At 36.9% G+C, this 66007-nt stretch overlaps 1 protein-coding gene across 14 annotated transcripts; it reads left to right on the forward strand.

The window, feature by feature from the left end:
- The first annotated feature begins 4314 nt into the window (after positions 1–4314).
- Positions 4315–56702, forward strand: LOC18433619 (Di-glucose binding protein with Leucine-rich repeat domain-containing protein). 14 transcript variants are annotated; one of them, XR_016045238.1, is made up of 10 exons: positions 4315–4474; positions 5174–6217; positions 6626–6776; positions 10607–10713; positions 15477–15545; positions 15942–15983; positions 18336–18404; positions 31769–31846; positions 48955–49163; positions 56101–56702. XR_016045238.1 is itself a non-coding variant. In XM_011624785.3 (9 exons), the coding sequence occupies exons 1-9, from the start codon at positions 4393–4395 to the stop codon at positions 56205–56207; spliced, it is 1881 nt and encodes a 626-aa protein (XP_011623087.1). In that variant the 5' UTR covers positions 4315–4392; the 3' UTR covers positions 56208–56702. The 14 variants fall into 14 exon arrangements, 2 of the variants coding, with proteins under 2 accessions (XP_011623087.1, XP_020522391.1); XR_016045243.1 differs by having other exon boundaries at positions 10626–10713; positions 30181–31846; positions 56101–56542; XR_016045242.1 differs by having other exon boundaries at positions 10626–10713; positions 56101–56542.
- The last annotated feature ends 9305 nt before the right edge of the window (positions 56703–66007 follow it).

Below are 66007 nucleotides of genomic sequence, written 5' to 3' on the forward strand. Positions count from 1 at the left end.
CTCTCTAAAATTTGATATAGTTTCTCTCTTTTAAATTGTAAGATTTTTTTTCTCTCTAAAATTTGAAATTTGAGATAGTTTCTCTATCTAAAAATTTTAGGTAGTCTCTCTCTAAAATTTGGTATAGTTTCTCTCTCTTCAATTTTGATATACTTTGTCTATCTAAAACTTAAAATTTGAGATACTTTCTCTCTCTAAATTTTTGAGATAGTTTATCTCTAAAAAATTTCAAGTAATTTCTCTCTCTAAAATTTGATTAGTTGCTCTGTCTAAAGTTTTAAAATACTTTCTCTCTCTAAAAATTCAAATTTGATATAGTTATGCTTTTTAAAATTCTTAAAATAGTTTCTCTCTAAAAAATTCAAATAGTTTCTCTCTCTAAAATTTTTCTAAAATGTAATATAGTTTCTCTCTCTATAATTTTAAGATACTTTCTCTATCTAAAACTTGAAATTTTATATAATTTCTCTCTCTAAAAAAATTGAGATACTTTCTCTCTCTAAAGGTTTTTTTAGCAGTTTTTCTCTCTAAAATTTGATATAGTTTATCCTTTTTAAAATTTTAAGATGCTTTTTCTTTCTAAAGCCTAAAATTTGAAGTGGTTTCTCTCTCTAATTTGTGTGTATATTTTGTTGGTATAGTTAATTGTATTTAATAAAATGGGCAGCTCTGGTGTGAAAGTACTATTTGCATTCCCCTCTTTTCATGCTTACACAAAACAAGGTTTTGGATAACTCAAATTTTTTCTTGGTTTTGGGTACCCATGTTTTGGCCCTATTTATTGGTTACTCTCAAGATACCTAGGTTTACAAAACATAGTTTTGGATAACCTAGGATCCAAACGACCCCAAAGTGTTCAAGAAAATGAAATCTATGTAGTTTTTTTTTTTGTCTCCCATCTATAAAAAAAACAATCTTCAAAGTTGGAACCCAAAATCCAAATCCAATAAACTCTCCCAAGTAGTTATTTTGCTCAATGCAATCTGTTGCAATTATGCTCCACCAATATGTGCTCTATTGGTAACAGAGAGAGAGAGAGAGAAGAAGAGAGCCATGTTCAAGATTCATAAACAAAAGCACGTTCAAAAAAAAAAAAAAAAAAACAAAAAGAAAAGGATTCATAAATAAGAGCATGTATACTTGCTACTACAGGAGAAAGAGCTACTTTGGAGGATATTTTACATATGTAATTCTAAAATCCACTTGAAAATCACTAGATGGTTATTTTACAAATAATTAGTTTCCGTAAATTCTTGAACATTCAGATGTTACTGTCAAAAAATGGATAGTTTTTGTTCAGGAGAAGGATATTATTTCTCTATGGGAAGAAGTTTATATGGAGCCGAGGTTTTAAACGATCAAATTAGAGCCCACATTAAACATTTCATTAGAAGATGTTGTTTTGATGCATAATATTTTTAATTGATCGTCTCGACATCAAGATATATGGACATTAGAAAAAAAAGGATCTCAACTTTTGAAAATAGTGCATCTTATAACGCATTTTTGTCATTCAATTTTCAAGTTTTCATAGATTGCTCAATCTACACTACTTTTGAAGCTTTAAATATTATAATTAAAGATAAAAAAATATTTTAAGGCTATCACAAATATTGCCAATATTGAAACCACATTTCTCGACATTATTTGAAGGTGCGCTTTACTTTGATTGTTTAGAACCTCAACTCCCTACAAACTGCGCCCTTTAACTACTTATCTATTTTTTCTCATGGTTGACCTCTAGGTTGAACATAGTACATCCCTAAAATTTCCGGGCTTAGAAAATACTCCTAGATTAGGTTTTACCTACAGAGTGAAAAAAAAGGGAAAATAAAAAAACAAAAACCCCTAAAATGAGACTTTGAAGACAATATATCTCTAACAAAGCTTTTTCTAACAATTTTTACTTCAAATTGAGCTTTTTTTAGCAAATACCATGACATGTCAAAAGTCAACTTTTTTTTGACGAAAATCCCTATAGTGCCCCATTGCCCTCAATTTGTGCCGGACTACATGCCCAAAGTGCCGGACCATTCCCATTTTATGTTGGACCACATACGTTTTAGAGGGTATTTTGGTTTTTATTTTAATTTTTTTTTTATAACTTGAGGGTATTTACTAGAAAAATTAAAATTGAGGTAAAAAGTGAAAAAAAAAGTTTAGTTGGAGGTAACTTGCATGGGAAGTCAATGTTATTAATAAATTTTTTTTTTTTTACAAAAAAAAAAGAAAGTCATGGGATCCCTTTAGGTGGAGTGGTAAAGGTTAGTAAATTATATTAGAGTGGGGACTTTTGGGCTTAAGCCTAAGAAATAGGGGGTTAATAAATTTGCAGTTTGAATAAAGAGAGAAAGTGACGTTTAAGTGAACAAGAGGTAACGCAAAACACTGGAAGTAGAAAGTACGGGATCTAACATCGTGCAAAGCAAAAAGTTATGGCAAAGGCTCATACTGTCTCTCCACTCTCTCTCTCTCTAGTTAGTGCCAAGGCTCATATTCTCTCTCCACACTCTCTTCTCTCTCTAGTTAGGGCCAAGGCGCATATTCTCTCTCCACACTCTCTCTTCTCTCTCTAGTTAGGGCAAAGGCTCATACTCTCTCTCCACTCTCTCTTTCTCTCTCTCTTCTCCATGACTGTGAGGTGATTTTATGCTCATGTGGGAGTAGATTTTAGATCCATTCTCTCTTGTATGGTTAGTTCAATAGTCCTTTTTGTGCTTAAAACGGGTAATTGTGTTGGGATTGAAACATAGATCAATCCAAGTTTGGAGGATTCTATGAACTCAAAGTTTATCTTTTTTTGGGAAAATAATTATTCAATTGTCCTAAAATATGATCAAAATAATATTTTTGGGGACTTTTGGTAACTGGAAGCTAGGGATTATGTGAAACCTGGATATTATAGGTCCCTAGAAGCTGGAATTAGTGATATTTGGAGCTTATGAAATTCTTGTTTAATAACATGTTTGGGAATTCTCAAATATATGGAAATCATGATTCATAGTGATCTAACAAAGCTTCATATACATTAAATCACGACTTTATATAGAGATAGATAGAAAAGAGAGAGAGAAATGGTACAGCTAGAAAGAGAGGATTCAAGAGAGGAAGGCGACAGAGAGAAAAAAAATTAGAAAGAGAAAAGGCACATTTAGAGAGGAGAAAATGAAGTAGAGAGACAAAGGGAACAACTAAAGAGAATTTAGAGTGAGCCAGAAAGGTGCATATTTGAGAAAGAAAGGGGATAGAGAGATTTAGAGAGAAAAGAGGAGAGAGAGGCACATTAGAGAAGAGGAGCTATAGTGGCAAATGAATTAGGGAGATAAATGACATAGGCATCGTTAGAGAGAGGCATTGGAGATAGGAAAGACAGAGATAGATGCTCAGAAAAAGAAAAAGGGTTGATTAGAAAGAAAAAGGAGTTGGACAATGTTAGATAGAAAGAAAGGACCTTGGAAGTTAAAAAAGAAGGCGAAAGGACAACTTCTTGGGTAAGTGAAAAAGCGCTGTTGAAAGGGTATGAGTCGTGGTGGTAACATCCTACATCTTAGCCATCACGTTGTTGTTTTTATTCGCACCAACACTTTAGAAAGACTAATTCCTAAACTATTTAAGAAAATGGATAGGGGAATGTCTTCCCTACTGAATTACCAAAAAAAAAAAAAAACTGAAGTGTTCGAGAGCTGCAAGTTTTTGTCATCAAATTCGCCATCTTTTATCGAACAAGAAAGGAAAATTATTTCTTGCGGGCTAGACTTATTTTCTATAATATGAAGTTCAGAAGTATAAAGCATCCATCTTTATCCATCTTAAAGATGGATGCAAATAGGCGGTCCATCTAAAAACAATTGTAACTAAAGATCCAAATGTTTTTTTAATATAATTATTTTTTCTATTTTTTTTTTCATATTCATGACCCATGTTAAAGATTATATCTTATCTAAAAATTAGGATCAAATTATTTTAAAACATATAGTTATTACGAAGCCCGCATTTCTACAATATGCGGGCTGGCCGCATAGAAACCGTGTCCAACGAGAAAATATAACAGTAGACTAGTAAACTGCGTTTCCAGCTTTTCAGTGCTAAAACCTCCAACCACATTTGCCCAAGCAAGTGTACAGTGTGATCTCAAAGGAGCACCAAGCAACGGCTCGTTCACTAACTCCTCGTACATCTTGTTGGTCGCTTTTCTCTCTCTCTTGTTCATGTCTTAATTTATTGACTGCAATTTGACTTGCTCGAATATGACGGCCATAAAACTGCCTCCCATCTTTTTCCTTACATGTCTGGCACACACTTTGGACTTTGATCGTCCTCCACTCTTTTACTCTCTCTCTCTACTTTATTTTGCCAAGGAGTTTAGAGAGAGAAAGCTTGGAGGGGTCAGTCATGGTTTCCTTTCTCTTACTTCTGCTCCTTGTTCCAATCTCACTGCACTATTTCTCTTTCCTCTCCTTTGCATATCCTTTTGGTAAGTGGCCCTCCAATGCCCCCTCCCCTGCTTAATCCTCCATTTTTTTTTTAACCTTCTTTGGCCCCCATTTTTCTTTTATTAGTTGATTCTGGATGCTTTTGATGCTGGTTTTCAACCCTTAAGTTCAGCATTGTTTAGCTTCTTTTGAAGTAACTTTTACGATTGGGATTTCTGATCTCGTTGATTTTTCATCATATAGTTATGCTAGATGTTATGCATTTTGCTTTTGATTTGAATGGGCTTGTCTTCTGTTTATTTATCTTGTTTTTCTCTCGAAATTGAGCTTGATTTTCAGAGCTCTGCTGCAGATTTAGTTGTAGAAATAGAAGAACAAAACAGTGAAATGATAATGTACTTACCCATTTAAGCTTTATCTTATCGTTAAATTATGAGGACCGTGACCACTATCATATTACTCTCTGCTTTAATATGGATCTTTTGTTATTTTTTTTTGTTAGTTTTATCAAATCGATTGATAATACTTAGTATTGGATTAGCGCAGTGTCTCTTTCTCCCTCTTCTGTTTTGGTCTTCCTTTGTATGTGTCCATGTATGACTACAATTTGCACCACTTGATAGATTTGTTCCTTTCAATAGTGAAAAATGATACCAGCAGATAGACTATTAGACCTCCCTTTCTCTCTCTCTCGTCATCTCTATCTACAGAATTTGAATTGAGTGAATTCGGTTGAACAGGAGTATCATACTTCATCGATTCTGGTGGTCTCAGTAACTTCACAAGCCAGTTCAACCAGTCCTGGATCTCAGATAGGTTCTACACTGGTGGTGCCCCTGGGTTAGTTGCCGAGCCCCACAATTTTGAACAATTGCAAGAAAGGACCATCCGCTTCTTTCCCATTTCGTTCGGCAAGAAGAACTGTTACATAATCCCTGTTCCCAATGGTCGATACTTCATTAGAACCTTCACTGTGTACGACAACTATGATAGCAAGATGAACTCTCCCAGTTTTGATGTATCAGTTGAGGGGACTGAGGTTTTTAGCTGGAGGTCACCTTGGCCTGAGGATGTAAGCAAGAACGGGGCTTATTCTGATCTCTTTGCCTATATTAAGGATGGCGAAGCCACTGTATGCTTTTATAGCATAGCCACTGATGCCCCTTTGATTGGATCTTTGGAAATTGTACAGGTCGATCCTCTTTCCTATGACTCTTCAACTACCGGGGAGCATCTCATATTGGTGAACTATGGACGTTTGACTTGTGGATCCAATTCCTTTGGGTCAGGCTTTAGCAATGATACTGATTATTTCGGAAGAGCTTGGCATTCAGATGTAGATTTTCGAGCAAAGAATTCAATTATGAAATCGCTTTCAACATTAAAGGACATAAAGAGTACTGTACAACCCCATGATTATACCCCTACCCATTTGTATCAAACGGCTCTTACAACTACTTCCAATTTGAAATTAGAGTATTTATTACCTGTGGATACAAGGTTGGACTACATGGTCTGGTTCCACTTTGCTGAGATTGATCCTGGGGTCACTAAGGCAGGACAACGGGTGTTTGACATATTCATCAATGAGGATAATGTGAGCAGGATTGATATTTTCAAGGAAGTGGGTGGTTTCACTGCTTTTAGGTGGCATTACACTGTGAAGAACTTGAATAGTACAACATTAAGCATACAGCTTGTTCCGGTTGTTGGCACTCCCCTGATTAGTGGTCTCGAGAACTATGCTCTGGTCCCATTGGATCTTTCCACTGTTCCTGAACAAGGTACAACTTGTTAGTCTTTGTTTTGGCATGATTTTCCTCTTGCCTCATATTTATTTCATTCTCAACTTTAAAGGAAATGTCTTCCAGATATCCATCATTATCCAAAAAAGTAATATCATATTCCATGGAGTATAATAAACATTACAACAAAGCAGTTTCGAGTGCTCTTGATGATGAGAATGGAGATTAATCAGGAACATACATTGGTTACCCCCATGGATTATCATACACCATTCTCTGTTGCATTTACAGTATACTTTCCCAGACTAGCATGGGTGTTCAGTGGTATTAAATTTTACATTAGATTGGTAACTACATGAATGCATTTAAAATTACCGTTAAGTTGAGCAACTGTAAATCACTTGCATTGCCTAATGTTTGTGCACTATGGGGTGACTTTGGTTGCAGTTCTTGCTATGCGAGCATTGAAAGAGTCCCTTAGGGTACCTGACAGAATGGGTTGGAATGGTGATCCTTGTGCGCCTTCTACTTGGGATGCTTGGGAGGGGGTTACTTGCCATCATAATGAGAAAGAATCTGGCCTTGTCATCACACAACTGTAAGAAACACTATACACTTCTATTTATTTATTGGTGAACAAGAAACCTCACTAAATGGATTAACTACATAAATTTAAAACAATGGTTTCCGAGGAATCCTTAAACCATGTACTGTTGATGCTAAGCACTAGACTGCCACATTATTCTTCCAAGCTTTTCTTGGAGGATTTCCAATATTTGTTGATATTTCAATAGTGAACCTCCATTTGTTATTGTAATGAATGACTATTAACTAGTGAGTATTTTATAATTAATAAGTGAGCTCACCAAGATACTTTAATTTTAAATGTACCGCCTACAGGCCCCATATAAGCCTATTCTTATCAATGGTAACCATTCTAGATTCGTCAAAAAAAAAAAAAAAAAAACGGTAACCATTCTAATGATATGATCACCGAAATATATAATGATAATGCTGAGATCTCTAATACTAGACTCTAGTGGCATAATTAAGAAACATACTACCCTCTAGATGAGAGCACAGACACAAAATAACATTAATTCAATTTAAATTTTTTAGCCGGCTAGAGTTGCCAAATTCCATATAATGTTTTTAAAAGGTCACAAATATTAAAATAAGAAAGATTAATATACAGTGGCTTTTGCCTATATAGTACATGATTCAGATCACCATAAAGGCATTAGTTAGCACTGATTCACCACAAACCAACCTTTTTTAGCCATCGAAATTGAAGAAATTTAAGTTTTAACTGAGTCAAAAGAAAGAAGACAAAATTTCCCTTTAAAATCAGCTCCATAACTCCTGAAGAAGGCCCAGCTGTAAGTTTTGCCTCATGAAACTCAATGGCTATGTCACTCTAGTTTTGCCCCGGTTGTAAGTTTTGCCCCAACTGTAGAATCCCCAGCTGCTATAGTTTTTTATTTTATAAATGCATGTACATGATACAACTTCCAATCCATCATACAAAGCTATCAATTTCTAAGTTTCATACTTTCTAGGAGCATGAGAGTTTGATTTTTCACAACATTTTCTCATATCATGGATGCAACTTAATTCACTCGTTTGGTTTTGTTCTCAATGATCTAGTGTCAAATGGTACGCAACTGGATAACAATGACTTTTATTGATGAGGAAAATGAAGACCCTAAACAATTTAGATGGTTTGGATCTCACACATGACATTTCATGTATTTTTTAACACATGTGCGAATGCCACTTGGTGGAAATATGAAATCAGCTTTGGAAGACTACTGCGATGTATTGTGTCCGACTTTGTCAAAATCTATTGATTGGACATATAAGGATTAGAATTTTTGGATGGTGAAACCCTGGGGCTTCACCAAAGGTTCATTATTATCATCGTCATCAGAGCCTTTCCCAACTATTTGGGGTCGGCTACACGAATCCTGGTTCGTCATTCTGCTCAATCAAGGGTCATATCGTCAGTGAGGCCATGAGTCCCAATATCTTTTTCTCACTACTTTCAACCATATCCTTTTGCGCATACTTTTTACCCTTTTTGAGCCTTCCACTTGAACCAACTCGCATCTCCTAACAGGTGCCATACTAGGTATGCGTTGTACATAGCCATCCCACTTAAGTCTACTTTTTCTCATCTTATTGCTTATTGGAGCTACACGTAAGTTCTCTTGAATGTATTCGAAAATGAATTTTGTCCCTTCTTGTCTTGCCACTCATCTATCTTAACATCCTCATCTCAGCTACACTCATCATATAGCTATTTAGCTTCTTGACCGCCCAACATTCTGCCCTATGAAACAAATCTGGTCTTATAGCTGTCCTATAGAACTTCTCCTTCAGCTTCATTGGTATGTGGCGATCACATAAAACGTTGTTTGCATATCTCCACTTTGTCTATCCAGCTCTAATTCTATGCATGACATCTTCTTCAATCTCTTCATTTTCTTGAATTATCGACCCAAGATATCGAAAGTGCGCTCTTTTTGGTATTCTTGGCCGTCAATCTTAACTACTTTCTTGTCTCTACTTCTATAAATACTAAACTTGCATTCCATGTACTATATCTTAGTCCGGCTAATTTTGAAACCTTTAGGTTTAAAGCATCTCTCCAAAGTTCTAACTTTGTGTTGATGCTGTCACGGGTCTCATCAATCAAAACTATGTTGTTTGCGAACAACGTACACTATGATACCTCATCTTGTAGGTGTTAAGTCATCCATAACTAGGACAAAGAGGTTTGGGCTCAACACTAACCCTTGATGTAGACCTATCATCACTGAAAACTCTCTTGTCTCTCCACTTGTTGTTCGCACACTAGTTAGCGCTCTCTCGTACATATCTCTTACCAAGTCGATATGTTATTTGAAGACTCTTTTCTTTTCCAACCATCACCAAATCAAATCTCGATATACCATATCATAAGCTTTCTCTATATCAATAAAGGCCATGTGGAGGTCTTTTCTCTTTGCCCTAAACTTCTCAATTAGTTGCCTAAGGAGGAAAATAGCCTCAATTGTTGACTTTCTTGGCATAAAATCGCATTGATTTTTTGATACACATGTTTCATGCCTTAGTCGTTGCTTAATGCCTCATTGCAAATTAATTTTAGAAGTTGTTAGTGTCGACTGATTTCATGTGCTATGAAATGAACCCATAAAAATTATACATAGATCTGAAGTAGCAAAAAAACTGAAATATATCCCTCAGCATTTATATTGTTGCCCATACATGCATGCATACATACATACATACATACATACATACATATATACATACACACAGACATACATGCATACAAACACACACCTAGAGACACACACACACACACTCACATGTACAGAAAATGATGATATAATAGCACTGCATACTAAGCTTCAATAGAAGAAACTGGAACTGAGGATTGCTTTTCATTTCTCCATGATACTCTACATGTGGTTTGTAGGAATATGAGCCTTGGTGTGACTTTGCCTTTATCGAATCGTTTTGCCAAGCAGAATTTAATTTCCTTTCATCGATTTTTATAATTCTGTATTAATACTATTATTTTTCAAGTTAAAATGCACTATCATGCTATATATTCTTTTTTATGTGCGCTAATAATTAATCATTTAGGTTATTAAATTGTCATGCTAAATAATCAATTAAAACATTTCTAGCAAGGTGGTTTAAAAGTGTAGCTTTGCCTGGACGTATTGCTAGAAAATATCCTATAATCATTCAGTGCAATTTACCTACCAAGTGTAGGTTTGCTTGTTGATATACCTTTATCAACTGTTGCTATTGTATTTCTTATAGAACTTTTTAAGATACCACGGCATCAAACCAAGCATCTGCCTGGAAAGTGAAAAGGAATCGTGTCTTCCTCTGGAAACATGAATAGCAGTTCCTGTTGTCCATCAGTATGACACATTCGAACAAGCCTGAACCCTGATAAAAGTCTTTTTTATTGGGTAACCAGCTTGTTTACCTATAGATGTCTTTAAAAAGAAAAATTCAAAACTTTAGACTGTGAAACCTAGTGGTTCATTCGTGAACACTGTGTCACTGTGCTTAACCAATGATAATTTAACATGCAAATTAATTTACATATTTGGACTTCCAAAAGGCAAATTGATTGGACAAGGATCCAATGCCATCGAAATTGGCCTGTTATGGTATTTTTAAAAGATTCTCAACGAAATAGGTGGTTCTAATGACTCGTTTCCTTTTGTTTTCATACTTCCTTTTTCACACTTTTTGACTGCCATGCCTACTTATACATTTGTGGAAGGTAACATAAAGCTTATTATCATTATATGCTGTTCTGGCTTAGCTTTATGTATCCACTATTCTATAAAGTGTAAATACAATACTTTTGAGAACATTTTGCATTTGATACTGTTGCAGCCTTCATCTTGATTTGCAGTTTATGATCTCAATAGGGACCTCGGAAGTCAAGGTTTGAAAGGATATATTAGTGAGCAGATAAGTCTTCTATCAAATTTGTTAAGCTTGTAAGTATCGTACTTCAACTGTTATCCACTCGTCTTGCAAAATTAGCTTTTCTGTGAACTTAAATTCAGTATTTTCAGAAAACAATGCATACTAATGATATAATACTAATTCCATGCCATGATATATATTGGTCAAATATGTTTCTGAAAAATCCTCATCTATGTAGAGCTTCAGTTCATGAAGCATCTTGTTCATGTTGGGTTGAGGTACATCAAATATTTAAGATAAAATACGAAGAGGAACAACATATAGTCGAAATGTCAATGTTGTTTCCGTACTTTGAGAACTCTATACGTACCTTTACTAGAGGTGGGGTTCAAGTTGGGAGTAGGGAGCATTGAATGCATAATAATAGCAAGTAAAGAAAAGTTCCCACAAGTGTTGTTCTTCTCTCTTTTCCTTTTGAAATAAGTTCTTTTAAGAACATTTCCCTTTGCCAAAAAAATTTCCCTAATTCAAAATCATGATAGTGGATGAAGTTTAGTTGAATAAATTTAATTGTTAAATATCCAAAATGTGAAACTTTTAACAATACCTCTGAGCATCACCATTTTGGAAACACAGTGATGCTCCATTGCATTGACCTTGGTCTTGCTTGAACAAGGAAGATATGACACGAACTATTTATTATATGAAAACTTAAATGACTGCATCAGAGATCTAGCTTGCTGTTTATTATGTCATAAGTACAGTTCTTGTTATTTGAAAATTGAAAGGTCGACTAGGAAACTGGGCAAGTCAATACCGATTAAAATTTTTCTACTCTTTTATACGTATTGCCACCCGGATCACTTACAAGTGTCCAAAATACAATTTTGACTTAATGAAATAGCCTAGACCTCTCACTGGCATGCCATTAAAAGAAAATTACATTCATCATGTAGAACTGAAAATTACATAAGGAAGCAATAGAAGCAATAGAAATACGAATTGTGAAATACTGCGTACCTTGCCTCAGGTTACCCCCAAGGACTTCGTACACCCCATACTGGGTCTCCTCCACTGATGGTGCACAGGATCTTGGTTCAAGAACAGACCTTACAATTAGGGAAGCCTAGGCAAAACCTTAGAGAGCATCACATGGGATTTTCTTGACCAAGGCTCAACACATGAGCATGAGGCAAGGACTTATGGCTAGAGCTTGTGTGGCTTGGGCGTGCCACCCCTTAGGGTTAACTCTTTCCTAAATGCTAATTTGGATGAGAGAAGAAGAGAGAGAGAAGGTAGAGAGAGATTGAGAAATAGAACCCCCATAGGTAGTTTTTATAGACAAGAGGCTAGGGTTTTGCCATCATCATGAGGTTGAATCTTGACATTTGATTTTGTAGAGAAAGTAATCAATCAATCAAAATTAATTTCTTACACTTTGCTATTTTGAAATCAATCGCTATCAATTTCTTACACCATCCTATTTTGAAATCACTCACAATTAATTTCTTACACCTTCCTATTTTGAAATCAATCAAATCTATGTACAAAAAGGTTACCTAAAATATCAAGTTAACATATGGCATAATTGCCATTTTTCAATTTAGGACAGTATGGAGGAGGTGAGTGGCCATGTGGGCCTCACACCCCCACAATATGGTGGGCCCAATGAGCCCCCAATACCTTAAACATAATTTCAGATAATAAAATAATTTTATAAAACCTTCAAATATTTTATTTTTCTTTCTGATTAAAATAAATCCAGGAAATTGATTTTTATCTATTTAAAAATCATATTTCAATAAAATAAAATACGTAGATAGGTCTAAAAATTCATTTTAATTATCTGAAAAATAATTAAAACATATCCAAGAAAGTTTGATGGGAATTGGATCCATAGGGTGAGGATTACGACAAATACACTGGGGAATCTATCATCTTTAGAGACCGCATCTCAGTGCACCTTCTCAAACTGACCCAATCATCCCATGACCCACAACCCATCGTAGGGATTCATGATTGGACCATCAAAGTCAGCTAATAAGTGGAGAAGATACGATTCTAGACTATGGATTACAGGTCCCTCCTTGAAGACAAGTCCAGGACCCATTTCAGCAGTATGCTCCATGGGTCCTTCCAACACAGTCCAGTGTTGCAGGGAGTCATCTCTTCTGCACATGTACACATCATACACGCTTATCTAAAGTGTCACTTCTCGGACGGCTAAGATGAGAATGTTGAGATGGATGAGTAGAATGACAAGAAATGATAGAATTTGAAATGAATGCCTTCAAGGGAACTTAGGTATGGCTTCAATAGGTGATAAAATGTGGGAAAGTAGACTTGGTGACTGGCCATGTGCGGCGTAATCCCAATACAATATCGGTTAGTTGGTGTGATTTGGTTCAAGTAGAAGGCTCTAAAAGAGTAAGGGAAAGACCTAAAAGGACATGAAGGTCAGTAGTGAGAAAGGATATGTGCACTTATTGTCTTATTGAGGGTATCACCCTTGCTAGAGTAGAATGGTAGAATAGGATTCGTGTAGCAAACTTCAAATAGTTGGGATAAGGTTCCAATGATTATGTTATGGTTCATTCTCTTCATAAATATTTGTTGCTCTGTTGCACAAACTTGAAGGAATGTGATCTCCATTTGTTGCATAAATTGTGATTTATCGAGCAACGACTAGTTTTAATTAATTGGAGGCACTGGATACAAAATAGAAGATTTTGAAAATAGAGACAACAAAGAGGACTGTATTGTGAAAATGTTGCATACCAACATAAGCTCATTTGCATTGATACTAGTACGTATGGCATAGCTACAAAAGAGCTTATATGCTATTTTAGTTAAGTCACTGGGTTAAAAGTATAACAGGAAAACATTTCCCAAATGGAGTGTATTTCCTAGGTTTTCCATATCATGTGTAATGCATAGCCTGGCTGAATGCTCTCATCTTGTCAAGCTATGCAAAGGACATTTATAATGATGATAATTTTGATGCTCCAAAGTTCCATTCTTCGAGAGATTTGTGAGTTGCTTTTGCATCTCGCATGTGCCCAGTACATGCTTCACGGGCCATCATCCATTCATTTGCATGGGAATAGCTTGCCTCGTGAGTCAGTGACTAGCGTCATTTTTACTAGCAGGGGGGATTGGCACGAATGCTAGGCTGGCCTATGAGTCCTTGCTTTCCCATCAGGCTAACCTGATTAGCCTATCAAGCAAGCCTGGCTTGCTCTATTGGATTGTCTGGCAAACCCATCTGGCAAGCTTGTAAAGCTAGCTCTACCATGGCTTGTTGTGTGGTAGGAGAGGGCTAGCCTGGCTTGCTCTCCTCATAAGAAAATGATGTGGTCACTCTGCTGGCCGATAAACTGAGGAGGCTTGATCAGACTAGCGTGCACCATGGATGTGTCACAAGGCTGCTCTTTCACCAGCCTATATGTGTGGCCTTTGACTCTTGAGTCTGGATGCTGAAGAGGCCAAGTTGAGCCTATCACTTGCACCCACACACAAGCAAATAGACAACAAAAGGGACAAGGGCCCTGGCCGAATTTTATTGAATTATACACTTACAAGTATAATGCACCAAATGCCCCTCAAGGGCCTGGGACCGGGACTTAAACCTTTGCCTATTACATGGTTTTTTATTTCAAAATCCTGGGTGGCAAATACTTTGGCATGATCTTCATGGTGCACCATTATACCTACTTTATGGCTTGTGGCCTACAAAGTACACTTATGGTCTCTAGCCAACACCTTGCTTGAATTTGAACTTGACAATTATGGTCAAACAACTTTCCCATTCAATCCTATCGTCTAGCTTGCTCACACAAATGTGACCATTTTTGGTGGTGGGGTCCGGGCCTTTGGCATCCCATACCACAACTGCCTAGCTTCCCACCGAAGGTCAGTCCACGGATGGAGGTCCTCCCTTTTATAGGTTTGTCGATCTAAAAAAGTGGACTACTAGGAGAGAGAGCTAGATCCCGCCAAGCAGTACAAGTGCATCAAAAAGTACAAGACATGCGGGTATTTTTCGATTTTTGCAAGTACCAGCTAGTCATTTCTTCATTTGTTAGGCATATTAAGGGAGTTTCCCGCACTGTGCCCACATCCCACATGGATGTGCCTTGCTAGGGTTTTGACCAAGCTTCCCCTATGAAAAATTCTTGCTGTCCTTGTCAGTTCATAGATAAAAACTCCCGGGTTAGACCCTTACATTCCTACGGGGTCGCATCCTTTTCCCAACAAGTTTCTTCTAATGGCAAGTCCTTCTTATTAGCCAGAAACACAACTCTTCTGATCTTCTTGCTTTAGCCCAGGACCCGTCAAGCCAAGATAGCTTAAAATGTTTGCTTGGACTATGTTCTTAAAACTCGCGCATGAACTACGTTCATCGAGCCAAGATGGCTTATTGCCCGAAATTGAAATCTACATGAAGCCTTGAGCATAGCCTCTAAATCTTGTCCTTCACACATCGCTCTAACTGAAAATATGAAGCTATCATTAATAAAAACGAAAAATGTACAAACTGTCTTGATTGATTATTTGATGCACTTTGGGTTGAAAATGGTACAATACATACAACTCCAATCCCCGTTGATTCAAGCTTTCCTGTGTTTTTTATTTTTTTCCATTCAATCATATAACAAGTTTTAATTTCCTGATTTTCCTTTCTACTTTCTTTGAAAATTGTTTTTAGCCCTGTTGCAGTATTTCTTAATCATACTTCTAATGTTACAAACTTTTGAATTTTAGCGCTGTTGCAGTTGCAGTATTTCTTAATGATACTTCTAATGTTACAAACTCTTGAATGTGTGGTTTGCAGGAATTTAAGTTCTAATTCCTTAGTAGGTAATTTGCCTTCAAGATTGGGACATGGGTCTCTTATAAGGCTGTATGTTCTACTTCCCTCTTTTTCTTGATTTCACTATTGTGATCTTTGTTTCTCGAACTAGAAATGTTAGCTTCTAAAAAATATGGCATACTTTGTACTATTGCACCATTAATAGCTTCATGATTGACATCCTTCTTGAAATTCAATGAGCATTGTCGTTTTCTAGTCTAGACATTTTTGGTTTGCTCCTGTACTTTGTTTCTAGTTATAGCCATTATAGCCACTATGCCTCTCTGTGGATGCGATGGAACTTCTTGTTTGGTCATTGTCAATACATATTTGATATGCTAAATAAAGGGGTAGAGAGAAAACTTCATATTTCTCTCAGTGGTTTTTGTTCCTCCGTAACTTCCTTTTGATCTTCATAATTTTCTCTCATTTATTTAATGGATGTAGGTGTCGGAATTCCAAATGCTCGACCTGAGAGTTGAGAGAATGGTCCATACTATCCCTCTTCTTCCTCTATTTATCTGGTTTTATTGGGAAATGTGCAACCATTCCATTGCTAGATATGGGCATATGCATGTGCAGGACTGGGCATGTCACTTTCTGTGTTATAACATTTTCTTGGATTACTTGGATCTTTTAGCTCTTACTCTACTTGTTTGCATGATTTTGTCTGTTGAAATATATGTTGAACATTAAAAATTTAGTCTTATAGGTTGTTACAAGTTGCCCTAAGACTCTTAATCTTTAAAGTTGTGTGGCTGAGATCTGCATGTCATTTATATTTTGTTGAGCATGCATTGAATATGCATCAGTGCTCTCACTAGCTCTGTTATAGTCAACCATTTATTCGAGTGCATTAATAGGATAAACCTCCTCTTATCACATTCCATCGAGCTTGAGACCTACTGTTGGTTTCCCTCTGGCTCTTGCATGGTTTTGTGGTGGCCATCCCTTGTATTGTTGCATGCCTTCATTATCTTTCATAAGGATCGCTATGTGCTCCAGACTTGTTGGTTGATTGGAACATTACAACCTAAAATAGCATTTGTTGAAGGTCTCTTTTCTTTTAGCTTGGTGCAATAGCTGATCATGTATTGAACCATACAGATTTCAACGTTGAACGCACTTAAAGATGACCTTAATTTACATGTATAGTTCATGTGAAAGGTGGGTCTCATTGAATTGTTTGCCTTGTCCTTGATTGCATCTCAATCTAGTTATTTGTGGTTTTGCATTTCAATCAGTGTAATTTTTCAATTTCAAGACTTCAGATCTTGGCTTTGAATTCTACATTTTATTTTGATATGACATATCTAATCTGTTGCTTTTCTTCTTTCTTCTTTCCTCTTTTCTTTCTCTCTCTCTCTCTCTATATATATATCTTTTTTCTTTCCGTTCTTTATTTTTTTTGATAGGTAATGTGGGTTTTGAGTGGCAACCTTCTTGTTGAAAACAAGAGCATTTTTATTGAGTTATAGGCTTAAGCCTGTTCTCTCTAATTATGATGTTGCGCTGCTTACTTGATTATATACCTTGTTCATATGCTTCCTTGAAACAAGGGTTAATGACCACCACACCCCTTATTTAAGTAAGGAAAAAGTTTATATAAGGGCGAGGCCCTGAACAATCAAATTAAGACGCACCTCAAAAATTTCAATAGAAGAGGTTGTTTCAATGACAAAAAATCCTCAAATTGATCATCTCGACCTCAAGATGCATGGACATTAGAAAAAATGAATTTCAAGTCTTGGAAATAGTGCATATGCATTTTTGGACCGTCAATTTTCAAGAGTTCATAGATCTACTCGATCTACACTATTTTTGAAGCTTTAAATTTTATAATTAGAGATGAGAATAAATTTTCAGGCCATCACAAAGATTTCCAGCATTGAACAACATCTCTCAACACTATTTGAAGGTGCGCCTTACTTTGATTGTTTAGGGCCTTGGCCTTTTACAAACCACATCCTTTAAGCAATATAGATATGCTATTTTACAGCCTTAACCATGAAAACAAAAATTTTGGTGGTTAGAATAATAGAATTTGCATCTTTACATAAATAAGGTTCCATAGCGGCTATAACCATAGTAAGAATAAATAAATTTGAGCAAAAACAGTTTTCTTGTTAAATTAAATAATGAATCATGAGTGTAAGTGTTGTAAATGGATTACATGAGTGTAAATGATAGAAATAACATGTGTACAATTATCTAAAGAAAAAGATCAAAGGCTTTTGATGGATTGATTGCAATAATGTGCAACAGTTCAACACTCAAAAAAAAAAAAAAGTAATGTGCAACAGTTCTCAACATCCATTCTATATCTAGTGCCCCAGTGATGTTACTGAGTACAGTACACTGCATACACAATAGGAGAACCCCTCACCAACCTCGTTCCATAAAGGCACCAAGTGTCATTTAAGAAAATTGCTTGCTATCTTAATTATAACACTGGGAGTGGTAAAGCAGCATCATTGCTACACTATTAAATATAAAAACAAATTACAATCATACATATTTTATTTCAATCAGTGCATCTTCTCCTATAAGTTCGAACAAATCTGAGATTTGTGTGCAAATGATCAATTTTCTTGTCTGTGCTAGGAATTTCTCCCTTAATTTTTATTGACATGATTTGTACTTCTTTAGGTACATTCGACCAATGCATCTTCTCCTATAAGTGTGAACTAATCTGAAATTTTGTGTGCAAATGGTGTATTTTCTTATCTGTGCTAGGATTTTCTCCCTTAATTTGCATTTACATGGGATTTGTACTTCTTTAGGTACTTCCTTTTACTTGTACCATTCATAACTAATTTTTTTTGGCTTCTTTTTGTCTAGAGATCTATCGAGCAATCTATTCACGGGGAGCATCCCTGATAGTTTGGGCTCCTCAAATCTTCAGCTTGTGTAAGTAATCTGCTGTACTTTTAAAACGTTATTTCACCTCTTTGACTTTTGATTGATGGCTAGCCAAGTTATTGGCTTGTTTGGCTGTTCTTGTTGCCATATATATATATATATATATATATATATATGTATATATAGGAAGATACTACAAAACGCCTATAGGCAAAAATGAACAGTGATTTCGTCTACCCTCATCACCATCTAAATTTCATCGCACGGTCACAATTGTCCGGCAGTATTTCAATTTTCATTTCTTTTACTAATCGGAATTATCTGAAATAGTTGGGCAGCGTCACCCTTTGGAGATGAAGGTGGGTTCAACCCTGGTTCTTTAGTCTCAAGTTGAATACCCTGACTGTGTTGAGTAGCTCGAGCCATGCAGACTTGCTGGACTACAATGGGTTAGCCTGGCTTAGCTCTGGGTGTGGGATTATGGACCCACTGAAACTTGATATCTACTGATTTGAGACAGGGTAAACCTAGGGAATTGAGCCATAAGGTCCTGTAGGTCTAATGGTCTAGACTATGTAGTAGACTTAATAACTTAGTCACCATGAACTATGGACATAACTCAAGACTATGCACAAAAATCTCACTTTTTTTTCTTTTTTTTTTTATCTAAGAAAAATGTCTTTTAAAAAATGAGATAAAGATGCTTTAAAAGAAAAATATGTTTTGTTTTAGCGAGAATAAAGGATGCTTCTAAAGAAGATAAAGTCAAGAAAATTCTAAGTTATGCAGATAAGACTTAAAAACAAAAGTTAAGATAAAAAAAATATATAATCTATTTCTAATCTAAACAGATAAAGTAGAGAAAGCTTAGATCTATCTTTTTTTGTTTTTTTTGTTAAAAATATTTTATCAAAAGAAATAAAAATTCTTTTTTATAGAAAATCGATAAAGAGTCTTTTTAAAAGATGTTTTCTAAAAAGATAAAGATACACTTAAAGAAGATAAGTACGATCTAAAGAAGATAAAAGATGCTACTAAAGAAGATAAGGATGCTTCTAAAGAAGATCAAGATAATTTAAAACATTATAAAAAATATTCTAAAGAAGATAAAGATGATCTAAAAGATGATTAAGAATGCTCTAAAGAAGATAAAGATGATCTTAAAGAAGAAAAAGATGATCTAAAGATAATGAGCATGAATGAAAGAAGATCTAAAAAAGATGATAAAGATGATATAAAAGATGATCAAGATGGATCTAAAGATGATCTAAAAAAGATGATAAAGATTAATCTATAAGATGATAAAATTGATCTAAGAGACGATCTAAAAGATAGATCTAAAGATGGATATAAAAGAAGATCTAAAGATAAAAATAATAATGATTGATCTAAAAGAAGTTGATCTAAAAGATCCGAAAGATTATAAAGATTGATGGAAAAAAATTCTTAAATTTTTTATGGAGAGAGAAAAGATAAGATCTAGAAAGAAAAGATAGAATCTAATAAAAATATATCTTTTCAATTCTACCTTGTTTTTCTTCTTTTTATTTTTTTTATTTTTTTGCTGGAAAAATAAATATGAGAAAAAAAGAAGAAGCTTTTTTAAGTCTAAAATACGGATCTAAAGCTCAAGGTGCCCCATGGTGGGCGTTAAACTGTTCACGCTTCAATCTGTGTCGATCTCCGGGATGAAATCTGCTCAAATCTTAGCAAAAACTGAGTTATTTTTGAAAAAGTAGATAAAGTGAGGTTGGTTGAATTATGGGCTCAGAAAAATCCCAGATCTATACAGTTCTGGTCTTTGTCCGAGTCCACTAGTAGTGCCAGCTTCAAATCCATATTTTGACCTAAATAAAATCAAATGAAGAAAAACAAACTAAATTAAGCAAAGAAAGAGATATTTACCTCTCGGGACCTGAAACCTGGTGTTTTGGGCTTGGATCAAGCCGCTCTTCCGATTTGCTCAACCTTCTCCTTTTTTGGATGCCTTTGCTGACTGGAATTGGCTGATCTAAGGTTCTTTGACCTAGGGCTCCAAAGCATATAGAAAAGCTGAGAATTTTAGGTAGGGTTTACCTTGGCCTTTTTTGGGATTGGATGATAATTTCCTTAGTTTTCTAAGGGTTTTGGGACCTCCTAAGGTTGAATATGAATTCTGGGATTTTCTGTGATATTTTTGGGATTTTGTGGGATTTTTTCTAATTTTTAGAAATTTTCGAATGGTTTTTTCTATTTTTGGGTTATTTTTCTAATTTCGGGAATTTCTAAGGGATTTCATCATCTTCTTTCTCTTGTCTCTTTTTGGGTTATGGATGGGGTATTTATAAGATTCAGCAATTGGTGATTTTTCTTGATTTTTTTTTGAATTGTTTCAATATTTTTGTTATTTATCTTGAAGTTTTGTCTTATCTAATTAAAGAAAACGCATTTCCTGCATCATCAGGCTACGCCTGGGCCTGCCGGGCCGCGTGACGGCCCGGCCCACAGCTGACACTTGGGTCTCACAGGGACTAAATTGTCACTTATTGGATCTTTTTATCCATAGGTCCGATATAGGCTGTTTTTGGCCCGTTGGAAAGCTCTCGGGCTCTACTTCAAGTTGGGATAAGTTTTGGGTAGTTTTGGGGCATGTACATTGGGTCTAGGTTGCCTATGATCTACTAGGATTTGTGTGGTCCTTTAGGATCAGAATCGAGGTTTTTAGTAGTTCCCTTAGCAAGAATTTCGAGGGGGTGTCTACATAAGTACTCTACTGGGCTAGTTTGAAATAATGGTCTCGAAATGACCTAACTAGCCTATGCTCCATAGTTTGTGGCAGGGACACATAAGATGGCTTATCAAAGCCTCGCCCCCGATCAATATCTCATCATTCTCGGTTATCAGTGGATTACAAGCGAGCTCAAAGTTACAACAAATAAGTGTAAAATAATGATGGGAGGACGATGGTCAAATCCTTTGTGGGGCCATTGAAGGGGGGGGCCTTTTAGGGACTTAGTGTTGTCCCATGGATGATGGCGAGGACGACTCATATCACATGGGCTGATTCATCTTTAAATGGGAATCTTATGCTCGAAATTCATTTGATTAAATTTAAAATGTGTGTGTGTGAGAGAGAGAGAGAGAGAGAGAGAGAGAGAGAGAGATGAATTTTGATGCCCAAAACAGTGAGCAAAAGTCAGCTATAAACAACTTGAATTATGTGAGTATATATGTCCATAGACTAAGGAAACAAGAGTTTAGTTTCATGAGAGAAACTATCTAGGTCCAAAGGCTAATGAAATGATACTCAAATACACAACAAATGATTATTGATATACTAAAAAATCTTAGAGAAATCTCAGAGAAAGCAGGTAATGAAAAACAAGGAGAAGATGATGTCTAGGTGCAAAGTATTGAACTAGACTATGCACTTGTGATGATATGCATGCAATAGTTTCATCACGGCCTTAGGCTTTATGAATACTCAAGCATATAAGTATGAAGATGCTATTGTAAAATGTGATTTACAGCAAGAAGAAGATGACTGAATCACTCTAGAAAAGAAAGGAGTGGAGCTATGGAAGTTACCTCAAGCCTATACATCATGAGAGGAAGTTTTAACGACCATGGGGACTTCGCTCACCACAAGATGGAACAAGGAAGAAGAAAACAATGCGTGGGACGAGCTCACCTCTCTATTATCTCTCTCTAAAATGAGTTCTCAAGTGTGTAGACAATGAGGTTAGGCAATTCAAGCGAGGTATTTCAAGTAACTAGATCATGGGCTTGATGCTCATCATTCATGGCACATGAGAGGACTTTGATCTTAGCAACTCATCCTTGTCGAGTCATAAAGATCAAAGGATGAGATTTCACACTCTTAGCACTCCTTTAAGAAATCCTAGACTATCCATTTTACTAAATTGTTTTTTTCAGAGCAAAGTTTTCAAAAATGCCATTTCTCAATTCCAAAAGTGCCCATGGTGATTTTTGAAATTAAAGAGGGAATAAAGGTGTAGGGGTGTGCTCCTCATGTAATTTAATAAATATCTTGCTTTCATCCTATGGAATGAAGCCATTTCATGAAATTCATGTGAGCTCAAGCCAATGAAGTGATGCCAAACAAAAAGCTGCATTAAAAGTTCACTTTCTCTCATGGATTTAAGTTTAAGCTAAAATCATGGCATGCCCAAAACCTAGGTTCATATGAATAAGATCACATGTGTGCAAAATAACGTGTTAATTAAGTCACTTAAAATATAAAACATTTTCTCACATTTAAAACCTTATAACTTAAATGAACAAAATGACAAATGACAATAAAGGGCATCCATTAGGCCTTGACGTCATGATGACATCAGCCTTAAGTGGGGCCGTGAGGGTGCCACATGTCCCACTTGGATGGCATGCGGGCCACCTAGTAGATGTCCTTGATTGAAATTTTAACCAAACAATTTTAATAACTCCTTTTTCATGCACTGGAAAAATTCCGTAAAATTTCAAAAAAAAATCCGTAAATCATTTTCTACAATAAATACTCATTCTAGCATCAAAATAAAATGGACAAATGGTAAATGCAATCTCTAAGGTTGAAAACTAGGTTATCGGAGTATTCCATTGGGCTAGTATGTAATGATTGTTCATTCTCTCGAAATGACCCAACAAGCTTATGGATAGGCTCCACAGTCTATGGCAGGGACATATAATTATTAAGTTTTGTGTCTTTAAAGGAAAGCTTGTAAAAATGATAATTTTTAGTGAAATATGCACTTTAGTGAGAGTGTGTGTTGACTGACCATTGGTTGGGTGCAGTGTTCCAAAAATCGACCCACCCTAGCACCTAGGCGGCCACTTACACAGGCCAGGAGGCTTGGGCGCATTGTTCAAGCCTAGGCGGGCAAATTGGGTGGGTTGTCCCTTGGCGGCCTCCTAAGCATCTGGGGCCCCGCCTAGGCAGGTGCCCAGGTCCTACGCCTTGCCTAGGGGCGAAAATGCCCCTCATTTTCATATCCAACCTAAACCCCATTTGAACCATTTTAAAGAGATAGAAGCTTAAAAAAAAAATTAGCATTTTGTGATTTTCAAAGGATCGCAAGATTTCTCAAAGTTACAAGAAATCGATCCAAACATCACCAATTATGGACTAATGGACTATGGATAAACTATATATTATGTATTATTAATGTGTTCTATGTCTTAATATGTATTGTTTAATATTTTACACAAAATCTGACCCTAAATTAGTTAGACAATTAGATATCCCATGCTTCCTATTCTACTAGGTTGCTCTGGTTCTAGGCCGCGTGGACCCCTTGCTGCTTAGGCACCGCTTGGCATTTTTTGAAACACTAGTTGGACGGTTTATGACCCTGATTATGTCAAAAACCTTTAGCCTTAAGCATGTGGCCCTACCGAGAAGGGTTTACACTGGGTCATTCCTTGTTGAGGTCAGAGAGACGCCCATGAATGATATCATTAGGCCAAAAGAACTATGTAGTCTCCTATATGCGGTTGTTACGTCTGTGTGAGTAATGGCCAAAGCCTCAATAAACCTCTGCACGACATGTACATGTGGCAACCGCATTACTGAGAAGTAGCCCTATAGAGGAACACATGTACATGTGCAGAGAGAGAGCCCCCTTTGCACTGTGGTGACAAATGTTTGACTTGCTCTTGGAGGAGGGGGGGGAGAGGGGGGTTAAAATCCACATTCCAGGATCATGGTCCCACTGTTTATTGTACAATTTCGATAAGCCAATCATGAGTCCTTGTATTGAGACTGTGGGTCATGGGTCTTTATTAGGTTGGATAAGAAAACAGTCGTGCATCATGGTTCTTGGGTTAAGTGGACCCTTATTGTTGTTAATTCTGACCAAATGGTATCAGTCCACTTCTAAATTATTTTATTTTGGTACTAGAAATGTTTTTATGATTATTACTAATTTTCCAAAAATTTAAAATTTTTGTTATGCTGTAAAATTCATAAAAGGGCGTTTTGAAATTTTCAAAACTTGAGAACACACATGTTGGGACAAAAGATCCAGCCCCCACGTGTGTGTGTGCCACCCATGGGTAGGGCCCACATGAGCCCCTAGAGTGGCACACCTCATTTTTTCTTTAAATATACCATCTCTTAGTTGGATAGGGAATCTTTTAATTTTAAAATAGATTTGATTTCCTATTCAACTGGGAGTTTTAAAAATAAATATTATCTTTTGACTTCCTAAAGATTACTAAAAGTCGTTATTATTTAAAATTTACGTAGAAGTTGGACTTGGGTTTAATTATAAGGGGATGAGGTTCCTAATTTCCATTCAAAATCATGATGGTTGATTTGTAAGATGGATGACTCTAATTCAATCTTTCTCACTCCATAGATTTCCTAATTATCCTAGAGTTCAAACTGAAAAATAAGATAAAGGCATACCTAGATGAAATCCTACTACAAGTAGGAAATAGATTTGTTTCTATATGAACTTGTTTGAACCTTTCCAAACATGATGACAAGCCTCACTCTCTCTCACACCATTCTCTCTCTCTCTCTCTCTCTCTCTCTCTCACGCCCAAGTTTGCTCTCCCTCTTATGCCGCTTTTTTTCTTCTCTCACACACCATATTCTTTTTTCTCTCATGCCAACCTCTCTCTATCTCTCTCATGTTCTTTCATGCCACCTAAAAAAAATTAGAATAAGGGGTGGCAAGTGAAGCTGTAAATTCGGGTTAGCTGTATTTTTGAAGAAAAAAGGGAGATGCCCAACCTAGAGCGATCAACTCACAAATTTAGCCTGAATTTGTTCCTCTGCGGTTTCTACAAACTCTAGTTCAGTTTTTGAGTTGGCTAAAACCTTGGATTGAAAGGTATTGCTTGAAAAGCTTCCTCATCTTAGAATTTCTAGCAATACCTAAGGGACTAAAAGTGCGTCATCCGTCAGGGAATTGGGTGTGCGGTGGAACAAGACCTATGAGGGTAACTCCATGCACCTTCTAGTAATCTTCCTAGTATTTTCAGTCGTATTTCATATTTTTTTATGAATTTTCAGGAACATATATTGTAGTCAAAACTATAGTAGAAGATTGTTTATTACTCCTAGATGATTTTTATTTGCTCTGGCAGTAAAAGTAAAGATCCTAGATGTTATCTAGGGTATTAATTTTCCATAAAAGTTGAATTGATGTATATATAATAAAAGAAAAGAAATAATTTTGTATTTAAATACTTTGAGTTCCACATAGCCACTCTTCTCAATAATATAACGTGTCAAAGTCACCCCAATCAATGTTCCATCATTCTTAGGTGTCAGTGGATTACAAGTTCACGCTATATACATATAAATGCTCATATAAAGGGGTCCTCCCAAGGCACATGTGCACAAGCTCTTCCTAGTTGGATCACACATTAGAATAGTAGCTTCCCATTTGATTGTGAGTGCACATGCCACAATGTGCTATCATGTCAAGGAACAGACTCAGGTCTCGTGAGCATGAGCATCCTATACAGGGCCATTACTCTTAAGGCACTCGGGTTCTAATATCTTCTAGGTTTTCTCTGTCCTGGCCAATACATCATCCATGAGGTATACAATCTAGGTATATTCTTGACTTAGAGAAGATCCTCACACCTCTGTAAGCAATCTCTCTCTCTCTCTCTGATGTTTCTCATTGCTTCCTATACTCGGGTTGTATGATTCTAGGCCTAGTGCGCCGAACGCTTAGAATCATCTTCACTCATTCCCTCTGAGCGAGGAATCCTGTTCTTAAGGCCTTGAAAGGGCATAATACTAACATGGCCAACAAGAAATCCATGAGGCATGTAGTCTAGTATAACCCTAACTTAGAATTGACCCTCATTCCTCTAAAAGTGATCTCTCTCTCTCTCTCTCTCTCTCTCTGGTATATTTCATAGCCGCATGTACTCAGGATAATATGATTCTTTGCCATAGTGACCCAAGGGCTTAGAATCATCTTCTCTCACTCCCCCCAACGAACGAAGGAATTTTGGATTTAAGGCCTTAAAAGGCTATAATTCTAACAGATTGGCTCATCAAAACTGACCAATAAATTATAGGACTGCGAGCCCTGTGGATTACAGTTTCCCTTCTTTTAAAGTAAGCTAAGCGCATGCTGCTATAGTGCAAAGGGAGGGCTCTATGCACATGTACATGTATCCCTTTTCAGGGTTGTTTTCCAATAATATGGCTGTCGTATGTACATTTTGTGTAGAAGTTTGTTGAGGATTTAGCCCATGCTCTCACTGGCCTACATCTGCACACAAGAGACCATACAACTCTCCTGACCTACAATCCACTCTCGAGCATTTCTTCGACATTAACAAGGGATGACCCTGTGTGAACCCTTTTGGAGTGGTACAAATGTAGGGGTATGAGTTTTGGACTTAATCGGGCCATAGAGTGCCTAATCTATGGTTAGCCAAACATTACACACCCCGTATAATCTATTATAAATGTGAACTACATGCTCTCACGACCTTTAAAGGCAACAAACCAACATTCCCACGTGGCCCTTGAAGGCCGTATGATCACTCCCTCTTAGGCTCTCCCAAGCTTATCCCATTTACATGCGTGAAAAATACATTTGCTACCATTTCTTTTGTCAAAGGATCTGCTACCAAACCCTCTGTGGGGAGATAAGCCCCCTCAATCCTTCTTGGTTGGATCTCATTACAATTATGGTAACAGTTCGCCTTAATGTGCCTTGACTTCCTATAAAATAGTGGCTCTTTGGTCTCACAAATTATTGTCTAATTGTCGCAGAAGATTCTTCCACAAGGGCGCTTCATTGGATCAAATCTTAATTGATTCAGGACGTTCTTCAACCAGACCACTTCTTTAGCTACGATCAGGACCTTCTTCAACGAAACTGCTTCTTTAGCTACGAGACAACAAGCCACCTACTATGACTCCATATTTGATAGTGCAACGATATCCTGTTTTCCTGAGCACCAGGAAACTACTCCGTTAACAAGAGAGAAGATATAATCGGATGTAGACTTCATCTCATTCCCTGATAGTTTGCATCTGCATATCCTTATATCTGTATATCCGAGCTTCCTCCATAAGTTGAGAACATGACTTAACCATTCCCTTTAAATACTGCAAAACTCTTTTGATTGACCTCTAGGGCTACAGGTTTGGATTACTTTGGAACCTGGTAACCACACTAGCAAATGTAAGTCTGGTATTGTCCTTGATGTAGCATACATTAGTGACCCATCTGCATTTCTATAAGGGCTTCTTTGAATGGCATCGCTTTCTTCTAGAGTTGTGGTAGACATGGTTTGGCTTAATTTAGTCTTCTTATCAATGGGAGTTAATATGAGCTGTTAATTGTCCATTTCAAATCTTTCTAGCATTTTCTTACAATATGTTTCTTGATATAATTGAATAGTTCTTGCTCTTCTATTTCTCGTGATCTTAATTCCCAAAACATATGATGCTTCTCCAAGACTTTCATATCAAAATGCTATGACAAGAAAACGTTGGTTTCCAATACGAGTCATCGAACTTCAGGCAACTAACATGTCATCCACATAACTCTCACTGACCTTGATATACACACAATAATCGTCTTGGTTAGGCACAAAACTAGCTTTTAATAAGGTCTCCTGAAACTTAATGTACCACTGCCTCGATGCATGTTTAAGGCCACAAAAGGATTTCCTAAGTTTACACACCAAGGTTTCTTTTGACTTTTTTATGAAGCCTTATTTTTGTTTCATATAACTTTCTTCCTGTATTTCCCCTTTTAGAAATGCATTCTTAACATCTATCTGGTGGAGCTCGAAGCTAAAATGGGCTGCTATGGCCATTAGGATCCTAATGGAGGGGAACTTAGTTGTAGGGGAGAAGGTCTCATCGCAATCTATTCCTTCTTTCTGGTTAAACCTTTTAGCTACCAGTCTAGCTGTGTATTTTTCTAATTTCCCTTCCGAGTTCAATTTCTTCTTATAAATCCACTTGCAGCCTATGAGTTTTCTATCAAGAAGGAGGTTTACTGAGCCCCAGACATGGTTTTGTTTGATTGAGTTAAGTTCATCTATCATGGGAACCACTATGGCTTTTCATGATGGGTTATGGCTTCTTGATAGGAACACGGTTTATGTAGGGATTCTTCTTCAATCATCTCTTAATATTCTCCTATGTCGGTGTATAATTTGGGTTTTTTCCTCAGACGAGGTGGTTTGAGATCTTGGGCTTGACTCATGCACTCCCTATCTCTTAAAGGTCAACTTGTTTATAAGTGCACAACCCTCTAAAAACCCTTCCTCAAGGAAATGGGCATCCCTTCTCTTAAGGGCAGCCCTTATGTCAAGATTGTAAAACCGAGATCCCTAACCATGTGTTGAGTATCCTATAAAGATAGACTTAACATTTTAGATTTTAGTTTTGTCTTATTTTGATGGAATATTAGGACATGGGGAGAGCATCCCTACACTCTTAGGTGGTCAAGGGACAAAGCACGACTAGTGAAAATCTCATGAGGAATTATTGGGATAGCCTTTATGGGAATCTGGTTAAGAATGTAACCGGATGTCAAGCCTGCCTCTTCTCAGAAATCTAGGGAGAGTTCAGCATATTCCATCATGCTCCTTACCATTTCTACCAAGGTCCTATTTCATCTCTTGGCTACCCCATTTTTGCGGAGGAGTATACCCATTTTTGCGGAGGAGTATACAACATAATATATTAAGGAATGAAACCATGCTCAGTACAAAACTTCAGAAAATCGTGAGGAATATTCTCCACCCTTATCGGTTCTAAGTAGTATAATTTTTTAGTTTGTTTGGGTTTTTATATGCTTCCAAACTGTCTAGGGCTTCTGACTTTTCCCATAGCAATTATATATGGCCAAAACAGGAGTGGTCATTAATGAAAGTGATAAAATACTTCTTGCAGCCCTTAGTGGCTAAATTCATAGGTCCACAAATACCGATATGGACAAGTTCTAAAATGCCAGTAGCTTTCTGATCTTTCGCATAGTATTTCTTAACCAGTTTTCCTTGAACTCATTATTGACGAACTGTGGTTAAGTCTCTATTAGATGTTTCAATAATCCCTTTGTCTTGTGCTTTATTTGCCCCAATGTCATATATAATATGTATGCATCATCATCACCATCATAACACGAGATATAAGGAATGAAATTTTTTATTGCAGCTGAAAAGAAGCCTTCTACAAAAAGACCATTCATAAGCCTTAGCGAATCTTGCGACCTCCATCTTATTGCCAGTGAAAATGGTGGAATATCTGTCCTTAGCCAATCTTGCGACCGAAACGAAACTCTTCCTTATATTAGGAGAATAAAGAGTTTGCTTTAGGGAGTTTGCTTTAGGATTATACTTTTGCCATTTTCCAATTGAAGGACTTAATCACCGATACCCAAAATTTCAGTTTTCTAGTTCCCACCCATAAAGATATGTTGATCTTTAAGGGTTTGCAAGCATAGTCTTAAGGACTCCACAAGCATGCTCCTTATCGCCCTTGGGATTCTCATTCTTGGGTCCTTTGTAGTATTTGCAGTGTGCCCGAATTTCTTACAATTATAGCACTGGGTATTCTTTAAATCGCTCAAGAAATTCTTTAAATTTCTTACAATTATAGCATTGTGTATTCTTTAAATCTTTTTTCTTAGGCCTATTGTCTCCTTTTTTATTCTCATTAATCTTATTCTTGTTCTTGCCCTTACCCTTCTTTTTCTTGAGTGAAGTAGGATTGGGTTTTAGATTTACCAGTTTTATGGATTCATTCACAACTGAAGTATTAAGAGTCTTCCCCTTTTCTTCTTTAGCTTTGAGCTTGGTAATGATCTCGTCCGGCTTTGGCTTGCAGTGAGGACTGAAATGAAGGCTTCCCATGAGCTTGGCATAGAATTCAGCAAGTGGCGCACTTGCATATTTTCATCTGGCTTTATCTGTGTCGCTTCGAGTGCACGGACTAGATCTCTGAACTGCTGAATGAGTTCAACTAATTTTCCTCCTTTCATTTTGAGATTTGAATATTGCTTTATAGCAAGTTTCTTTCTTGTAAGGGAACGAGTGACATAATCAGCCTCAAGTTTTTCATGAATTTCTTTTGCTATCTTTAAGGGTTCATGGTCAAGGGCATGGGAGTCAACCATGGCCATTGCTCAGTTGTTTTTGTGCTCCCACTGAGCATAAGCATCCCGTGTGGACTACCTTTCATAAACATTTTCTCTCGGCACAGGTGGGGGGTTCTTAGTAAGCATCTGGCTAAGTTCCTCTTCGAAGAGGACACAAACAATTTTACTCTGCCAATTAACATGGCTCTTCCTGACAAATTTTTCAGACTAAATAAGCTCAGCCATAAAACTTTTGGCTGCCTTATTTCTCGACTCAAAAAATAAAAGATAAACAACTAGACTATGCAGTAAAATATGAAAGTTCTGAATCCAATGAAAGATGTTGCTATGTGGGATTCAAGACCATAAAATCAAACGAAAATTCTTCTTTTCTTTGTTGTTGAATTTGAATTCCACTTACAAGTGCCACAATGCACTAGTATAAACCAGAAATTAGATTCCGAAATACAACTTAGGACACTTACTTTTACTATCAGAGTAAATAAACACAATCCAGGAATAAAAAAGAAGCTTTCACTAACAATTTAGGTACAAATAATGTTCCTTTAAGAGCAAGCTAAGCACACGTCATTACAGTACAAAGGGGACTCTTTCTATGCACATGTACACATTTCCATTTTTAGGGTTGCTTCCCAGTAGTGTGGCTGTCATATGTACATGTGCAGAAGTTTGTTGAGGAATTTGCTCTCGCTGTCATAGGCTTATGGACACAGGAAACTACATAGCTCTCTTGGTTTACAATCCATCACTGGGCATGTCTCTGACCTAGTCAAGGGATGATTGTAAACCCTTTTTGGTTATGCTACATGTCCAAGGTAAGATGTTGGACATGATCAGGGCAACCCTTGGTCAATCAAACATCGTACACCCCCACTGAAGTGTATAATCCACTATAAATGTTAGTTATATGCTCTCATGGCCTTTAAAGGCCAAAGACCCCAACAGATACATGTTTCAAAGAAAGTAATACAAGTAATTTACTAATGAAAAATTACAATTCTGTCCTTGCATTTTAATTTTACAACTCGCCTTGAAGTATATAATTGGATATCTTAGTCCTTATTTGTTTTGGATGTGTGACAGCATGGAATATAGAGTGTTCTTGATTCTTAGTTTCTTTGAACAATCCTTGTGATAATAAGGGGTTGATTACAATGAAACAAATTTGTGCGGAATGTCATCCAATCTGCTGTGAGATAAATTATTCTTGACAATATAAAAGCATATGATCAAGTTTAGTTTTTTCTTGTTGAATATAATGCTGAATCTATTTTGCATTTTGAAGGATTATTAATTGATATCTTACTTGTACATTAGGTTATTAAATGGCAACGCTTTGGAAGGACAAGTCCCTAGAGCACTGTACTCTATTGGTGTACATGGAGGACTAATTGAGTATGTTTTTCTTCATATCTTCATAGTTCTTTTAGTTACTGGTTTTTTATTTTTTGGATTTCTTTTGCATACAATGAACTATAAGAAAATTAAGATTGATTATAGTCCTACTATTGCTAAAGGTAATGCAACTTGTTTTTTTCAATAGTAGACTATCAATGCATTGTTTGCTTCCAAAGATTTGCGGCATCTGTTTGGGTTTCGGAAAGTCAATGTTGGACCATATTTTCTTCCTAGTACATTGTCCAAAGAAGAAAGGATAGGCCAAAGTTCTTAGGAAAAGTCTCTCGTCTTTTTTTGGAAGATGTTGACTGTGCTTTAGAGAAGTCTCTTGTCAATTTATAAATTACTGAAAAGTTTAATGATCAGAAAATTTTTTTCTGAAGAGTATACAAAATATGGGCAGTGAACATCGTTAAAATACAACACTCTAGTTGATTGAGAATCAAAAGAGTGTTAGGAAGATCAAGAATTAGGAGAAAGGAGCATATATGTGGAGAGAGAGAGAGAGAGAGGAAAAGAGAGGGTGACGTTATGGCCCCTTGACGTCCATGCCTCTGTTTTATGTATTGTTATTAACATTAAAAAATGAAAGTACAAAAATACCCCTTAAGTAAGAAAAATGACAAAACTGACCACAAGGACTTAAAATAAAAAACATAGAGGCAAAACTTGATTATTCACAAGACTCACCCTCAAGTTGGTGCGTAAATACTTGTTATGCCCAGCTTGCTCAACATAAAGTTTTAGTCGAGGTTCCCCCACGGCTTTGGTATGAATGTCTGTTAGCTAGTCTTCAATTTGAACATATGGAAGACAAATTTCCTTGGTAGGAACCCTTTTGCAAATCAAATGACGAACCTCTTCTATATGCTTTGTTCTATCATATTGGACCGGATTATGGGCTATACTGATGGCTATCTTGTTGTCACAGTACAAAGACAAAAAACCAAGTTCTTGTAAGAGAATTTTTAGCCAGAGTAATTCACATGCACCATGAGCCATTGATATATACTCAGCTTCTGCACTTGATCTTGCTAGTACTGATTGTTTTTTACTCCTCCAAGTCACAAGATTCCTTACCCTGATGTCAAACTTCGATCTATAATAGAACCAGCCCAGTCTTCATTTGTATAGGCTTCAACCTCTAAATTCCCATGATTAGCAAACAACAATCCTCTCTCGGGTGATGGTTTTAGGTACATGAGTATTCGAATAGCAGCCTCAAGTTGGATAGTTCGTGGGCAATGCATAAATTGACTAATCACCCCAACAACATATGCAGTGTCTGGATGTGTAAGTGAAAGATATATTAGTTGACCAACTAATCTTTGAAACATACCCACGTCCTTGAGAGCTTCTCCCCTTTTGTCATCAAGCTTATGATTTTATTCTACGTGTGTGTCTGCTGGTTTCGCCCCATGCTTTCCTGTTCCTTAAGTAGATCCAATAGATATTTCCTTTGAGAGATGAAAATTTCTCTTTTTGACCTTGCTGCTTCTATTCTAAGAAAGAATTTAGTGGGCCTAGGTTGTCGATTTCAAATTCTCTCGCCAAAAAAGCCTCAAGTTGCTGAATTTCCTCAGAACAATTACTATTACAATAAAATATCATCCACATATACAATTAGGGTTGTGGTGCTGGTCTTGGTATGTTGAATAAAGAAGGTACGGTCAGTATGACTTCGAGTATAGCTGATTCTTTGGACAACCCTACAAAACCTGTCAAACCAAGCCCGAGGAGATTGCTTTAGTCCATAGATCGCCTTTCTCAGTCTAAACACTTTCCCTTCACATCCACGTGCACAAAACCCAGGTGGAGGTATACACTTTTTTTAATTCCCCCCAAATGAATGCCTTCTTGACATCCAACTGACGCAAGGGCAACTCCATGTTGTTCACTAAAGACAAAAGTACTCGAATGGAATTCATTTTAGCTACCGGAGCAAATGTTTCCTGGTAGTCTATTCCACAAGTCTGAGTGAACCCCTTGGCAACTAGTCTTGCTTTGTACCTGTCAATGTTACCATAGCTTTGTGCTTTATAGTGTACACCCATTTACAACCAACTAACTTCTTTCCTTTGGGAAGGTTTGCCGTCTCCTGCCCTCATCTCCTCACACATAGCATTCTTCTACTTAGGATGAGCTAAGGCTTTTGTAGCACGGGAAGGGATGGAAACAGAAGACAAAGAGAACACGAAAGCATGGTAGGAAGGAGACAAGGATTCATAAGACACAAAAGTGCTAATTGGGTGAGTAGTACAACTACATTTACCTTTCCGTACAGCAATGGATAGATCCAATTGTTCAGAGTGAGAATCAATGAAAGCAGAATCATGATTACCTGGAGTAGAGGTATGAGAATAATTGCAAGGCATGTCAGCTACGGTGGTCTCCACTTCTATTTGTTTCCACCAAGTATACCCTTTAATTCCCATTCTTCATCTCTGATGTCAGAAGCCTGCCCTCCACTGCCCTCTTGTGTCCTTGAGTTAGAAAAAACAGGAACATGAAGGGGAAACTGGGAGGTCTCTTTTGCACTGTGCTTCCCCTGAATAGAGGTAGGGAAAAACGGAGTAGATTAAAAAAAGGTTACATCCATTGAAACAAATTTCTTCCCAAATACTGGATCATATCATTTGTAACCTTTTTGAGTTGAAGGATAGCTAAGAGAAATACATTTTATGGATTTGGGGTCCAACTTTGTATGATCTGAACCAAGGACATGCGCGAAGCAAACGCAACCAAAGACCTTAAGATGAACACTAAAATGTGGACGATCTAGATGGATAAGTTTATAGGGTGATCTATAGTCTAAAACACAAGTGGGCATTCGATTGATGAGATTGGCTGCTGTAAACACAATTTCAGACCAATACTTCTTGGGTACATTCTTACTCAAGAGAAGAGCAAGGCTCACTTCTAAGAGATGTCTATTCTTCCTTTCTTCCACCCATTTTGATGTGGGGTATATGAGCAAGAATTTTGATGTTCTATGCCTTGTTCTTGAATAGGACATTAGCTCTCCATTGCAATACTCTCAACCTTGATCTAACCTAAGTACCTTAATTTTAGTGTCAAACTGAGTATCAATCAACTTATGAAAGACCTTAAAGATTTTAGAAACTTCGTGTTTGGTCTTCATAAGATAGATACCTATACACCGAGAGCGATCATCCACAAAAGAAACAAAATATCGATAACCAAATATAGAAGTCAAAGGAGATGGATCCCACACATCTGAATGAACATTACTAAAAGGAACAATACTTTTTATTATTACTGGGTAAAAAAGAGTTCTACAATGTTTTGAAAGTTCACAAACTTCACATTGAAGAGACAAATGACCAAGTCGGATATGCCACTGCCAAATCTTATCTTTATTAACAGTACTACGGGATTAAAGGACTTGAGTAGTAGTAGTTGGCGGGTCAAGAATGTAGAGACCACCATCTTCATGACCACTGCCAATCATATTCCTTGTATCCAGGTCTTGGAAAATACAATGATAAAGAAAGAAGGTTACATTGCAATTTAGACTCTGGGTAGTACTATTAACAAACATTAGATTGGTATGAAAGCTAGGAACATGAAGAAATGCAATTGAGGTGAAATATTTATGGTTCCTTTTGTTGGGTTTTACAGTCTTTAAAGGCATAGAGAGCTTGTAAATATGATATTTTATAATGGAATATGCACTTCAATGGGAGTATGTGTGTTGACTGTCCAAGGGTTACGTGGTTTATTGCTCTAGTCATTTTCAAAAGCTTACCCTTGGGCATGTGGCAGTATTGAAAAGAGTTTACAGTAGGTCATCCCTTGTTGAGGTCAGAGAGATGCCCATGGATGATGTTTGTAGACCAAGAGAATTGTGTGATCTCCTGTGTGTGGCTGTAGACTTATGAGAGCAAGGCCAAAGCCTCAACGAACTTCCGCACGACGTGTATACATGACAATTGCATTATTGGGTAGCAGCCCTATAGAGGAACACGTGTACATGTGCATAGAGAGAGCCCCTTTTGCACTGTAATGATAAGTACTAGACTCGCTCTTAAAGGGGAGGGGAACCGAAATCCACATTCCAGGATCATGGTCCCACTTATAGTTACTGGGATATCCTACTTTGGTAGATGATCCCTTCTAGGATCTCAATTCTGTTGCTCTCGGAACGGATCTCTCAAGGATCTCAATTTTTAAATTTTGGGATCTCGAATTCCACTCATAGGGATCCCCATTCTTATTGCTGGGGATCTCGATTCCAACTTTAAAGACCAAGACAACAACCAAACTGATGATTTTCTTTGTTTATAGCCAACTAGCAACACAACTATTGCTTGTTTGCTATCAATAATGAGATCCGTACTTTAAAGAGTATAAATAATCTTAGATTATCATACACTTTAAGGATGGAAACAAGATCCCCAAAAACGTTGGGATCAAGATCCCAAAAGGTCGGGATTAAGATCCCCAAAAGGTCGGGATTAAGATCCCCAAAAGGTTAAAATCTCGATCCTGACATTTGCGGATCTCAATCCTTAACATGTGCATTGTATGGACGGCATTGCAACCATAGGGATCTACTGGCATTTCATGATTCCTCGCTCCCGATCCCGATCCTGATACCGTTCCCGCTCTCGATCTCAACAACTATGGTCCTACTATTTATTGCTCAACTTTGAAAAGTCAATCATGAGCCCCTGTAATGAGATTTTGGGTCATGGGTTTTTGTTGGATTTGATAAACAAAACAATGGTGGATCATGGTTATTGGGGAAAATAGATTGCCTTTATTGTTGCTATTTTTGACTCATTGGTACTAGTCCACTCTTAGTATATTTTATTTTGGTACTAGAAATGTTTTTATGATTTTTAAATATTTTTTCAGAATTTTAAAATGTTATTTTTGCTAAAAATACATTAATAAGGGCATTTATGAAATTTTCAGAACTTAAGAGGGGACACGTGGGACCAAGGATCCAGCCCCACATGTGTGTGTGCATATTTTATATGGGGCCCACGTGAAACCCCTTAGGGGACATGCCCCACTCTTTTAATTTGTTTGTCTAAATGTTAGATTAGTTAAAGATAGGAAATATTTTAATTTTAGATAAAATTTGGTTTCCTATTCTTGTCGGAGTTTTAAAATATCAATTATCCTTGACTTCCTAAAGATTATGGGAGATATAAATAATGATAACATTGGTTATATTTCAAACTTCAAATAGGAGTTAGACATATGCCAAAATTGTAAGGGGATAGTTCCTATTTTCCATTCAAAATCATGATGGTTGATTTGTGGGATTGATAGTTCTTGATTGAGATGCCATTCTCTCTCCTTGTCTTGCTTGTGAAGACACTCAAAAACAAAAATAGAAAGCCAGAAAAATAGGTGGTGGCACATGAAACCTAGGACTAGGGTTTGCTGATTTTTGAGATACTTGTAGCCCAGAGAGAAATCTACACTCAAGTTCACTCCTAATTGTGCCCATGGGGTTTCGACAAACCCTAGTATAATTTTTGAGCTCTCTAAAACCCTAGATCGAAAGGTATTGCCTATAAAACTTCCCTATCTCAAATTTTCCAGCAACACCTAAGGGCCTAAAAGTGTGTCATCGGTTAGCGAATCCGTTGTGGTGTATACCAAGACCTGCAAGGATAACTCCATGCATCTTCCATTAAGTCTTCCCAGTTGATTTGATTAATTTTGAATAATATTTTTTACTTTTCTGTGAATTTTCAATAATATATATTGTACTAAAAATTATAGTGGAAGTTTGTTTAAAGCTCTTGGATAGTTCTATTTGATTTGGCGTGAAAGTAAAGATCTTAGGTTTTATTTAGGGTATGAATTTAATCTATAGCAATATTTAGTGACCCATATAAGTGGAATTCAGGAATATTGAGTAAAAGAAAAGAAAAAGTAAATTTAATACCTTGAGTTCCACATAGCCACTTCTTTCACCTTCAACAATGGATGAAAAAAAGCCGTCAATAATCTCTACTAGAACAAAGAAAATACGAAGAAAACAAGTCATAGGATCTGCAGCGCCAGAATCAATGATTTAAGATTGTCCAGAAGGATAAAGAGAGACATGGTTAGCAAAAGCATGAATACCTGAGTGGGCAAAGGCTGATGTAGAGGTAGTGGATGGGCCATCTAAATGTGCAAACAGCCAACAAAGGCTCTCGATTTTCTCCTTAGGGACTGATATCATTTCCCTTTGGACAGAAAGCGAGGGTGTAACCACATTGGGTTGTGTATTAATAGTTGCTGAACCACCAGTGGATGAAGCATGATGTGCATAAAATTGCCAGGGCAATTGAATTTTGCAAGTCGGCCAACTAAATCCCAACGGTTCTACTTAATGTGACCAATCCTGCCACAATGATTACACTTTTACTTACTTTTATCCCCTTAATTAGGACACCCGTTTTTAATTTCGTGATCAACGCACCTTATTATTTTTAACAGGCAATGAGGCAGAGATGAGCGTAGCGATCTAGTGGTTGTGTAGGCAGCATGACACTCTTTCTACTTTCTTCAGTCTGGATAAAGGAGTATACTTGATTGAGAGATGGAAGAGTATCTGGATTAAGAGTTTGAACCCTAGCTAACTCAAACTTAGGGTTCAATACAGCGAAAAACTCAAAAATATGATTTTGCTCCACAAACTCTTTATATTCATCCCTCTCTTGCTTACAAGCTGGTTTAAATGTCTGATACTGATCTAATTCCTCCTGTAGATTGCTTAGTCAAGATAAATATGCAGCTAGAGACCGCTCCCTGTCGAAAATGGGATATCTCCTATCTCAATTTGTACACCAGGGACACATTCTTGCTTTGGGAGTATGTTTGGTGGATCAAGTCTCAAATTTCTTTCGCAGTCTGAAGAAATAGAAAACCCCTACTAATTGAGGGTTGCATTGAGTGCAATAACCAGACATTATAGTTAAGTTTTCAGTCTCCCACTTTTCATATGAAGGACTTGTTTCTTCATATTCTGCAATTTTACCAGTTATGTATCCCAACTTCCCTCTATCACTAATAACCATTTTAGCAGATGGTGACCATTCTAAATAATTGATACCATCAAGTTTAACAGTTGTAATTTGCTGTCCAGGGTTTTCTCCATGGATTACCCATGTGAATGTTTACACCACACCCTTAGTATTGGTGGTGGTAAAAGAGTGCTCTGAATCACTCATATTTGACATACCAGCTGCTACACAGCCAAAAAAACACCAAAAAGCCCTTGCTGATTACTGCAAACAGCAGAAAATAACTATTGGTTATCACAAACAACCACTTGATTTCACTCTACCACAAGATCTGAGACCATCCATACAATAGATCTTGATAAACTATGTCTTTCAACTCAAAATAAAGGTGTAATGTATTCAAAAGGTCCAACAACCACTTTTGACACGTCAAAAAAGTCCCTATCAGTTGTAGAGTTTTTTGTTTGACATCACAAAGCGTACCCAGATAAGGAATATCATAAAATTGGGTTAGATGCAGCTTACTATTTTTTCAGATCTGTTATTCGTGAAAATTAGGGTTTGTCCCCATCTCAACTTCTTAGATATGTGTTTTGTTGATCCACACAACCAAAGGAAATTCACCAGGAAAAATAACCCATAGTAGTTAGGGTTTTTTGTCCATACCTGATTTTTACAAATTTAGGGTTTCAAAAGCATCCCTTGAGGAGAAAGAAGCATATAGATGTGGAGAGAGAGAGAGAGGGAGGAGGAAAAGAGAGGGTGACGTCATACCCCTTGACCTCTACGCCCACGCCCCTCTTTTATGTATTGTTATTAACATTAAAAAATAAACATACAAATATATCCTTAAGTAAGAAAAATGACAAAACTATCCAGAAGGACTTAAAATAAAAATGCATAGAGGCAACACTTGATTACTCACAACAAACATCAAGATGCAGTAACAGTTTCAGTTGTGGAGCAAAACCTGTTTCATATAACTAGGACTTGAGGTTAGAAATCTGCATGTCTTTTTAATGTTTAATATTCTCATTACTAACTTGGCATTGACAAGCATGGATAAATAAGAGTCAGGCACTGAGGCTGGGGACCCTTTGCATGTATTCTTGAGGTTCCACTATTGAACAGCGTGTCTCGATGCCTTAGTTTGGCTCACATTGGTCATTCATGTTCAATAGTTAAACCTAATTAACTTAACCAACTTGGCAAGTAATGGGGAGCAAGCGTTGGGCCCCATACAGTAAAATCTAGACATAGAAACAAGTGCGGGGCCATATATCATAATGGAAAAGAAGGATATCAAAATGGTTATCTGTACATGAATAAACACATATAATCCTCCACAACTTTCTCACGTTGTAGATCTTGATATTCAACACATTTAAAAATGCTTAATACTTTCAAGTTTCAAGTGCCAATAGTGCATATCCTTTCTGTTTTTTGCTAGCTAGAGCAGCATGTCACTATGGAATCAATACTGGGACATGAGTACAGTCCATTGGGCCTGAACACTTTTTATATCTTATGAGATACTATGAGTGATGTTGCTGCGCAAGCTAATTTTTGTGGAGTTTTTAAAACTCATGCATCACTTTGGGTATGGATTCAAAGTTGGAGATCCTCGAGAAAAGCCTTGGACAATCTTGAAAATATCCAAACGCACTAGAAAAATGGGATAAAGCATGAAGATAATGAATTACTAAAAGGCAAATGAACATTACAACCAAAAAAAAAAACCTCTAATACAGTTTTAAGATGCATTCGATGTAAATTTGGCCATTTCCTGTTTGATATGCTTGAGGTTTTTGGTTTTCTGTGTTTTATTTTTGCAAGTTTCCTCGTATGAAATTTCATAGTTCTCTTCCATACAGTGTCTAATCAAATTTACCAGTTTCTCAATCCTTAGAGATTTAAACTAAAAAAACATTCAAGTTAGGAGCAACCAATGTTTTAACCTCAGGCTCGACTGAGTCAACTCGACTAAGGAACGCAGAGAGTCTCATAGTTTGTCTTGAAACTTGCCTGAGTCAGTCCATTCTATGCCCATTTGCCAATAGACAAGGTTGAGTCCTGTAAAAGCTAGGCCGTATTGAGTCAATTATACTTGTTTTGGGACCTGTCTGAGTCTGAAGCTCAGTCAGTTGTTTAAAACACTATATCAACAACATATTGAAAACTAAGAACAAAAGAAATCACATGAAAGACTTGACTTAAATCACATATCATATAGTCAGTAGAAAACAAGGCTTTCAAGCTATGTTACACAAATTCTTTTGTTTGGGTGCCGTACCCCTGTTGGATATATGTTGAAACACACACCAAAATGGATTCTTCCTCTTGTTTATTAACCAATGATTACATAATTTCGAAGACTTGATCTTCTTTTTTGTTGTGTAGGCGTATTTGAGCTTGAAAAATCTCTACAAAACTTTGAAAATATCTAGGGATCCAGAAAATTAAGGTATGATTCCTTAATTTTGCTACTCATCATGAAATGTTACAATAATAAAACATTGTTGGCTTTGGTTGTCTCTTCATAGGGTTGTGTCGTTGTATCCTCTATTCCGCTTTTTCATGGCAAGAGGAATCCAGTACCCCTTACCCATGTCAAACACTGATACACATACCCACGTCCATGCAAGATAGCCCTCTAACTAGCGAGAACAATGATGGAAAATGCTTTCAGACATGCTCAAAGTCTTCCTCCTATGCTTTTAGAAAGCTGCAGGGTTCAAGGTTAACATGATGAAATCCAAAATGATGGGAGTTGCCTTGTCAAAAGCAGAAGTTGTCGCGCTCATCCCTGACTGGGAATGTAAAGTGGAAGACGTCCCTTCCACTTACCTGGGCCTACCTCTGGGCCTGGAGAAACTTAAAAATAGACTCTGGTCTCAAGTTTTAGACAAGGTAGAGAGACGCCTGGCAACTTGGAAAGGTAGATACCTCTCCCCTGCAGGAAGAGTTATTCTCATCAAAGCGACTTTGGCAAACATCACAGTTTACTTCATGTCCCTGTTTCAGATGCCAGTACAGGTGGCTAACCGCATAGAACAACTTATGCGAAACTTTCTATGGTCAAGACAGGCAGAGAAGATCAAGTTCCACCTCGTAGCCTGGAACATTATTTGCTTACCTAGAAAGCAAGGGGGTCTAGGCATTCGGACCCTTAGAAAATAAAACACTGCCCTTCTAGGCAAATGGTGGTGGCGCTTAGCCACTCAACCAGACTCCCTCTGGGCTCATGTGCTACGCAGCAAATACCATATACAGGATGGTACGTGGCTGTCAGAGAGGATATAGAAACACATAGCATCAGGGGTGTGGCTGTCTTTAGCCTCTTCACTGCCTCAGTTCAGAAGGCACCTTAGATTCCATGCTCGAGAAGGCCGCAGGGTCAAGTTTTAGACTGACCTCTGGCTCGGTAGTTCCCCTCTGTGCAAGGCCTTTCCTACCCTTTTCTCTCTCTCCTCTAATATTAACTCTACCATCGTCGACGAAATGCCTCTCTCTGGTGGACGGAGAACCTGGACCCCCTCCTTTCATAGAAACCTCTTGGATGAAGAAAGCATGTTGTTCCAACAGCTTTTGGGTGCCCTTTCCTTTCACTTCCTCCCACTTTCTGGGAGTGATACTATCGTTTGGAGTCTCTATCCATCTGGTCTTTTCATTGTTACCTCTTTCTACAAGAGACTTACCCCAACCCCAACCTTTCCCCTTAACCCCACTTCTATCTTGTCAAAAGTGTGGTCCACCATTGGCCCACCTAAAATTCAGTTCTTCAATTGGATTGCCTGCCCTCAGAGAGCTCTCACTATCGACCAAGTTCAAAAACGAGGTTTCTCTACACCCAATAGATGTGCTCTCTTCTTTGTGAGGAGGAATCCAACCGTCATCTTTTCATTCATTGTGAATTTTCCCATAATCTTTGGTCCCTTATGCTTCAACTTTTTGGTATCTATTGGGTCTCGCCACCCACGATCAGAGCCTTGATCTCCTACAACTTTGAAGCCTAGTGGCCCTTGGCTGAAAAAACCTTATGGAAGGCCGCGATGGCTGCTACCATTTGGACCTTATGGCTTGAAAGGAACAACAAAATTTTCAACGGTGCCCACCGTATACCACCAGCTCTCTTCCACAAGGTTGTTTCACTGACTACCTTTTGGACTTCTAACCACAAGACATTCTCAGGCCTATCTAGGAACACCCTTCTCTTTCAATGGAAAAATGCCCTCATCCACTGGCCCTCAAAACCTTCAAGAGCGTGCAACTGGCAGCCACCACCAGATGGCAGCATCAAGTTAAACTTTGATGGCTGCTCTCTTGGTAATCCAGGCCCTTCAGGCGCTGGGGGGGTTTTCAGCGATTGCCAACGAAATGTCCTTTTCACCTTCTCTGTGCACCTTGGGACCTTTGACTCCCAATACACTAAAGCTTCAGCCCTTCTTTTGGGCTTGAGATTTTGCAACCCATCCTGGGGCACTTGTCTGATTGTGGAAGGAGACTCTTTGAACACCATCTCTTGGGCAAGAGGCTTGTCCCCCCCACCTTGGCAACTATCTTCCATTTTTTATGAAATTACCCACCTTTGCAGGGGTATGAGCATCTTATGGCAGCATACTTGGAGGACGTCCAATGATCTCGTTGACCTATTGGCAAAGGAGGGAGCTAGCTTACATATGGATATCCAGGCCAGGTCGAACTCTTTTTCTGTTCAGGACCACAACCTCTCTGGATAGCCCGCCTTCATACTCGCCAAGACACTGCTCAGTGTTTTATTTTTCTTTTTCACACTGTAAATCTTGTCTTTAGAGCGAATCTTATAAGCCCATCTGCATGTAATCGACTGATTTATTTTTTACTGATTGCCACCCAGTGAGGGTGCTTTCAGTCCAACACATTTTGTAATCCCTCTTTAGTAATACGATGTTAACAACTCTCAAAAAAAAAGCATTGATGGAAAATGCCAGGAAGGTTGCACTATGCTCAATGCCACTGTACAGGTCAGCACACTGGTGCAGGCCTCACAATGCAGTTTGCCCATGCACATGGCAAGGTTCATTGGGTGTGGTCGAACGTGGAGTAGCATATGCAGGCAGGCATGCCTATGGTGCCATACTTTGCCATGCAGACCATGGGTATCAAAATCCTAAGCTTGTTTGTCATAGTATAGTACCCTGATAGTAAAAGGATTTGTGACCCCCAGTGCGACCATGCTAAAGTCACCTGTGTTGAACAAATAGTTCCATTTGCCCCATCCATTGCCCTCTGGTTCCTGCCTTCGCCATCGGCATCACCTCCATAATTATCATCATCATTTTCTAGGATTTTATGTTAGTTTTTAGGATTTTATGTTAGTTTTTATAAGTAATATGCTTAGGTAATTTAATTAAAAATCTTCTTTTTTTAGATGACTTTGCTTTGATTTCTTTGACTCAGCAAGACGTGAATGAGTCCTGGTTTTTCTTTGACCAGGTAAGAAGTGTCTTGGCTTCTTACACTATGTCCACGTATGCAGCATTTTCTGCACCAATATCTCCCACCTCATCATCAACCGAGAACTCTTAATGTGCTCTGACACGTTAATGCTGCTATGTTGACTGTTGTACAGTTTCTAGGAGTTATACATCAAAAAGTTTATCAACATCGTACCTGATCCTCTCTTCCACAACTAAAATGAGCATCATGTCACCCTTATCCCATGATAGTTATTCAAGGCAAATGTGCTTTCACTCACATGGCCTTCCAATTTTGGGCTACCATGCTTGTATAGAGTTGGTGATTCAATTATGGCCTAAATTAGTGATGACACACACCATGAGCTCACTGTACTAATTGCAAGCGGAATGAAACGGATTGTAGCTTTGAAACCAAGTTACTTGTACATGCCGAATGCATCAGTGACAAAATTATACAACACCAATCTTATAGTGAATATTCCTAGGATACTTGTACATATAAAACAATATGAATTTAAAAAGTAGTGAAATATGAACAAAATATGGAATTATGGATTTTTATATGATATATATTCACACAAGCACACATGGCCTTTATCCTATGAGCTAACTTCTTCAAGCTCTGTTTTAACATGTAAAATCCAGCTGCATGAATTTCAATATATGGGGTTGAAGATAATGCCCATACTCCATCTAGAGTAGGTTTAGTAGATTTTGTTATTAACTTTAATAGCTCCCCTGAATTAACAATCTGTTTTAGAATTCAATGTTGTTTGATATGTTAATGTAGTTAGGACTTATTTTGAGATTCGGGTCAATTTGGACCCTTTTTTGTAGAGATTTAGGCATATGTGTGGCTTTTGATTTTTTAAAGATTTAAAGTTTTCCAAGTCATCTAGTATTGTAGAGATGCTAAGGGCAATTATATCCCTATTATTTTAGAGTGTTTTGGGTTTTAGGATTTTTCTCCATAAAAATATGAACTACTGTAGGGAGATGGAGAGTCAACCAATGGATGGCTGGCCCTGCTTGTAAAACTGGGCCGAGAATGTGACCGGCATGCTGACCTTGGGCCTCAAATCAAGGGCTAGTGGTAGGATGAGCCTAGGCTCGGGCCAGGGCCAGGAGTACATGGCCCGCTAAGCCTGGCCTAATTTCATTTTTTTCTTTTAAAAAAAAAGATGATAGGACTCGAGCTTGAGTAATGGTGACTATCATGCATGCCTACCAATGTCCCAACCCAATAATTATATCTTATTTAGTTATTTTACCACTAAATTATACAGCAGATATGATGTTTCATGCATATTTCTATCACATAAACTATCAAAAAAACAAGATATAAAATAACATATATGAAATTGGAGCTCTCTCTCTCTTATAATAAAACACCAAAATCTCTCTTCCTCTCTTACACAAAATCCAATCTTCGTATAATGCAAAAAGCCTCTCTCTCTTTCTCTCTATATCAATCTATCTATCTATCTATCTCCAAACAAAACCAACTCTAAAGGACTGGCAATGGGCTTGCCACCCTAGCCAATCGATGGAGAGAGAGAGAGAGAGAGAGAGAGAGAGAGAGAGAGAGAGAGAAAGAGAGAGAGAGATTCTAATACATTTATGTATAGATATTTATGTATGATATATTCTAGAAGTAAAATAGTTTACTAGTAGTACTCTAGGGATTTGATGGTTAATATGCAAACATAGTTGTGGGGAGCGACAGTGATTTAAAAAATTAAAAATATAAAATCCACATTTTAGTATTATCTACAAACATGCACTATGAGAACTCTAAGTGTCTGAAAGCAAATTCCCTCATAAACAACTTAAAAAAGTGAAATTGGAGGGCCATGTTAAGAACCAAACTTAGGAATCGCCAAAGTCCCTATAGCGAACTAGGCAAGACAGAGATTCACTATAATGAGAACTATCTAGTTCTGTACTACCCTGGAAATTCCCCTCTTCGGGACCCTTTAGGACCTGGGAGCCTCTTGGATCCAAGTTTTCCACCACTTATGCAAACCATGACCATAGTTAGATAGAAAATTGTCAGAAAGCTAAAAAAAATCACAAAATCTAAGACATAGGATTCAAAATTCAAAAACTTATGAAACTTACCCCAGGATCGAGATCCCATCAAATCATGATCACACCCCATTGTCAGTGGGGTCGAGGTTCCCTTTCAAAGCAATCCAGATCCCTTTTAGTCAAGGATCCAGATCCATAAAAGATAAGGATATAGCTGCTCCCTTGTCAGGGCAAGTGAGCTCATCTCGGGCTCCAAATCATGCTCCAGAATTGCCAAACTGAGATTCCAAGGTGGATCGCCACCCGCAACGAACCTCCCTGCATCTATGACACAAACATGCTAATTGTTGTTACTCAAGTTCAAGTTCCCTTCAATCCACTTTCTAAAATGGTTATCTCAAACTTATAAAGTAAATTAATGGCTGGCAGCCAATAATAGGGTCAGATTGGGCCTCAAGGGTCCTTGGCCAACCTTGGCATGGCCCACATGACCATTTCCAGGCCTAGGGAGAAGAAAAACACTTGTTTTGGGTCTTGTCAGGGCATCACCTAGGGTGGATTACTTTGCAGGCCTAAGTAGAGAACATATCTCTCAAATTTAGTTTGGACTCCCCTGTAACCCCATAAAGGCTATTTTCTCTCAACTTAATGTTTCATATTTTTTTAATTTTCTTTTTTTATTTTGATGCTGCAGTAGTTTACTCCCTACAACATGATTCCACCAATGCTATATCCTCTTAATGTAGACAAGACATATCCATTCTCGGTGTACGTAGATGAAATATTCAAGGAATTTTAAAGAGGCATGCATGAAATAATTGATCTATTGAAGCGGCACACGGAAAAAGAATTCCATGATGACATGGAAGTTCTGACCTCTAATCCAAGCATGAATCAAACTTCACCACAAACTCAGGTAATCGATTTGGCTGTAAGCATGAAGTACAAGGGATGGAGAGTGCAAGAGATATTGGCTTCATGGTTGACTTTAGAGGATTACCTCACTAAATTGGCATGCTACAACATTGTGAATCTATTTCATCCTTTGAAAGTTTGACTCAAAAAAAGTGAAGATTATCCCTTTGGAACGGAGTAGAAGAGCATGAAAAGTTCGGTCTGTATAGAACTGAAATTAGGGTCAACTTGGTCTATTTACAGAGAATTTTAGGGGGTGCTTGTTCCTTTTAATTTTGTAAAATATTTTAGGGGTACTTAAGGCAATTTAGTGTTGTAAATTTTCTAATGGCTATTATGTCCTTTATTTTTAGAATTTTTAGGTTGTAGGATATTCATCTATCATTATATGAACTATTGTGTGGAAAGAAGATAAAAAAGAAGAATTGGTTTTGGGTCTTGTGAAGATATCCCTTAGGGTGGTTCTTTTGTGGGCCTAAAGAGACAATCGTATCTATCAAATTTGTGATGGACTCCAATACTGACCCAAAGAGGGTATTTCTCTTAGTTTCCACTTTTTTGTGTTTCTTTTTTTCTTAATCCTCGCATATATTTGTTGATCTTTGAACTTAACATACTGGATTGTAACATTTTTGGATTTGATTGCTTCAATTTTAGTACTTGGGATGTAGATTATAATTTTTGCAAGTGGTTCAATTTTAGTCTTGGGATGTAGATTATAATTTTTACAAGTGCCATAATTACTTCCAAATGTTAATTTCTGTTTGATAAATGACCATAATGATAGGAGTGGCCTCTAGGCTTGGGTGGTCAGAGTGGTGGATGCACAACCTGATGCCTGGAATTCCATTCCTACCACTGAACTAAAATAAAAGAAAGAAGGAACCATAAAGATATTTTGGCCTTTTTATATGATAGTCACTGCTTGAGTATGAATACCCACAGTAAAAACTATAGGGTTTGTTGAAGAATCTAAGAAAAGCTGTACAATCTAAATGCTTTTTTTCTGAGAGAAATCTCTTATAAATTTTAAGTGTTGTCGGAGTGGTAGACCCCAAAGCGTTGAACCAAACCTTTAATAAATGACAACTATATCCATATTGCAACCATGAGAAAGAGGTTGAAGGAAAACCCTTGATCTCATAAAGTAGTCAATTTTGTTGCATGAAACTTCAGTAATGAAAGCATGGGGGAACTCGAGACTTAATCATACCTTTCAAACTTCAAATCACCCCAAATGCGTGTAATCCATTTCTTTTCTTTTAAAGATCCTACAAGGAAAGAAATCTTACTATTGTTTATTCTCTTGCATGTGGATGTTTTCCTTCAGGGAGTACAATTGATAACTCACTTTTGTGATGATCCGCTCAGCATCATTTTAGCCAATTCAATTGTAATGTTTGTGTCGCCACCTATATTCTGGGTGGCAGAATTAAAAGCACTGAGTGAATAGTTAAGAAAGTCAGCGGCCAAATGTGCTTCCTTCTTATTCCTCGTGGATCTGGCATGACATGGTCTGATTCATCATATTCATTCAACTTTTGGTCTTGAGGCCCGCTTATATTAAGCACAAATGCACATGCATTGTCGACATGATTTTTTCTTTTAATAGATTTTATCATTTTTTTTCCATTCATATATTTTTACTATCGTCTTTAGGTTCGTCTTTTCTTGCTTCTCAACCTGTATTCTGTATTTGTTCCAGCCTTTCTGGAAACAAAGGGCTGTGTGGTGTGCCTTCCTATCCAGCCTGTCCATTCTTTTGGGAAAAGGGTGGTTTGTCAACTGCTGCTAAGCTCGCCATAGGCCTGTCATGTGTGATGGTCATCTGTATAATACTACTGCTGATATACATGTTCTGCATCAGAAAAGGGAGAAATGATTATGACTTTGGTCTTCCCCATGATTTGATCTGTACGTATATTTCCTATGAAATTATATCTTTGGAAATTAGTTCTTTTAGTTTCTATGATGGAATGACTTATTTCATGGAACAAATTGATCCTATGCAATGTTATAATGTCATGCCATGAAGTGTTTTGGTAATTCTAGATCATCGTAGTATCAATGAAGAACATGAAAACCATGGAAAATATGGATGTTCGGTATAATGATGTTGGACAGAGTTACAACATTGCCTCAAATAGCTTCTTAAGGGGATTCACATTTCTTTGTTCTTAGTACTATGAAATGATCCATTTTTGTATAGGATCTTGTGGTTAATTTGATGAGTTACAAACTAGTAGAGTGACCTGCATTAAATATGGATGTTCGTTATAAGGATGTTAGACAGAGTTACGACATTGCCTCAAATAGCTTCTTAAGGCGATTCACATTTATTTGTACTTAGTACTATGAAATGATCCATTTTTGTATAGGATCTTGTGGTTAATTTGATGAGTTACAAACTAGTAGAGTGACCTGCATTAAAGTGCGCTTCATCGCTGGAAATTATCAAGGATGTGAGCATATCCCTAGATGTTATATTTGATGTCCCCAATTATTTGTAAAATGCTACATACCACTGGGTCTAGATATGTGAATTTGAAAAATATTTAATATTATTAGGATACTGAAAGACTTTGATAGTTTGAAAATATTTAATAGTATTAGGATACTGAAAGACATTGATAGTATGACGTATAATTCACTAGATTTTCTGCATATCTGCTTACATGTATTAGATTTCCATTTATCCATTTTTGGTGTATTTATATCAAAAGATTTACTATAAGAGTGTTCAGGTTTAATCTTAATTTGTATATTTGTTTGATAGTAAAACTGACACCATGCGTTGTGCATTGCCCCAAGTTCTTCCCATCTTTATATGCTACCACCAGAGGAGGCTGCTTCTTTAGGCGCTTCCAATGGTGACAAGAATTTTCTTCCAGTGGTGAGAAGAAAATACGATAAAAATAGCAGAATAAGAAGAAGGGGACTACCCTGTGTTGCAGATGGTAATGTTGAGGGTTTTGCTCACCGGTAGGGATGTCCCACCTACTCTGGAAACTCAGACCCTTTGTCTTAGTTAGGTTTCAAATTTATGGTTTGTACCACCATCACATATTTTGTGGACTAACATCTTTTAAGGTGTCTTGAGAGCAAGATTTGTTTTTCAATAGGATTGCTCAAAACCATAGGTTGTGTCAAGAGTTTTGGGATTTTGGGAGAAATGTTATGCCTCCCTTTGGTCGTTTCACCTTTAAACATAAAGCCACATGAAATGAACAAACAATAATACCCTTGAATGGTAAGGTATGAGACCCTATTAAAAATGCATATAAGGTGATAAATATATCTTTAGTTTACATGATCCATGCATATTTATGTACACGAACATCCTCTTCATGCTAATGCTTATGTCATGCCGATCTTGTCAACAATCTCAAGAATGCTCTGAATTCTAAAATCTACTCTTCCTAAATGTTGTGGTAAATATTTCTGCTAGTTGATCTTAGGTCTCTGCATACAGAGAACAAATCTGACATCTCTTTGGCCTTATTTTTGTCTCACAAAGTCATGATATTGACCTCTTGAAAGCCTCGATTACAAGTATGCATGCATTGCTGCTTAGTCCCAAGTTATCCATGACCATGAGTGGACCTCAAATATTATCCTAGCAAGAAGGTTCTTCAACCTTATATTCGTGGGAGGTGGGGGGAGGAAAGGTTATTCGGCCAGGTTAGCTCATAGGCAGTATAAGCATGGCTTATTATATGCCTCTTTGCTTATCTTTGAACCACATGCTGCTTTTTGCTGTCCATGTTACAAGATACGACTAACTTGCAATACCAGTTGTGAACTTCTTGAGGTAGCACAATCAGCATTATAGAATGCTTTACATAAAGATGAATCTCTCTATGCATAAATTTGTAGATATCCATGTGATGAGAAGAGTACTCATTAAATGGACATGAAAAATCTTATAGTTGTTGGAAACACCTATGATTTCGATTCATTTCACATATCAGAATCACGGAAGCGCATGTGCCAGGTGATTCCTCATCTCGGAATCATTGTCCGTACAATGGAAAACATCGGAGGCGTGATTCTCATTACTCGGAATCACGATCCAATAAAATAGGAACCTTGATTCTTATTTGTAGGAATCAATATCCCATCATGTTGGAATTGAGTCTCCTACCTTATAGGAATCACACATGACCGACCCCACACAATTCAATGACTTCGGGAATCGTTATCCAGCGAAATAGGAATTGTGATTCCTACATTACCTGGAATCATTGTCCGCGTCAATTTGGAATCGAGGTTCCCATAATTAAGGAATCGTGCACCCATCCCCTCTGGTATAAGAGATAAGTATTTTGCGAGAAGATTTAAAGTTTTACATAGATGATTGGGATAGACATAGATGATACTATAGCTTGACCCAAATTATCTATGTAAAATCAAGCAGATACCATAGATGTTACCATAGCTTGGTATTAGCTTGAATGACCAAGATGTTGCATTTTGCTCGAAATCCAAAGATTGCAAGTGGCCATGAATTTTGATCTTTGTTAACCCATTTCTTTTTCTTTTTTTCTTTTTTTTCTGTTAGGGCTTTAAGTCCATGCCCTGCCAAATATACAATGAGACAACAAGTGATAAGAATTTTACTTAGTATTGTAAATGATCATTAATAAGCATTTTATTAAGGGAAAAGTTTATATAGAGCCGAGGCTCAAAACAATCAAATTTGAGCCTACCTCAAAAATTCGCTAGATGAGGTTATTTTGATGCTCAAATATCCTCAAATTGATTATCTCGGCATCAAGATGCATGGACATGAGAAAAAAAAGGATTTCAGGTTTTGGAAATAGTGTATTTTTGTAAAACTATTTTGGACCATCAATTTTCAAAATAGTTTTCTTAGATCTGTCGATCTACAATATTTTTGAAGCTTTAAACTTTACAAATTAATATTAAAATATATTTTAAGGCTATCACAATGATTTCCAGTATTGAAACCACATTTCTTGACACTATTTGAAGGTTGGCTCTAATTTGATTGTTTAGAGCCTAGGCTCTATTCAAACCGCACCCTTTTATTAATCACTTACCAGCCCCACATAATCCTTTACTTGATACAGTAAATGATCGATAATAAACATTTGGTTATTGCAAGCATCCGATATGAACATCTTACCTTGAGGTGGGGCTGTAACCCAAACGTCTTACCTTGAGGTGGGACTGCCACCCACTTCGTGATTTATAGATTGATAAATCTGTTGGGTAACTTGGCAGAGATTATTGTACATGGATTTATCTCGAAAGTTTATTAAGGCTTTTTGACTCGCAATATCACAATCTTGAAACCCAAATCATGGGTATTTAACCTTGTACAAAATTATAACATGATATGAAATGGTTCCTGGAACTCCTTTGGTAACATATAATCAGTTCCTTGAGCTCCTCCCGCAACATACAATTTGTGAACGTATTTCATTCAACATTTGTATTTGAATATTGATTCTGTGTCATTAGAACTTGATTCGATGTTGATCGAAACATTGTTCGGTGCATCTAAGAACTGCGACTTTTGATGATGTGGAACTCGCTTCCAAACAACATGATTTCGCGATTCTTAGAAAATTAGAATCAAAGTCTCACACAGATTGAATCGCATTGTTGTGCAATTATAAATCGCATATTACGTGATATGGAATTTAGATTCCAACCTTCCAAGAATCGAGATTCAGGTAACGTGTTCCATGAAATTCGGAAACGTGATTCATATCTTCCAAACTCGTGTTTTATCTTGGGAACTGTTGCATCGCAATTCTGAATGGGAATCGCGACCTCGGTATGTGGTTTGGGTAACTATAAAAATCTCAAGGTCCAATGTAGAACTTCCAAGTGAGGCATCTAGGGAATGCATGAACAGACTTACTTTGGCAACCACATATGCTAAGTCACGTATCAGCTTTGCTTTATGGGGCGGAATGTTGTGCGATCAAGAAACAACATAGCCATAGGATGAGTGTACCTGAGATGAGGATGTTGAGTGGCAAGATAAGAAGGAATAAAATTCGAAATGAATACATTCGGAAAAATTTAGGTGTGGCTCCAATAAGCGATAAGATGAGAGAAAGTAGACTTAGGTGGGTTGGCCATATACAATACAGACCTAGAGCACATGTTAGGAGATGGAGTTGGTTCAAGTGGAAGGCTAAAAAATGGCAAGCGGTAGGCCCAAAAAAATATGATTGGAAGTAGTGAGAAAAGATATGGGGACTGATGGCCTTACTAAGGGTATGGTCCTTGACATAGCAACATGGCAAACCGGGATTCTTGTAGCTGACCCCAAATAGTTGGGGAAAAGGCTCTGAAGATGATATTAATAATGGAATGCTAAGTCACGTCTAATGAGTCCTGAGGTGGTGAAACTTTCCAACCAGTCTCTGCATTGCACTTGGGTAACTCAGGAGGCCCTAATCTGAGCTTAGATGATGGTTAAGCTTAATAAGGGAGTGACTTCTTGAGAGTCTATTAGTTTTTGTTCCAATTCTTGTGGCCTATGGGAGTTACGTGATGTATTTCTTTTTATAGATGAAAATTCACCATCGAGAGAAGCAACTTTTATGGCTAGATAGTAGTCGAAGGGGACTGGGAACTTTATTGCCAACTACCATAGTGCTTGTAATACACTCCGGTTCATCTTTGGTGAGTATGTCATCATCATTATCATTGTCAGAGCCTTTTCCCAACTAATTAGGATCAGTTACACGAATCTTGGTCCGCCATTCTGCTCTATTAAGGGTCATACTCTCATTGAGACTATAAATCTCACTACTTCCGACCTTGTCCTTTTGGGCCTACTATTTGTCCTTTTTAAGCCATCCACTTGAACTAACTCATACCTCCTAAGATGTGTTGTACTGGGTTTGTACCACACATGACCAGCCCACCTAAGTCAACTTTTTCTCATCTTCTCGCCTATTGGTGCCACACCTAAATTCTTCCAAATGTATTCATTCCGAATTCTATCCCTTCTTGTCTTTGCCAATCCTCTGGTGGGTATGTGATCCATAAAACTAAGAGAATTGTATTTTTTTAGACCTTTTTAAATATAATATAGTTTCACATCTTGAAAACCAAATTTCTATCCATGCTCCACCAAATCTTTTTAGCATGCCCTAACGTCATTACTCTATGATGTCCTTTAGATTTCACACTTTTACTTTCTCCCTATTGTATATCACTACGTGGAGCCAAACATCTAACTTCCTCTTTTGAAACCCCCTAAAAAACTGTTCTTTTTAACGAACTAACATTGTAGTGCCTTATTCATATCAGTTACAATGGGGAACCTGGCTATTGTAGGCTTCTTCATGGCCAACAGGAGTGAATACTCCATGAAGGTTGCACCTTGGATTTGATTGAAGTCCTTGGCTGCAAACTAAGCTTTATAGCTCTTAATATCCATGGTACTTATCACACAGACACACACACACAAACCCAAAAAAAACAGAAAGAACAAAAAAAGAAGGAAAAAAAACTCTGAATTTCCATGGAAGCTTCTTGATGAAGAGCCGGATTTATTCCCTTGTGAAACATATGCCTGAAGAATCTCTTGCTAAAAGGAACCTTGCAAACTTATTTTCTTTTTCAAGACTGAAGGATTCATATGGACACTTCTCACGTTAATGCATGTGTATGTGTGTCAAATGCAGCTACAGGTCAGCAAAAATACTTGACCAACGTGTTTGCTAATTCACTCACAAAGACCAAATGTTTGTTTGATTGCACTTGTATGTGAATTTGCACAAAACAATTTGTCGTATTCTTTTGCGATACCTAAGTATTCATGTTGACACTTCACAGATGAAATCTACTCTATAAACATAACCAAACAAAATGATCCAATAATGAGCTTTTGATGAAACATTTCTTATGAGCAGGCAGAATCATATGATTGGACGCATAGAATTTGACGTTCCAATTGTTTTCTGTATGTGGGATACACTTGCCTCAAAGTTGTCAGGCAAGTTGCTCTAGTTGCAGAAAAGAGACGAGATACATCTTTGTTTTGCAGAGAAAGAAGAGACGAGATGCGTCCTTTGAGGTGGAAAGACCAAAATATGAGGTCAATTTCATGAAATGTAGAAAATGTAGCACAATGGCAGTGATCATTGTATTAAGCACAGCCATTTCGGACAAAGCACCAAGAGTATCCGCTCCAGACAAAGCACTAGGAGTATGGTGCATAGCCTGTGTAGTGAACTAGGTGTCTGGGCATAGGGCAAGCGTATAGGAGAAAAGAAACGAAGTATCAAATTAAGTGCATAAAACTGTAGAATATTGCTCTGTCCTGATATATTGATATAGGACTAGGAGTTTCTTGATTTTCTTTTTCATTAAAATCTTTTGTGAAGTTCCTGGTTTTATTCTTTCATTTCTTTTTGCTTTCACGGTTACGTATATTGAAAATAGAATGAGAGGAGGATGACTGCATGCAGAAATACAAGCTGTGTTTATAAAGCACACACATGATTGGTGTGATATAATGTATAGGAACATTTGGAGTTTGGAGATGAGATAGAAGAGGTGTGGCCTCTGTAGTAGTGGTGAAGTTTATAAAACAGAAAAAGGTGAATGGAAAACCCCAACATTGAGTCTGGATCCAAGTCTGGCTTCCATTCAATAAGTCATCATCTTTTGTACGAAGAGGAATTCAATCTCTTCAGAATCAAATAAGTAGTTTAGAATAGACAATAAATTTTATCTTTGCACAATTATATTAATCATATCTATTAGTATTAAGATGGCATTTTTTTGTAATATATAATTGTGATTACTTTATGACATGCTAATCTTTCAACTGACCCATAACATGATTTCATTACAGCACTTGCAGCAAAGAGAAACAGGTACCAAAGACAAAAGTCGTTGATGCTTCTTGAGCTGGAGACCCAGAATGCTAATGGATTCTCATCAAACTTGAGCCCTATATAAGCGTGATCTCTTGGGAGCAACTCTGAAGCTCTTATCAAAGCTAGTGAGGGGAAGTCTTTTCGTTGAACTCCCTTTGTTTATCCACCATGACCAAGTTGCGCGCACTCATCCATCATCAACTGATCACATCCGATGCTGAGGGCCATGTCACATGGGATTGCAAATGTTGAATGGGCATCTGATTCACTTTGTATTCATTCGTTATCACGTGGTAGAGCTCGAAATACAAGTGGTCAGGAAACTGGTGTTCTTCTAATTTGGAGAATGCCAGAAAGTTTTCCTATCTTTTTTGTATTATTTATACACAATGGTCATAAAATTCACACTTTGTGCAATATCTTCATATTGCTTCTAATTTTTTTCTTTTTATTTCTTATCTGTCGACCTCTTCGACTTAGCTCTTAATTTCATGGTCATAGGAGATTGGTCGAACAGGATACAACTCATCATATTTTAGCTGGAAATGATAATCAGACTCTAATATTATAGCAACAACGATTTATGTAAAACTAAAGCAATTTGCGAGCTGTGGTTAAACTGAGAATGCACAAAAAAGTTGCCAAATGAGCTAATTGTTCGATCCACATTTTAGTTGGGATTAAAGCTACTAAGAAGGGGTTTTCTCCTGCGATCCTCAAAATGAAAGCACTTTTTAATACATAAATTATTTTTAATCCATACAATATTGAAAGTTATAGTTAAGGGGCATGTTCCTATCACAAGAATAGAAGGAGGCCCTATGCACTAGATAGAATGCAGGGTGTGCCACCTTTACAGAAAAGGTGTTTAAAGGTGTTTAAAGCAATATAGTGTAATGGATTCCCTTCTTTTCAGGATAAAGGATATACGTCAACTTCTTAAGATTTTTTAGTGATGTAGGGAGGAAGGTGAAAGAAAAATAAGTAACCAGAAAAATAAAAATAAAGTTAAAGGCATAAGAGAGTTAAGGTTCTTCGCATAAATTGAGGGTGAGAATGCTTATTTGTGAGTACTTTTCCATGGTTGTCAAAGATAGTCAGAGTAAACCTTCGGCTAAGAGTGTGCAAACGGTCCAGATGGAGCCACCAACCATGTTAGACTGAGTGAGTCATCAGTTATACAAGAACCTTAAATGAATCAATGAGAACATATTCATTGCAGAGACGTCGAGATAAAGGCTCTCATACCTTCAAGTACAAAAGAGGTTTTTCAATACCTTCGGGGCACGATTCAACTGTGTTTCCAAGGAACTAAGTTGTCGTTACATAGACAGAGTAATGCTGATTGGGAGGCAGATCTAGAAGAGCAATTGGACTTCAGGTTCTCTTGTTAAGAGGTAGTGTTCGTATAGTGTAGTAAGAAGTAGTCATGTGTGACTATCTCAATGATGGAGTTGGAATACAATGTTCTCAATTCTTCAATGCAAGAAGTCCTGTGGTCGAGGAGATTTCTAGAACTTTAAAAGTTTTGTCACAACTATTCATGAGCCTGTCAGTATATTTCGAGATAACATGGTGGCACTTTCTTACACAAAAGACCCCAAGTACCACAGCATGTTAGAGCACATTAATATTAGATATATCACTATATTTAAAATAATATGATATATAGATAAGTGGTGTTAACTCATACACCTATAATGGAAAGGTTGCAGACCCTTTCACTAAAGTAATTGTCAATGCAGCATATCAAACTCATGAAAGAACTATGAGCCTCATGAGCCTATGAGTTTTCATGACACGATTTTATGACCCTATTTATTATAGTGAGTGTAGTCTCAATTTAAAGAATCAACGTAAGGTGCACTCTCAATTTTTGTTGCATGATGCAGTTATGGTGCCAGAAACACTTATCTAGGCTGAAAATCCGTGTCCACCCTTAATTTAAAGCTCGAAAAAAGTTATAGATTGAAGAGTCTATAGATACTTGAAATTTTTGAAAATAAATGGTCTAGATAATATGCTGCAAGGTTATAGATGAGATTTCATAAGGTTATAGATGATATGATCTATTTAAATTGATGTCCCTAGATCATATAATAACTGGGCATTAGGGATGTTTAGAATGACGCATAGATGTGACTATTGGGAACGTAGATGATGATTGGTCTTATGGTTTTGAAGAGACTATAACCTAATTGTTGTGGAGTCTGATGCACATTTTGAGTGATCCATCGTGATGTGTGATTCATAGCACCCCCTTTGTCCTTTTCGCTACTACTCAAGCACATGTTAGGGGGTGATCATGGTGCCTTCATAGAACTTAGACTACATGAGGAAACTTTGCTCAAATCATTGAATTTGGTACGTGCTCCTTAGGGTCAAATATGAGAATTGTCTAGGGCATTGTTGGGACAATAATCAATTCATAATGGTGTAATGTAGGTCGTAAGAGATAATGTTTGACATTATGCTACGTTTTGCTACAAGAAGTAAACAATACATACAACGTGGACCTTGTGAATAATTGTGTATGAACGGGCTAAGTAATCTTCCAAGTCTGGCTGATGAGATATTATTGAGAACTCAGTCTTGCACGACCAAATCAGGCCTGACAAATATTATCTATTTTTGTTTTCCTTTTGTAGATACCAGAGATAAGGTGCTCCATGCTAGCTAGTTGGAAACTTGATGGTTTTATTTAATATAATGATAGCTTTAGTAGGCCGCACATTGTTTTTAGCCTTTTTATGAAAAAAATTCTCCCATTGCAATTATGAAAGAAAATTCTTTCATTAGAATGAGTGAGAGATGTATGCTTGAGGTGCATCACAACCAAGGTTTAAGCTAAAAGGGTTACTCCATCTTCATGAGAGAGTTACACCCTCTTCATAGGAGGGTTATGCCCTTTCATAAGGAGGTTCCACCCTCATGGTGGTATGCACAATGCATCCTGAGAGTTGTCCCTTTCAAGAGAGAGTTACACCCTTATGAATGAGGAATGTGGAGACCCCCCCTCACTATATAAAAAGGAGGGGTGTGGGGTCTCAAATGTAGGAGTGAGAGAGTGAAGCAATTCACTTAAACAGAGAATCCATCTTCTTTTTCTTTTTTTTGGTTGTAGAGAGAAACCCGGCCCACTAAGAGATAGACAAGTTGTGTATGAGAGAGTTGAGCTTGGACTTTTCTTTTTGTCTGATAGTTATTGCACTTGTTGGATTATTAAGGAGTTACCACTTTGCTTGACATTTGTGATATGAAACTGATTTTGACAACTCCAGTGGTTGTTCCATTTGCCTGAATGAGTTAATCGTTCTCTTCAAATTTATTCGAAGAAAGGAACACAACAAAGATGGTCAAGATCAACTCAAAACTAGATTGAACCTAGCTGAGGGTCATAAAGAATTATCTTTATTGAAGATCTTTAAGACGGTCTTTCCATAAGGATTATTGGACCTTAGTTGAGGGTGACTCTACATAGGTTGAACTTTCAGTTGAATTGTTGAATAATGGTTGTCATATCACTCTCAATGGTTTAATGGTTAACCCCTCTTCCTTTCCACTTGCAAAAATTGATGTGCCGACATGGCTTTTTTATATGAATAAATTAATATGGGAAAGCCTAGATCACCAAAAGTAAAAGGGTTCACCATATTGAACTGCCAACAAAAACATAAGTTTGACTATGAACCAACCAAATAAAGGAGCTGGTTCCAAAATTCTGGTGCAAAAGCACCAAATATAAAAGTTATATATATATATATATATATATATATATATATATATTATAATTATGTGAATGCTAATAATAAATGAGATGAGGTATAATATAGTTAGGGAATGATATGGCATGGATTAGTCATGGCTTTCCCTCGTAGTTGCATCACAATCCACAATAGTGGTCAAAAGCCTATGAAAATTCCAAAGAAGTGCCAAACCTTGGTGTGGAGGCTTCCAAGTGGTCGGAAGAAGTCAAGAACATTGGGCCCAAATTGATTGAAATGGAGATATATGTGTCATATTATATCTTGTCATATGGTGTGTTTTTTTTCTATATGTTTCTTCTTGTCGTATCGTGTATCTTTTTTTTTTTTTCTATATGCTTCTTCTTGTCATATGGGATGGTCTTCATTAATAGTCAGTGTTGGATTGCTTGATAATTAAAACTTGATTTTGATCTATAACCATTCTGATTTACGCGTTCGGATAGTAGAATTCGACCATCTTTTTGTGATTATTACTTGATGACAACATATTACCACGGTCATCAGTGTAATGACGCGGTTGCGAGCATGCCGATATAAGTGGCTGATGTGTGTGCTTGTCTCGGGCAGAAGCGGTTTGATATTTCAAACATATGACCACTTGAAAAAAAAAAGTTTTATTGAACTGTCTTATTGCTTCAAACATCGGACTTCATCATAATGGGCCTTTTAAGGGGAGGATGTTTTGATGTTTATGGGGCAGTTCAATCTTTTGACGTATAACCACGGCATGAAAGTCAAAAAAAAATAATAATAAAATTAATAAGCAGTCCAAGGGCAAAGTTAAATTTTTTTTAAAATTAGGTGGGCAGGATCTCCATATAAATACTACATACTTTTAGACTAGTATGTATTTATCATATCTTTACAAGCTACATACATAGCTTTTCCTTAATCATATAATTTCTATAAGATGTCCCGTAATTTGATGGCACGATCTTCTCTCTCTTTAGGCTCTTTTAGTTAGATCATATCAATCTTTTTCTTTTTTTTGACAAATGTTAACAACTTTATTAATAATAGGGAGTTACAACAGGAGAATTATATCTTCATAAATCAAATGAGAAGACAAAGAAACACCCCTTTTCTCAAGGTAATCAGCAAGAGAATTTACCTCCCTATACACATGGTGATATGAGATACTCAAAGATTCAGCCATATCAAGAGCTTGTAACCAAATTGATTTTAGTTCCTAAGGCACTCTTTGCTCCTTATTGCATCATTTAATGACATTCATTGAATCACCTTCAACTGAGCAAAAAGCGCCAAAAAATTTTCTTAAAAAATTTTAAACCTTGGAGGAGAGTTGAGAATTCAGCAACATTAGCAGTAGCAGCGCCAATAGGGCAAGCATAAGAGAAAATTACCGCTTCATTCCAATATCTAACCACTCCCCTTATGCCTGTTTCATTCGGATTACCAAATGAGCTCCTATCAAAGTTGAGTTTAAAATAGCTTTGCATTCGAGGTATCCATCTACCTCTCATCTGACATTTAACAACAACCTAGAGGAAACAAATGTAGAAGGTTAAGCATAACATCCACTTCCGAAATACTGCAGCCTTCTTTAGTGACTGCCAACCAACTCCAAAGGCAATGATATATATTGTTAAGAACTCTATCAAAGGAAAGAACATCTACAGTAAAAGTCATTCTATTTTCTTTCCAAACTTCGCATAAGATCGTCCATCTTGCTATTTTCCAAATTACACTGCCGACCTTTGGTAGATTTGGAAATACCAATTGAGTCGCAATACGCAACACACCCTGAGGTATGGTCACGCTTACCCCTAAAAGCAAAAAGAACTAGCACCAAATTTTTAAGACAACTGAATAATGCAAAAATAAGTGTGCTCCTCACCACCCTCCATACTCATTAGACACATGTTAGGAAGGACTTTATCCATCTTAATCAAGTTATCAACAGTAAGTACCCTATTTTGCATTGCTAACCAAATGAAGACTTGTACTTTGTGGGGAATTGGCCATTTCCATATTTGTGAAATTTGTGGCACTGACCAACACCATCGATCATGGAAGATGAATCTATAAAACTGACGTCACATAAAACTGCCCATCACTTTCAACGTCCCATACAATTTCAACTTCCATACTTTGTGGGATGTAGACCTTGTTCAATTCCTCCAGTAAGGATATAAACAAAGAATAGAGCCTATCCTCTAATCTATTATATGGGAAGTTTAAGTTCCATACAACTAGATTCTCTGAAAATTCATAAACATCAGCCACCTTCGCATTTGGTTGGGCAATTCTCAAATAATTGCTTAAAAGAAACTTTAAGTGGTCCATCCCCAATCCATTTGTGATACCAAAATGATACTTGATTGCCCATCCCCACACACCACCGTAAATTTCACTCAAGCAAGGGCTTACAAAGCAAGATCGATTTCCAGAAATAGATCTATTTGAACTTCCTCTGCCTCCTCCAATCCACAAATTGAAACTATCAACTCTATATTTGGCTAAAAAAACTTGTCACCATGACTGGCCCTTTAGCTAAAAACTAAGCCACTACCATTTGCATAAAAGAGCCTTATTTAACAAGAGCAATTTCCCTAATGCCCAAACCACCTTCTTTCTTAAGTGCGCAAACTTTGTCCCATCTAAGAAGATGGAATTTTTTATCCTCTCCAAAAGATCCCTACAATAAGTTACGCATCATGCCATCGATTTTCTTAGCGATCCCTCATGGTGTTTGAATGAGAGACATTTGATAAATAGAAAGATTTGTAAAACAGGACCTTAGAAAAGCAACTCTCCCTCCCAAAAACAAATATTTGGGCTTCCAAATATCAAGTTTAAATTGCACCCTCTATAAGACTTAATCGCAGACCAAAATCAAAAGCCTAGCATCTGAAATAGGTAGGCCCAAGTACGTAATAGGGAATACTTCCACCTTATAGCCTAAGCAATCAAGCTAATTCCTTCACAAAATAGTCATTGCATTGAATGTTTATCAAGGGGGTTTTATCAAAATAGTCCCAAAGCCACTTCACAGCATTTTAGAAATCTTCTAGCATTACCCACTTGAACCAAGTCAACCTCACAAAAAAGAAATGTATCATCTGCATATTGAAGATAAGTCATACTTGGTCCCTCTTTAGCTACTTTGAAGCCTAAGAAATTTCTTCTGCTTTCCACATTTCTTACCATAAGGATAGAACATTTAGCTAAAGGATAAATAAAAACGGCGATAGGGGGTTTCCTTTAGATGCTCTAAAAAAGCCTTTAGGGCATCCATTCACAAGAACTGAAAAGTGAGCGGAAGAGAGACACCCAAAATCTCATTTCTCCGCTTAGCACCAAACCCCCTTATATTAATTACCTCTAGACGAACACTCCATTCTATATGATTATAAGCTTTTTCCATGTTCAATTTTATAACAACTCATAGTGCCTGACTTTGAATTTTGAGATGAATTAACTAATGTGCCACCAAAAAACTATTAGTAATCAAACGATCTTGGATAAACGCTAATTGGGGACCTGAGATAATACAAGGCAATACAGCTTTCAACTACTCAGCGTAAATTTCAGCCAAAATTTTATAAAGACTTGAAAGCAAGCTAATAGGTCTGACTTCTGATATATTGGCTATCACTGATTTTTTGGGGATTAAGGAAATATACATAGAGTTAACTCCATTAAATAACTCTCCCCTTTCCAAGAAGCCCCTGATCATCTCTAAAAGTTCCCCACTTACCATAGCCCAGAATTTTTGAAAAAAATATAAAGGGCAAGCATCGGGGCTAGGTGCTTTATCTCTAGGAAGGAGAAATTTTTTTTCTTTAACTCTTCCACAGTAACCTCCACTTCCAATTCACTTACTAACTCAATAGGCAGCACTTTAAAGGGAATTCTCTCCATTCTTCGAGTAAAACATTCTTCTAAATATAATTATTGCATAATGAAAGAATCGGACTCAATAACCGTGCATGTCAATAAAATGACATTGCTCACAAATGACCTTGCTACGATTGGGAATCCAAGCCTTGACTACATGAAAGTGTCTATTGTCCTTAACAGTCTCCCTCCATCTTGGGAGCCTATTGTAATTGCATTGAATCACTCTGCACAAGGGATAACTATGTTGAATCTTTTTATGCACCTCAATATTGAAGCTGAGAAATGAATGATGAAGAAGTCAAATGAGCTCTACTTTGCCCAAAGTTCATTTTCTTAGATTCCCAAGAAACCTTACAATAATCAGAACAATAATAAGTATAAGGGAAATAGGAGAATTTAAAAACCAAAAGAATAAGCTTGAGAAGACCTGTTTTTATTGTAAGAAAATTGGGCACATCAAGTTTAATTGTCCCAAATTGAAAAACAAAAATAAGACTCACAATAATAAAAATACTTGAAATAACCAAAATAAAAGAAATGACTTGATCTGCGTAGTCCTAGAATCAATAGTTGTTGACTATGACCTGATAAATTGGTGGGTCGACTCAACCTCCACTTGACATGTCTCGAGGACCATAAAGGATTCACATAGTTGAAAGAGATTGCAGCTAGTAACCAACATATTTATATGGGAAATGACACATACTGTGATGTACTTAGTGTCTGTACTTTCAAATTGTGTTTACTAAGAGGAACGAATCTCCTATTGACTGATACTTTGTATACGCCCAATATGATACACAATTTGATTTCTGTTCCTAGGCCAGATGATAAGGGTTATGAAATAAGGTTCAGATCTGGTCAGGTCATCGTTGGGAAGCATTCTAGAGTATTGGTGTATATTAATGAAAGTTGACAATTTGTACCAATTGAATATTAATGAAATTCAAATCTTCTGGTTATTATGATGCTTGTTTTGATGCTTCTGTGTGTGTAGATGATTCATATTTATGGCACTTAAGATTAGGACACATAAATAAAGATGAAATAAATCACATGGTTAAAAGAAACTTACTCCCCATTTTAGGAGAAATTGTGTTCAAAACATGCGAGCCATATATTTCTGGTAAATTAACTAAGAAGTCTTGCGCTAAAGGGAAAAGGTGTAGTGAACTACTTCGAATTGTTTACTCTGATATATATGACCCATTAAATATAAAAGTACATAGAGGTACAAAATATTTCATAACATTTATAAATGATTATTCACGATTTGGATATGCATACCGAATTAGTAAAAAAATCAGATGCATTAGAAACATTTAAAAAATATAAAGTTGAGGTAGAAAATCAATTAGGTAGACATATTAAAATTTTTCGAACAGATAGGAGAGGTAAATATTGCTCTACCTTATTTATTGAATTTTGTAAGGAGCATGATATAATTCACCAAACAACCATGTCATATACACCACAATAAAATGGTGCAGCTGAAAGAAGAAATATAACTCTAATGGACATGATTAGGTCTATGATGAGCCATTCAAATTTATCACTTCATTTTTTGGGTGAGGCTCTTAGCACTGCAATGTATATTATTAATCGTGTTCCAACTAAATTTATAGACTTGACCCCATATGAGTTATAGACATGTAGGAAACACGACATTGCTATCTTGAAAGTTTAGGGTACTTGGGCACATGTGTTTATACCACCACAAAATAGAGATAAATTACAAAATAAAATTATAAAATGCTCTTTTATAGGCTATTTAGAAAATTATAAGGGCTAACAATTTTATAACTATGATACTAGATCATTAATAGAGAGTCGTGATGCTCATTTTTTAGAAAATATAGATGATAAAATTTTAAAAAATATAGATGATAAAATATTTTAAGTAAACCTATTGACTTACACAAAATTGATAAAGATAAGGGTCTCCAAGACCCTATTTCATAGTCTCCCTTTACAATTTGTGAGAATGATTCCATTGAATCAAGTATATCAGATAAGTGTAAAAGAACTAGAACGCCACCTACGACTTTAGAAGAATTTCATGTATTTATGAATGAAGATAAGTATTATTCAATGAGTGGGGATTTAATAAATGAATGTCAAAGCTACAGTGAAGCTATTTGCTCACATGACTCAAATGCATGGACTCAAACCATGGAAGATGAACTTGATTCTATTAAAAGAAACAAGTTTGGGAGTTGGTTGACCTCCCTAAAGATAGAAAAGCCATTGG

The sequence above is a fragment of the Amborella trichopoda genome, chromosome 12, assembly GCF_054954075.1.
Source record: "Amborella trichopoda isolate Santa Cruz 75 chromosome 12, AtrichopodaSantaCruz75HAP2 v2.0, whole genome shotgun sequence".
NCBI classification, from domain to species: Eukaryota; Viridiplantae; Streptophyta; class Magnoliopsida; order Amborellales; family Amborellaceae; genus Amborella; species Amborella trichopoda.

What these genes read in the sequence shown, in the direction of transcription:
- LOC18433619 (XM_011624785.3), top strand. Translation starts at nt 4,393, where the DNA reads ATGGTTTCCTTTCTCTTACTTCTGCTCCTTGTTCCAATCTCACTGCAC. An exon ending in CTCCTTTGCATATCCTTTTG is followed by an intron (nt 4,475 to 5,173) that starts GTAAGTGGCCCT and finishes TCGGTTGAACAG; the next exon opens with GAGTATCATACTTCATCGAT. An exon ending in CATGGGTCTCTTATAAGGCT is followed by an intron (nt 15,546 to 18,335) that starts GTATGTTCTACT and finishes CTTTTTGTCTAG; the next exon opens with AGATCTATCGAGCAATCTAT.